The sequence below is a fragment of the Periophthalmus magnuspinnatus genome, chromosome 20, assembly GCF_009829125.3.
Source record: "Periophthalmus magnuspinnatus isolate fPerMag1 chromosome 20, fPerMag1.2.pri, whole genome shotgun sequence".
Taxonomy (NCBI): domain Eukaryota; kingdom Metazoa; phylum Chordata; class Actinopteri; order Gobiiformes; family Gobiidae; genus Periophthalmus; species Periophthalmus magnuspinnatus.
In genome coordinates, this window is record NC_047145.1 from 12,635,210 (window position 1) to 12,707,298 (window position 72,089).

Here is a 72,089-nt window from a genome sequence, read left to right on the forward strand (position 1 = left end):
ACAGAAGCATGACAGAACAAATGTCTGGGATAGTCATGTTGTTTTGTACATGCTTCTCAAAAAACTCCACCCATTTAAGCTTTTCGCTCACATTGACATTGCGTCATGATAGAATGGAATACTTATAGGATGTCCGTTGTTATGACAGGGTGCTTATTACTCTTATAATAGCTTCCAACATTTCACTGGTCATTTTTTTCCTTTTACCCAAACTAGAAGAAAAAAAATTCAGGTACCTGATCTTTAATATTGATGGCTCATATATGTCCTTATTATCAAAATAATTCAAAATATTGGATATTGTGATCTTGATCAGTTGAGTGTTTTTGGCACAGTAGCAAAGTGGTTATGACTCTCAACAAGATGGTTACTGGTTCAGTTTGCTGATGGTGGCACCTTTCCATATGGAATTTGGCAAGGCAAGTTTATTTGTATATCACAATTTATACACAATTAAAATTTAAAGTGCTTTACAGAATAAGAAATACATTAAATTCACAATACAAACAAATCAAAACATAAATAATCATTGTAAAATGAACATTAAAACCGAAAAGCACAGTATAAAAAACATTCAGTCATTTGCACAGCAGAAACAGAACTGTTTTGAGCCAGGATTTAGACAATGTCAAAGTAGAGGCCTGTCTCACATCTTCAGGAAGACTGTTCCAGGTTTTAGCTGCATAAAACTGAAACGCTAATTCCCTGTGTTTAATCCTGACTCTGGGCCCCAACAGGATGCTGGTCCCTGAGGTCCTCAGTGTCCAGAGACTGGAGGTGACTGCTGACACTTTCTCTTTGTTTCTCTGGACCAAAGGCTATGACTTTAGTTTTGTCTGACTTTAGTTGGATAAAGTTGTTTTGCATCCACACACTGGTCTGTTGGATGCAGTGGCAGAGTGAATCCACTGGCCCATATTCACCTGCTGCCAGTGAGACATAGATCTGAGTGTCATCTGTATAGTTGTGGTAAGACACATTATTGCTGAGTATTAACTGGCCTAATGACAGCATGTAAAGATTGAACAACAGGGGTCCGAAGACTGACCTCTGGGTCACCCCACAGGTCAGAGCCATGTGCTCTGGGACACATTTTCCAATTTCAATAAAGTACATCCTGTCTTCTAGATAGTACTTGAATCAGTTTAGTGCTGTATCAGAGATGCTCATCCAGTCCTCCAGTCTCTGTAAGAGGATCCTATGATCTACAGTGTCAAAAGCAGCATTCAGATCTAACAGGATCAAGACTGAGATTTTGCCTGCATCAGTGTTCAGGGGGATGTCATTTGTCACCTTGATAAGAGCAGTCTCAGTGGGGTGTAAAACCTGACATCAATGGAGTTGTTAATTTTGCATGTTCTCCCCATGTCTAGTTTTTCCCATTATGCAAAGTTACGAGCTTCTCCTGATTTTCACATTGATCTAACGCTACTACAACTATAACTCAAACTCCATTTCTTCATAACAGCTTTCAAGACTTGGATGGTCATTTTTCCTGCTTCCATTTTGCTGGGGTTTATTGACGGCTCCTATTTGTGGAGGTGGCCGTGGAGACAGGCAGCAGCTGGGCACCGCTCCATCCCTGACCTCACTGTCAAAAGCGGCTCTGCGCGGGCACGGCAGCAGCATACTGATAAGAGCGACTCCAGTCTGCACACGAGCTTGAAAATCTATACTCCATCTCAGCTCTGTCACTCATATGTGCAAGTGACAGACAAGAGCCAGGACCAGACAGAGGTTTTACTGAGGGTTATTGAATATTTTTTGTATTATTTTGTAGTTATGAAGTAAAAACTACGCAATTGTTACTATATTTGATGACTTCAGTTTGGGATGATAGTTTAATGTTTATTATGCATTAGCATTGACACAAAAAAGATGTGGTATCTTTATAAACTTAGAGGTGTCCTCTGGTATATTAATTTTAACGTGACTCAGCAAAAACTCCACAGAGATACAATTGGCTCTGTGCACAGCAGCAGTCGGCTCGTTCCAGAGGTCAGCCTGACAGAGGCAGTGCACTGGGAGCTGCGGGTGGATGTCACTGACAACATGTTAAACACTTTGCAAATGCAAAGAAAACTTCACTGGAGGATGCATTTGCTTTTAGAAAGATACGTTAAAATAAAATTCAAACTATCTTAAATATCTGTTATTCGTGTTGTATTGTTTTACAGTCCAAACCTGACTTATATGTTACTGCATAACTGGTCACTATTATGAAGGATATTGGTGAATTCTGAAGTAAAAGTAAAATTCCAAAAAATTCTGAAGTAAAAGTATTAAAGTACCTGTTTAAAAGTGTATTTAAAGAGTAAAAAGTAAAAGTGTTCAGCTGTTTTAAGATTTTGAGATCTTATAAAGCAGGGGTGCCCTAACTCTTCACCGAGGGCCATATCTTGAAAAATATTCAACAAAGAGGGCCACAGACCAGTGGTGAATACAGTCAATAATTCAGAGTTCATTCAACATAGTTTTGACTTCATAGTTTAAATAAGGCTTGAAATATAATATTAGGTCTGTATGACAATGCAATGTGATGTTATTTAGGTTATATTGGTAGGATTACTCAAATTTGCCATAAAAACTCAATTGGGCCAGTTCAACTGGCCTGAGGGCCAATAAAAATTGGTCTGAGGGACACATTTGGCCCCCAGGCCATAGTTTAGACACCCCTGCATTGAATGTAACATAACAACAAAATTTTATTTGTTGTAGGGATGACCCAATTATTTTTAAGTGTAGATTATTTCAGTCAGTGGTGTTGTCTTGTCAGTGACATCCACCCACAGCTCCCTGTCCACTGCCTGATCTGTCAGGATTTAGTGATTTCAGTGTGACTCTGTAAAAACCTCATGGACATTACATTAAGTAGGAAATGGTGGCGCTGACTGTCCTTCTGACTGGATCCGGCAGGTTACGGTTGTGCACAGAGCCATCGCACAGGAAGTTGTGACGCTAACCACTCACTGTTGTGCACAGAGCCAATTGAGAATTACTACAGTATTATTGTAAAATATATTTGTATTTAACACAGACAGTGTATATTAATCAACATTTCTGTAAATGGACCAGAATTTGCCCAAGAGGCTATTTATCCATTACACACATTTGAAGAAAACTCACCACTGGAAAAACGTATTGAAATATTATTTTTAAAAAGAGTTAAAACATTTTGATAATGATTTTGCAAACAAGATACTATCATCTGGGAAAAATATTTTATTTTTAAGGTACTCTTAAGGGCTGAACTAAAATAGAACAAAATATGCTATTTACAATTTTAACTAAACCATCATTTAAATTAAGACACGAGTAATCAAAATAAAATAAAAAAATTTGCTTTCACAAATGTTTTGAAGACATTACCTGGGTTCTCAAGTTGTGGATGATCTTAAAGGTGCATGATGATCCCAAAATATATGCAGTTTTTTGCCTCGATTGGTTACAGTGTAAGCGGCTGTGCAAATGTTAATGTAACTATCCCCACATGGCTGCAGGGTTCTCCTTATCAGATTGCAAAAGCACAGTCCTTACCTCCTGCTGTTTATGAGAGACATCAAAGGCAGCACAGTAGAAAATAAATAAATAAAAATAACCTGGTAAACATGAATATTCCTCTCCTGCCTCTGTTCTGAAACTTCATGATGGTGCTTTTATAATATGCTAATAGTGGAAAATGGGGTGTTTTTGGGTACATTTGGGTTATATGTCTGGCACCCTCTGCTGGCAACAGTGGGCATTTAAGCAATTTGGAATAAAAAGAAACAATAAAGGTTCATGTCAATCTGATGCTGACAAATAGACGATAAAAATAACTACTACTACTATGTGTATGCAGGTTTTAATTACTTACTGAATTACTTTTTAAAGCCATTACCATTTGTACTTAGAATCGTTAACTTGATCCTGTTGTATTTTCACATAACACCACTAGATTCTACGTTAGACCTACGTTACTGCTGTCTGATAGTGTGCCAGCTCTGGTCTGACAGAAGAAGACTAGAGAGCACAGGTGAGTCTGAACAAAAGCCAGGTGAGGAGAGAGTGGACTGGTTTCACTTCTGCCATCTACTGGTAAAAACAAAAATCAAATAAACTTAGAGATGGTAACTTTATGTCTGCTATATAGCTATAATCTGTGGATCATTATGTTATAATTTGCACATTTTAAATCAATATTAATCTAAAACAACTTAATAAAAGAAACAAGTCCTTTGACTTCCACTGACTGCGGTGTCCAGTTGGAGCTGATATTGCCATAAACAACATCACAACAAAGAGTCAGCACCTCTGATGATAGCTGCAAATCAGCCACTAGCGAGCAGCAGATTTTTTTTCATTTGTACTTAAAAATGACTGCGCAATGCTGGCAAATCCTGCATGTATCACCGATTAAAATTGGAGAAGTAAGTTGAGAGCAGTGGGCGTATGCCAGTGGCGGTGGAAATGGGGATTAATCTGCAATATGGTGTGAAAATAAGCAATTAAAGATGGCTCAAACCTGCATGAATTACTTTAAATACAACTTTGGGTAAGTAAATGCTGAGGGAAAACAACAATAACATGGTTAAAAGCTCTAAAAAGTTGATTTTGTGTCATACATATGTTTTAAGGGCAAAAGAAAAATTTCAATCTATGAAGACCAGTGGATGAAATGTTAGGAGACCCTTCTCCAGATTTTGCCTTCTACTGGTAAACATTTTATTTGAGAAGATACAAGTAACAAGCTTGCATCCTGTCATACTAGTGCTGATTTTTCTGTTTACAAAACTTCATTTGATTGCAAGAAAATGTTAGATGAGTCTCCATCTAACCAACATCATGGACAAAATTGCTCCCATAAAACTGAAAATAGTTTGTGGTAAACAGAAGACATCCTGGATAAACTGGTCAGGTGAGGACAGGTCCTGTTGAAAGTCAAAGCACAAATGGTGCAAATCAAAGTTGAAATCTGACCATTCTGTTTATAAAGAAGAGCTTGTTAATTACAACAATACAGTAACACATTTTTACTAGTTGTAAAGGAAAATATTAACAATTCAAGATTCTTGTTTAATACAGTGGATAAATTGATCAATGCTCTAAAATCCCTACCACTGGAATTGTGTTCCTCCAAAAATTGCAATGAGCTTGCTCACTATTTTACAACCAAAATCACTGATATTAGAAACAAAATGATTATGGGCAATACATAGTGAACTCAGAATGTTCAGCAACATGTGCTCTAAATGTCTTGCCAACTAAGTTCTTTAAAACCTTGTTCAATTATTTTGGCACTGATCTTTTAAAAAATTGTTAAACGATCCCTGTCATCTGGCACATTTCCCAAGTCTCTTAAAACATCTCAGCTGAAAAACAGTCATCTTGATCCATTAGCCCCTGAAAACTATGGACCAATATCCAACATACAAAACTGGCAAAAATAACTGTATATCAGCAACTGCTATCATATATCACTACAACAGCTTGACAAATACAATCTAGCTTTAGAAAACTTTAGAAAAAAAATGTTAACGACCTAAAAATCAATACCTATATATATATATATATATATATATATATATATATATATATATATATATATATATATATATATATATATATATATATATATATATATATATATATATATTAGAGCTACTTAACCTCTTTTCTCAGAAGAAACATATTTTAAAATATTAATAAAGGCTCCCAAAAATGTGTTGGTGAAATTAACTTTGTGTTTTTATTTAATTTTTAGATGTTCTAAAAACTTATTAGGCTGTGTTTCTTAATGACTTGTGAGATGTCACTTAAAAGAATTAATTTTGCATGTTTAAAATTCACAGGGGAAAGTTAGCACATTGAGGAACACCCACCCGACATTGTAAGAACATGCGAAATCCACTCAGTCTGACAATAAACCTAGCAACTTTCCCTCTGTGAGGCAAGAGTTACCCAAACATCCACACAGAACACTACTTTGTTCTTTTCTTTACTACTTGTTTTACCGATAAAACGTTTCTATTTTATAAACCCCTGATTTATTTGGCCTTTGCATGCTCTACTGCCCCCAATTGATCTTAAACTGATTATGCAGCACACTATCCTCACCACAACGCTGCACTTTTGTAAAAACTACATCCCCTCTTCTTGTGTTGGGACAGTAAATATATTCAAAGAAAAAACAAAAGTCATTGTGGATTCCACCCCTGAACGAGGCCAAACAAAGCGGTTGAGGGCGACGTTTTATAAAGTCACCCTTTTCACAGTTTGGTGCACACGGCTCGGCACTTTCACCACGAGCTGCTCCGTAAACAAAACCCTCTTAGTGTCGATCTCACGGGTGATAAACAAAAGTTCTTCAAGGGCGCAAAGATAGAATACCAAATATAAAAACATGAACTTTTAGCAGACCTGACATCGACACAAACAGCTACCTTGGCTGACAACAAAGTGCAGAGGAAAGAGTTTGGGGAATGGGAAATTGCTGGTTTGTGTGCAAGGTATTTTATATAGCGAGTCCTATCTCATGTTTCAGTAGCTTCTCCAGAATGTTTTTATTTGTCCTCATATGGGACTGGAGGAGCAGGTTTACTTAAAAAAAACAAAAAAACAAAAACAGGCATACTTCAAAATTTAAATATAGCCTGTTTTCATCATAAGAAGTTTATTGTTTATTGGGTGTAGGTTTTTGGTCAAGATGTAGTTGATGTAAGGTAATCTTATATGTAAGATTAATCTGTATTGTCAAACTTCTGTCATTTACTTCTATTAACTAGTGGTTCCCCGAGTGGGGCCTGGGTCAGAGGTCAAGGATTCAACGAGAACAAAATAAATAGTTTGACAGCAGCCGCACACTTTACATGACAGGGGGCTAAATACTGCAAGGTGTAAAGGAGCAACATGGGCTTTCCTAATACAGTAAGGGTATTAGCAACAAGGCTGTTATATACTAACCTAGGCTGCTTATATTAATTTGTATAATGTCTACAGTCTATAATCAAACAAATGAAAGAGCAGGACAATAAACATATAGCCTATATTAGACAGATAAAATAATGGTGTGCTGCTTAAACATGAGCATTTCGTTTCTATTCATTTTATCTCTCTTCTGGTTAGGCTAATCTGGTGCAGAGGTTATCTAGATGTACATAGGGCCCTACAAGCAGAGCCGCAGCTTCCTATACACAGACTAGGTACGTTAAACAGGGCCCCGCAGTTCTGAAGGGCCACTCTTGTCTGTTGTATTTATCTCATGTCATGAATTTAGTAACTTTAGGCTGCAGTGGGTTCCTTTGCCTTCGCTGGTCAAGTGAATGACCTGTGCAGGAGCCGCAAATCATATCTTTGTGCATATTAATGAGCTGCGCTAGGTTATTCATACATGTGCACACATATTATACATATATCCGTCACACGGTAATTATTTGCACATTTATTTCAAGTTTTCCATGTCGTCACACTTGAGCCAGCTGAATACATTTAAATGCACAAGAAAACAGGAAAAGATTCTATAATATTCCACATTTTCTGCCCCCTCTGGTTGATAATCAGAAAAGTATTCTTGCCCATTTGTTGTGTCTGTTTGTGTTCACAGCCTCTAGAAATGTCTTTGTATTTGACTGTCCGATGTGGTTAATACATTTACATTTAGTGCAGATGATGACAGTTGTGTACATTATGTTTTGGATTGTAAATAATCAGTAGCCTGAGTTGCACTGAAATGGCAAGGGCCTCCAAAGCATACTTTGCTTAGAGCACCCTGAAGGTTAGATCCGGCTCTGCCTACAAGTCATAAAAATTTTGCAAATTTGTCACCAAACATAGCCTACCAAGGGCAGCCTAGCTGACCCTAATTAGAAACGTTTCCGTAACAATAAATTTGAATTTTGAATTTTGTAATAAGACTTTTAATGCCTTTCTCAGTTGCCGCTGGATGATGCTGTAGTACTGCACATGTCCACCAGAGTGCGCCCAGGCACCAGCTTTGTTCATTGATTCAGCCATCTCTTCTCATATGGCATCTAATGATGGTGTAGGCTTAATATAGGCTATATTAGCTCTCCCAAAAAAGGATCATGTCGGATGTTTAAAGTAGCCAAAATATTTCAACTTAAAAAGTCATAAATCGTCTTTGACTAAGAGGGTCTCTTTGGTCTTCCATAAATTTAAGTTTCTTCAATCCAAATAAAATCTGTTCTGCTAAAGAAATAACCTTCAGCTTCTTTCTGCTTGTGAAAATAAATAATACTGGAATGTGTGTGGCTCTGAGCAGTGTACTATCGGTCAGTGTCTGCTAGTGCTGTGCATGTGTCTGGCCTCTTGGTGGCGCTGTTGTACCACTGCTTGTGGAGTAACCTCTTGAGTCGATTTAACTATACCAGTTCATTTGGCTGCATTCATTAGTCTACATCAGCTTAAAAAGACTATTATACATAATTGAGGCAGTAGACTTTAACAACTTTGTGTGCTAGAAAGAAAACATTAAGTTCGAGCGGGCCTGTTTTTGATGAGGAAACAGACAAAAACAACTCAAGTTAGAAAAGTATGAAGCCAATACCAAAAAACAAAACTCTAAATCATGTATGACACTTTGAAGCAGTAATAATGTAATGACAAAGAACAGACAGGCGGCGCTGTAGTGAAAGCTTGCTTCTTTATTCACACGTCTACACAGCTATGTTAGAGTTAACATACGTGTCAATCCTCTACTTCCTATGCTCTTCCATCTGTACACTATAGAAAAGATGCGAATATGCTTAGAAAGAGTGGAGCGGGGAGGCGAGGGGCAGAGCTTGTCCAGGGGGGGCGTGTCCAGTCCGTGCCCCCAGGGAGCCGCCTCAGCCTCCCGCTCTTCTTCTGCACTTGAAAACAAAGACATACTGAACAAGGCATTGGTACCGAAGCTGGAGAGAGGGCTGTACAGCTGAGCACACAGGACAACACAAGGCCAGCGACGACAAAGTAGTACCCCGAAAATCATCAGAGAGAAGTAAACAAACCCAGTTATATACAGTGAGGTAAAACACATTGGTCTTCGAAGGAGGTATTCTCTTTTGATTAAGTGACCTTTTTAATTAATTTTTTTGTTTTGTTTCACTGCCGTCCGCACTTGGGGATGACATCGATAAAGTAGAAACGCGGATGCAGACACAATCGCATGCGAACTTGTCATTCAGTAGGGTCCAACCGAGGCACCAACTAATGATAAAGCTTTCTGCTACCTCTGAGCCCCAGCAGCCGCAGCAGCCTTCAGGTAGGAGGGAAATCACCATGGGGTCACGGAGGGGGTCACAGCCCTTTGGCACTGGCTCAGAATCACAGTGAGCGGGTGCGAGCATAGATAGGTCCGTAGACTTGCGGTGGCCCAGAGCTTGCATAAGGAGGGTAGGCTTTTTGGGCTCCGGCTCGGCCCGACTGGGGGGCTTGTACATTCACTTGAGTGGGCTGAGAGCTGGCATAGTCTGAGGTGGCTCGGTGTGCTGCTCCGGGGTGAGTGCCAAAGGGCTGCGGCAACCGAAAATGGATTTTGTTGGAAATTGCCAGTGGTTCTCAAAATGTTGGGTAAGTAATGTTAAAGAAAGGGCTAAGCAATCAACCGAATTTTAAACGAGATTCAGCTATCTCTAATAATCACTGATCAGCTTCTGTCTTTTTCATTAAGAGTTTTACAGCCATCAACCATCAGTAAAACCATGTCTTTGAAGCAGAATTTAGACTTTGGAGAAAGATTTTTGACTATTTTGGGGGTCTTTATTTAGCACTAAATAAAATAAAATAAAAAAATTGTGATGGGTCAAGAGATCATACTATCAAGCTCCAACTAGGCGTAAGTAAAGGTTAAGTGCTGGTTTTGTCAACCCTGTTTTAGACTTAGTACCACTTCCTTAGGTACAATTACATGTCTAGTTCATGTCCTAATCTTGGGTCTTGATTTTCTCTGTATTTAGTTTACACATTTTAGTCTGTCAATGCAAGTTAAAACACAGTAAAATGTGTCTACTTCTGGGTTGAAAACGTTTGAGAAACACTGGCAAACACAATTTCCATTAAAAGAAATGCGGTTTGAAATAATTGGCAAAGGCATGTCCAAACTTTTATAATGAAGGATCACAAAAATTAAGTCCTTTATGGCCCCAGCTCTTCCGTACAGGGGTATCAAAAATAAGAGTTTGCCCCAACGGTATGGAGCCAATGCTTAGACTAGGGCTGCACAATGTATCGCAATCAAATTGAAATTGCTATTTGAGTTGGCAGAATTATCGTAATTCTTGAGATAATAGAATGACCTCTGCAAAAAACAAAAAACAAAACACTCTTTTACCCTATAGTTTAGACTTCTAAAAACAGGGTCTGTAATGCATGGGATTCTTGTATTAGTGTAGTTCAGATTTTAGTGTTCTCTCAAATGTTAATGCTCCTGGAGTTGTTTGAATGTAATTGCAAATTAATTTAATTGCAAATCTAATCTCAATTGCAATTTGTTTTTCCAAAATTATGCAGCCCTAGTTTGGACAGCCCAGATTTACAATTATGGAGTTTTGACAGTATTTTGAATTTGTCCCGCGGTACAGTTGGCGTATAGGCTGCTGCGCTATGTGGAGCCAGTTGATAGTCTTCAAAAGGAGAAGAGGGAATGACAAGAGAAGGCAGGGACTCAGAGATCATGGGGGTCTCTGGGTTCAGTAAAGAAAAGGCTGCTGGTGCTTTTAAGACAGAATGAAGCTTTGTCCTGGTGTCGTGTTTGTTTTGTTATGTCCCAGAGAATGAGGCCGCAATGAGAGCACCGTTGGGCTGTGTTCGCGCTGAGCAGACAGGGGGAACAGGAGACCAACCAGGAGACGTGAAAGAAGCAGAGGGAGGGACTAGGGGGCGGGGGAGCCGAGCAGGAGAGCAAGAAGCCGTATAAACAGGACTACAAACGGGGGCCAGGAATGAGGGTACAAGGAAAAAAAATGGAGACTGAGTGAACGCAGGGGTTCTCAAACTTCTTAAGGCCACATACAAATATCAGTCAGAAAATATCCCAAGGACTCCCCATCTTTCTCCACCTTGACATAACAATGCAATTTAGTAAAGCCAGCTGAAACTAGAGATCAACCAACAACAGTTTTGTTTTTTTTTGTATAGCTGATGACGATTGTTTAGAAGAATCAAGAGAAACTGATGGCCGATATGCATTTCCGATATTTTAGGGGCCGATAAGTAGGGCAGATTGATTGCATCCCCCAATTTAGTAATTTAAATGTTCAAAATAAAGTTTTATGCACATTCTTTAGGTAGCTGGACAGCCATAACCAAAATATCGGTCTAGACAGAAATTTAAGGCCGATACCCTAAAAAGTGCAAATATCGGCCCGCTATAATGGCAAACTGATCTATCTCTAGTTCAAACCATGTATAAAACCTACAACAACTTCTAATAGTTTGTTTAGTATTGTATATATCATAAGAATTATTGTTTCAATACTACAATTTCTTACTTTTAAATATTTTAGGGACCCAAGTTTGAGAACGCTAGGAAAACAGGAACAAGGGCGGAGTAGGGAGCAGAGTAAAGAGACAAAGGAGTAGAAAACAGGGAGTACAAACTAGAGAGGGTACCTGGAGCAAAAGCAACAGGGAGACCAGAATAAAAATTAAACAGGAGACTATGGACCAGAGAAACAAGACAGAGGGGTTAGTGGTCAAAGGAGCAAGTTAAGAAGGGGAAAAGTACCGCTCCGCACAGTGCAAACACAACTTCACCAGGGGGCGCCAGGGCTCACTTCCACCATATTGCCCGGCCAGATATCCTTGGCCCCGATTTGCCTCACTGGGCCAACATCCAATCAGCACAGTCCATCGAACATTTAGTTTTTACATAGCAGCAAAAAAAAACTTCTTTCTTCAAATATCACAATTCTTTTTGTTTACTTCAAGAAAAATCTATTTACAAAGTTTACAAAGTCAGACTTGATTAAGACTGCTTCAACTCCGCTCCAACGGGCCAAGAAGGAGCCCATCTTCAGTCAGATATTTTGGAGGAAAAGGGCGCAGATGGAGATGAGGTTTAGGGGCAGTTCTGAGGTCCTCCTCAGAACTTAAGGAGGACGTTTTACTCCTAACCATAAAAGGTCATTTATTTTAAAGTCAGAGGACAATTCCGAGAGAGAATCCTCCTTAAATAAGCTTCAACGGGAGGGGATCCGACCTCACTTGGAACAATGAGGTTGGATGATTGCGGAATGTGACATTTGAGCAGACCTGAACGTTTGGCTTTCAATCTGACTTTTTTTTTTTTTTTTTTAAATCAATAGAATACACAATCTGTTGCTACACAAGATTATTTTTTTGTACAAAACTAGCACTTTGAATTGAAATATCCACTCGGGTGAAAAATAACTGCTTGTCTTGCGTTCCCTGCGGACAGCCTGGTGAGTTGTCCGGTGATGGATTGGCACAGAGTTTGGGCACTGCCTGGGTCTGTGGCAGTGGCGCGAGGAGGAGGAGCTAACGGCGACATGGCACAGGTGGGCAGCAGCACATACACACTAATGCGTCCATATGAGAGAGAGGGAGGTAAAAAGAGAGAGAAAGAGAGGCAGAAGCAGAGAGAGATGGAGAGAGGCAGAGAGAGAGAGAGAGGGAGAGAGAGACAATGCCACACAGCTCGCCCGCCCGCCAGCCAAGGGAGAAGGGCACTTATTGCTGAGCAGAAAGATATTCTCCAGATATCAGGCCATGTATGAACAATGGCTGACACGGCTAGCTATGAGCTCGGACTAGATGTGTGGCAATATTGGCAATGCAACAACTAAGACAAGACTGAACAGATGCTACATACATCTTTTACATGATCATAAAAATCAACAATATATAATACTCATTTTTTCATATAAAAGAAAATCAAGACTCTTATGTGTTGGTCCCTTAAGGCTTGCTAAGCTGAAATGAAGTCCACTTTCATTTTTTGTGTTCATAAATGTACATTCTAGTAGAAAAAGCGGTAAAAAGAAAAAGATACACACCTGGAAAACCTATGGCTTAGTAAATCTCCGTTTGCTATATTTAATGAATGTCACTGTCGAGCGATTATCCTACACCAACACTGAACTGAACCCAAAACATTTAGGGGCAACATCACATAGTATGCTTTACAAGTTTTGAGTTTGCCCCGCCACAGCACCTTCAGGGGGAGCTGTCCGGTGAGACTGAGGTGGTCCGGTGTGGAGTGGGTCCAGATGGCACCAGGCGCCGCGGGCTGCTGCTGATCGGTGCATAGAATGAGCCCGGGCCAGAGGGGGGCGGTAAAGCACTGGCACTTTCCGGTATAGCTGAGCATGGTATGGTTACGCAGGATATACAAAAGAACACTTTGTCTAGTGCTATTGCATATGTGGCAGCATGAATGAGGTCATCGTGTCCAGGTTGGTTTGCAAAGTGATCCCCTGCCTCCATAAAGACGATAGAAGAGAATAAATACAAGTGAGCAGTCGCCATGGGAGATCGCTCACAGATGAAGAAGAGGAGGCAAAGAGGGTCCAGCGGTGGACTGATACCTGAGGGCCGGTCCACGGAGGACTCTCTCCAAGAGGGCACAAAGCAGGGGCACTACCTTTTGAGGGGCGCACTACCTACACAAACTTTACATCTATATACATTTAGGAGAATAAAATAATTATAATTCTATAATAAACATTTGACATTCATAACTTATTTTAGATTATGATATACTGTGTAGAATACCATTCTATTCCATGTCATTTTATCTCAAAACTGGATCATTTAATCATTAACCAGACATGTGGGAGTTTGGACCCTTATTGATTTTTGTTGGGTTTGTTTTTGTGACCTGTGGGAAGGCCAATCACTGATAATACCAAGTGTTTTCAGACCCATGTTTTACTCACGGGCTGCCAGCAAACAGTCAGTTAACTTTATAATTTTTGGAAGACAATTAAAAAAAGTTTTCAATAATTGTTTTCATTTTGTCTTTTTTGTACATCTACTGTCTTTGCGGTCATGTCCATAAGATTTCTCACATCAAACCTGCTGTTATCTAACATTTAGTGTGCATGTCTCAGACGCTGACACACTGGGAGCCCTCCTGGAGAGTGTCCTGCTTATGAACATGGTGGCAGCTCCAGGCCTGCAGGGGGCTCTGTCCCGACCGAGGCCCCTTGGAGCTGATATGACAGATGGATATGAGGGTAGATATGAATGCCCTGTGTTCCCTTCTTGTTGTCACACTTCTTAAGACTGGCTCCATGACACAATAATGCTGATGAGTGGGCAGTGGAGGAGCCTGTACTCTACATCTTGATGCCCTCCTGTTGGCTGAGCTGAGACAGAGTCTTCTTGATGCGCAGAGCCGTGAGGCGGGCTGCACCGTTAGCATACCAGCACTCCCTCATGATCTTGGCCATTACCCGCAGGGCCTGGAACCAAAGCACAAAACACAGGTTACAGTATACTGCTCCCACTGGAGGAGTTCAGAGCCAGTATAACACTAACAGCATTATAAACAGCTGGCAGAACAGTTGGATAGATAGCATAATTAAATGATCATTTGGATGCTGTTTGTAATGGATGCCTCCTCTGAAGCCTTCGGATTATGGAACATATCTGCCTTGATCAAATATTAAGTGCCTGTTGGGCTGTGCCGTGTGCTCACTCAAACTTTAATGAGGATGTAATGGTTGAGCCGTGTGTGTAATCACTCGGACAAAGAGCTGCACATCAGATCGACCGCACTTCAAACTCCCTCTAGCACAAGCTCACCATATGCCCCTGAACACAGCCTGTACCCATCCTACACTGTGGATAGCCCCGATAAAGCCAGTTATACGAGACACATTCTGTGGCAACCCGAATACCATTCATACAAAATAATATTACTGGGGCTGCAAGATTAATCACTATGTGATCAAAATCCCAATTTGAATGGACGCAATTAGCACATCGTAAAGACTGCAGTTTAACTACCACAATTTCATCCACAAACAACAAAATATTGATTTCTTATTCTGCACAAAAAGTTCTAATCCTATTGTTTAGATCAGCACAAGCATGTTCTGAAAGATATGTGATTCTTGTATTAATTTGTCATTTCAAGGACCTAGTTCAGTCTTTTTCTTCTGTACATGATAAAATGTGAACTTTGAACAGAATCCTATCACTAAAAGAAAATTGCAAATCTAACGGCAATGCTTGTCAGAAAAATCTGTTAGGGCTGAACGATTTGTGAAAAATATCTAATTGTCAATATTGTTCTCTTGTATAAAGAGTAACAGTTGCAGTGTGGGTTGAGAGATTTTTACACTAGATCCCTTTCAGAACTTTTGCTGAGGTAAATTATAGGGCTAGCAGTTTTTATACACAATAAAACAATAAAACTGAATATTTTGTTCTTTGAGGAGGACATTATATTACCGAAGTAACTGCAACCTCTTTGATTTGATACTTTCAATTCAATTCCTGCAGCCTTGGTAACTTGCAACCACCCAAATACTGTTAGTGAAATCTTTCTCAGTGACACAATGTACTGGCAAGCTTCAAACCACTAACCCACACATCCATGTAAAAATCCATAATAACTGTCAAATATTCTGAAAGTTCTTGTTGAAATACTGTTTTAATTCACGTTTTTTAGTGGTTTTCAGATTCTAGATGATGGCATTCTGTCAGGTGAGTGCAAGAGTCAGTTTTTCCCAACAGATCCCACTAGGGCTGCAAGATTAATCGTAATCCAACTAAAATCGCAATTTGAATGGGCGTACCATAGCAAGTGCCATCAATTCCTTCACAAAGCTTAAATTTGTACAAATGTGTTATGAAATGTGATTCTGGTATTACTAATGTGTCCTACCGCAACTATGCAGATGACACACAGATCTATGTCTCACTGGCAGCAGGTGAATATGAACCAGTGGATTCACTCTGCCACTGTATCCAACAGATCAAAACAACGTTCTCCAGCTAAACTCAGAAGACAGAAGTCATAGTCTTTGGCCCACGGAAGCAGAGAAAATGTCAGCAGTCACCTCCAGTCTCTCTAAAACCTTCAAATCAGGCTAGAAATCTAGGGGTAATAATGGACTCAGACTTGAACTTTAACAGCCACATCAAATCAGTAACACCTGCAGCTTTTTACCACCTAAAAAACATTGCAAAAATCAAAGGTGTACTGTCAAAGCCAGACTTAGAGAGACTTGCATCCATGCATTTGTCTCCAGTAGGTTAGACTACTGTAACAGCCTGCTCACTGGCCTCTCCAAACGAGCCTTAAGACAGCTGCAGTACATCCAGAACACTGCTGCATATAAACCATCTCACACTCTGAGGACCTCAGGGACCGGCCTCCTCCTGGTGCCCAGAGTCAGGAGTAAACATGGGGAATCAGCGTTTCAGTTTTATGCAGCCAAAACTTGGAACGTTCTTCCTGAAAATGTGAGACAGGCATCTGCTTTGACAATGTTTGAATCCAGGCTCAAAACAGTTCTGTTTAGCTGTGCATATGACTGAAAGGTTTTTATTCTGCACTCTTCTGTTTTAATGTTATTTGTGATGTTTTGATTTGTGTGATTTTAATGTCCTTCTTATTCTGTAAAGCACTTTGAATTACTTTGTGTATGAATTGTGCTATACAAATAAACTTGCCTTGCCCAGTTCATATTTCAGTCTGTTAGTCAATTTGTTTGAACAGTTTTCAAATGTGAACTCTGAACAGAATCGCAAATTGAAAAGAAAAAAAAAAGTGATATTTTTCTCAAATTGTTCAGCCCTAGACTACACTGTACTTTGACAGAAATATCAAAAAATTCTGAACCTGAACAATTGTTGGCTTGACATTTTAACTCTCTATATTGCAAATAAAATCTGCATTTAAAGTGCATATAAAAGGTTAGAGCACACATTTCATTAAAACATAGTTAGCATAATAATATTTAAAATTTTGCTAAATAATCTTGTCTAGTTTTCCCTAATTTGACAATTTTGGTGAGGTTTATAGTTTTACTTTCTGGTTGGATATGGGTAGTAGATATGGCATTACCTCTAAGTATATCTACTACTGCTACCTCTGCCATAAGTGTTACCTAGCAATCATACTGCAAACAAGGGCCAAAGCCTTTCTAATTTACACAAGAGTTATGATTTGATGACTAAAAATGCACCACAACACCTTTATGTGGATAAATGAATGGTCGTAAATAAGTGTTCCTTTCACATATACTGTCCGTAAATTTTAATAGAATTTTGTGTATTGACATTAGGAAGAGAAACTCATTTTAGAACCCCACGTTACTTCTTCTACACTACATTATTGAACAAATACTTCAAATTCCATCAATTAAGTTGCAATTATAAAAAAAACGAAAAACGTTTCATTTCAGCTGCCCCCACCTGTGCTAAATATTATTGGCCAATAGAATGATATTATCTGAAACCAAGCAATATGAGTCACACAGTAAAAACGGTATCGCTTTGTCTTTCCATATTGTAACTAGCTTCCCAGACAGAAGTGGTGACTAGACATGTTGTTCCACTGCTCCGGTTGGCACGTCTTTGGTGTGGTTGTAAGCAGTTGGGATGACTCAACGTTTATACTGCGCTCCGACGCTCCCAGCCACGCATTCCTCTGCTCATTCATCGACTGGAGACTGGCCAATTTGCTCTCCGCATTTGGCAACAAAGAAATCTCATACGGGTAGTGTTTATGGGAAATTACTCAAGATCATCAAGATTTAGAATTTATTAAGAAAAGAGAATGGCATTGATCAGAAAAAGATCTAGAGTAAGCGTGGGTGTAGTACTGAGTATATGAGTATATGAATTCATGTCTGGTTTGGAGCCTAGGGTTAGAGTACGTGTGTAAGACTGAGTGGAGTGTGTGGGAAGTGCTGGCTGATGCTCAGACAGTCTGCAGTTATAGCCAGAGGAGGCAGCTACACACTAGGGATGTCAAAAATATTCAGGTCACAATGTAATCATAAAAACAAAAAAATATATATAACTGAAAAGCTTAGAGGCTAAATTAAAGCTGTAAACACTACCTGATTTTACCTAAAAATAACAAAAATATTTAAGCCACAATTTAAAGGTGCATTATGTAACTTTTGCATTATGTAACTTTTGCCTGTCACGATTATTATATCGACCAATCAAAGCGATTACATTTCCATGGTGGCTAACCCCTCCACCTGAAAAGTTACATAATACTCTTCTAATTGGCAAGAATTAATAATAATTGAGAGAATTTTAGAAGCTTCAATTCAATTAAAATTATAATCCAAAAATGCAGATTTATTAATCTGGCTGTTTATGTCACTTTAACCTGATATTATCAAGCAGATAGTGAATAATTCATAAATCATGATCGTTCTTCTCACAAAAATCATAACACTAAATTTGTACATTTGAAATTATATATTTTACTTCCCTATTATGAGCAAAGAAGGAAAAGTAATACATTTAATTTGAATGGGCTGAACTGAAGGTCATTTAGTTTTTCATAGGATATCAAAACTTGAAATGCAGACTCAAGTAGTACATAAACTGAAAATTGCTTTAACATTAAGTAAAAAATTAGTGTCATTTTGCATCAGCATATTTTTTTTAAATCATACTTTAAATATAATAATAATAAAAATTACTAGTTGTAGGACCTTACGCAACTGTATGGGAAAAAGGCATGACTACTGTTCTCCATTCACATATTATTTAAAATTTTGCACGTGATACATTCTCATTAAATATAAATATTCTTCATTTGTGAATAGGAGGAGCCTTTGTACCTCACAGCTTTGCCAGCGGTTTGGAATGTTGGGCCGCAGCTTCTGTTCACACACCACCTTCCTCATCTCTTCCACAGAGGGGTCAGACTGCACCAGGTCGTAGTAGGGCAGCTGGTAATCCTCATGGATACCTGGAGAGATAAAGAGGTTGCACTGGGTCAGCGACAGCCACCATATTTACATGCACAGTAGGGGTGGGATGAGACAATCTCCACAGGGTAAGACGAGAACAAGACAAGATGCGATTTTGACATAACTTGTAATAAATAAACCGTGCAAACCAGTTCACCATTTTGGGCAACAATGATTTTTTTATTTTATTTAATACTGTTGTTTTGTCACTGCATTTTAGAACTATAGCTTCACATAAACAAGCTAGTATACACCCATGGACCTCTACAGAACCTGCCTAGTATCAAAAGCAAGTTTATTTTTTAGTATCGTAGCAAAATTAGTTCCATCCCTATTGCACGGTACTCTGATTAGGGCAGCAATAATGAACTGGAATAATCTTGACTAGTCGACTATTCAAAATAATAATGATTGATCAATGTGACCGTTATCTGGACTATAGACTCTAAAATTGCCAAAAGACATTTTGTCACCAAGATGCTGGAAATAACAAAATAGCTAAATATCAAAACAGTAATAAACTATTTTGGATTTACATCAATATCATCATCAATGTAAATATCCTCTAACTTGAAGTGTTCAGTCATCATATGTCAACATTTATTTTTGATAAAAAATATTTGTAAAAAGTCACATTGTACAATAAAAATAATGCACTAGCCAAAAAAGTAAATTGCTGATTAGCCCTAACTTAAGACTACACTTCAGATGTGCGTGTAGACTGGAAGTGAAGTACTGGGACCACTATGCAGCAAGATGTTCAAGGTATCTGAGAAATGTAGCCACAGCCCTTTAACTATGTAGCTCAAAATACTACGCCATTAACTATTTTAATCAAAGTAGGGCAGTAAGCTGTGTTCATGTGACATTCTAAAATCCCAATAGTTTAAAATTGAGCTGAAGGATAGGTCAGGATTCTATGGTGAAATTTGCTGTTCAACTATCAAAATGCAGATTTGACCTGGTTTATTATTAATTTCTCTGTGCCAGATGTTTGTTTTATTCAGTTAAGTGCAGTAATTACAAGGCTTGACATTTTCTTTAAAGTAATTAAACTGAAATATATATTTCAGGAAGCAGTACCAGTTGCCAGTTGAAAGAACTTAAAATCATAAGATTAAAAAGGCAAGTTTGATGAGCCAATCCTGATAATAAAATTCGTGGGTCATAGATTTGAATATTCCTTTCAACAGTAAATCTCCCATAGAGTTATACAGGCCCCTCCAGCGAGAATTATGATATCAAATGTCTTCTGTGTCACCTGCCTAAAGACAACAGATGGAAATGAAAATCTCATCTGCTAATGATAATCTATCATATTTACACCAATTACAGATTCATCAATATGCACTGTTTCTATAAAAATAAATAAATTGCTCTGGAACGTGAACTTTTGCTGTACTCAGTCTTACCTCCCATGGAGCAGCGGCTGGCGATCTCCCAGAACACCAGTCCCATGGCGTAGATGTCTGCTCGTTTGAACGACTCAAAGTGTTTCATGTTTATGGAGTCGTCCAGCACCTCTGGAGCCATGTACCTGGCGCACACACAGACAGACAGGCGGGTCACATGTGGGCAAACTACAGATACATTGGCCTTTGAGAACTGAAAAGTGCATTAAAGAACAAACCAAATATTAGTTCAAAAGGTCTTCCTTTTTAAAATACATTTAGCTTGAGGTAGCATAGAAACTCAAGCCAATGCAGCCGCTTTTAAAATGTGCTATACCTGATTTTTACGGTCTTAAAAAGTGACACCATAAAAAGTTTGCAGCAGTCCAAATTTATTCCTCACTTTCCAAACTTATTCCCAATCGTAGCATAAGAATTGTTCACCTTAATTTTTATATAAGTGCATTTCACAACTTTCAGAGGCTAGAGTAAAGTTTCACCATCATGGGAATGCTAACAAAAACTAGCATGCTAGCAAACAATGTAGTGTGATTTTGACTCAAGAGCTGCTTTAGCAATATATTTATGCTGGGGCAAAACACATTTATTACATGAAATAAATGGGGTACATCTCCTTTCATTGGGACAACAACCACACTAGGTATTAATTTATACAAGCATTCCTCATGAACTGCCCTTAATCCTGAGAACTGTGGTTATCATGATAGTTGTCACATTGTTAAAAGTCCCAGTTCTTGTTTGCAGATTCTTATTTATGGCTGTGACGCTGTGTGGGTCATTTGTTAATTGATGTCAGCACTCTCTGTTCCTCAGCTCCATCTGTCCAAATCTAATGCACTTTTGACTCGGGTGATTCAGCTGGAGTCTGGAGCACACAAATGGAAGAATTATAATGAAATATTTAATGGGAACATGCTGTAATGATTTTAGAGTTGCGTTGTTGTTTGCATGTTAACATTTAGTCTCTCCATGGTTACATCCAGTAAGAGGAGATATAATGAATATGGTCTAATTCTGAAAACATTTTGCTGCTGCTAACATAAAAGGATCATTTTCACAATGATTTTGGTCCAGTTAAAAGGAGCTGATATTTGGACTTGTTAGTGTATCGGCTATTGGACTTAAATCCTCAGCACAGGCCCATATTGTTTTGGTCAACCTGCTGCCCAAAAAATGCATACAAAGCTTTATTTTACCACTTTAATAGAAAGAGATAACTGCTCAAAACCTAACTACTCTGTTCTCTTAGGCGTTTGTGGCATAAAAGGGCTTGGGAGGAGTTTGTAGTGAATTTAAATTACATAATTTGGAGAAAATAATCAAAATTGGTCGTACATGTCAGCCCAAAAATATCGGCAGAGCTCATCGGCTACTGCTTGCTTTGTATTCTAAACAAACGGCATTGACCATGAAAAAAAATGTATCAGTCGATCTCCTACCTAAACCCCAGAAACTGCTCATTAATCAGTGCCTCTGCTGCTGTAGTATGTGGTATCCGTATACTAAGAATTGGAAAAACTTGTATGCATTCTCAATATGCAGGCTAAGGCACTGGCAGCCCAGGTTCAGTTGTGATTGTGATAGTTAGTTTTTTTGTTTTGTTTAAAAGGTAAGAACACAGGCTACACACAGTTCCTTTCATCACCTGTGACAGTTTTCATAGAGCTTATAGGGAAAAAAGTAATAGGTAATATTATCTCCCCATGATGAGTTTATGCACACTTTTTACAACTTTCAGAGGCCAGAGTGGAGTTTTGCCATCCTTCTACTGCTAACACCAACTAGAATGCCAATAGTGCACCAGCATTAGGTCCTGGTTAGTGGACAATACAAAACGTTTTATAATTAGATGCAGACAACACATACTGGGCTTATTTTGAGCTGCTTAACTGGGGAATGACAGTTAAGCAGCTCGTATGTATCATTCAGCCACTTTAAATGATTTTATTAATGTAATTTTTTTTGTATTATATATATATATTTTTTTTATGAAACAAGAAATTCTAACTTAATCATGATGAGTTTAAAACAGCAGTCAGGTGGCCCATGAACACACACACACATTACAAGCATCAGCCACCATCAGTCTCTATGGGCCCTGATGAAACTGAGAGGTTATGTTTCTTCCCCTGCTGCGCTCAGTGGTAAACCACAAAACTCACTGAGAAATCCTATTGAACTGGATTGGAGCACACAGGCCAGAGACTCTACTCCCACTCAACATGAACATATAACCTAATCAGACAACCGCACTACTAGTCTGACACACTGCATAACAAAAGCAGAGATGTGCAAAAGCGGAGATATCAGTTGTGCTTCTGCAGAGAAATAAGGATGCATTTGCAAACAGCTATATTCCTAATTTCATGCACAAAATTTTATATATTATATGACTGTCTATGAAGACTTCAAAATGTATTCAGTATTTTAGTACCTGTTAAAACTCTGAAATGTGGGCTCAGACACTTTTTTCAAGGGATGAAAAATATTTTTGTGATTTTTCTGACAAGCATTGCAATAGTGATTAGATTTGCAATTTAGATACTAAAACTAGTACCAAAACTAGATACTTATTGGCACATGCATCGATACTAAAAAAGTGACATTCACAGGACAGAAATGAACTTTTTCTAAATAGTTTTAGAATAATCTAGAGTTGTATCAGAACAAGCATAAGACCACATAGACCACTGTGGAACTACCTGTACCACTAAGGTATTACAGACATGGTAATGTAAAAGAAAGTACTAAGATATCATGTTGAAAATTACATTATATTATCAAAAGATTTTTTTTTAATCATAATTGGAATCAATATTGATTATCAAGTCAATTAGTATAAAAGAAAAGTTTGAAATGTCAGTCGTGACAGCACTAGTGGATTGAGCAGTGAATAGAGCCCATAGCCACACTTCATTTGCTTTATTGGCCGTGCACTTCGTGAATGTTTCATGCTCAGCACAAGAAGGCAGGAGACAGGAGCTTCCCCAGCCCGAGGCGCACATGTCTGCTCCGCTCACCACACAAAGGGGAAGTGAAAGGGAGAAGAGGATCTAACTATGTACAGACAATCATCTGCAGACAGGGCACTTAAACCAGAAGAAAGCCACTGTCTCGCATTACACCCTTGACTATGCAACATAAATGTGCACAAGGACACCAGCTTTCAGTTATCTGGTATATCACTTCTCAGGGTCACTATGGGTAAATAAGGCAGTGAAAGTGTTAGGAAAAATGAGTCAGATGTGATGTGACCTCCAGTATTCTAGACTTTGTTGAGGTTAAAGTTGAAGTTGACTTGAAGAACACATATTATGCTAAATTGATGAGGGGGCAACAGTATACAGTTTTAAAAGCTCAAAAGTCAAACGCATAGCTGGAGTTGTATTTTTGCTTTATTGACGCATGCTTCATTAATCCATTAATCCAGTCGTCTTCTCTGTGCACTCAAAATGTTGCCCATTTAGTTGCATCACAGGTTAAAAAAAAATTGGACTTCTCCTGGCCAGGTTTTAAGCTCATAAACAATCACCAGGCTCGTTCTATGGTCAAATTAAAATGTGTGGCTGAGTAGCTAGCACTCACGCTTCACAGCAAGAAGCTTCTGGGTTTTATTTTAAGTTAGAAAATGTAAAATACCTAAACCAAACAAGGTGACCAAAAGCACGTTTAAAAGGGAATTATAACCACAAATTTATAATATGTGCTCTTTAAGAAGGTTCTGGACTCTTACAAATACAAGTAAATGCTACTGGTTAAAATGAAACCATGGCCAGACAACTTAACATTAGTTTCAATATGACCAGTGCTTATTCTATGTTATTATGCAAAATTAAATTTATGAAAATATGTGGTTAGGCTGCATGTGTTTTTGTTTCTTTCTCCTCATACTGATTAATCAAAATTTTGTCTCATTTTTATTTGACTTTCTCTTTATAAAATCAATCAAAATCCCATTACAAAATCAAATTTCTGAAAATAAACAATGCGCACTGTTAATCATAATCATTTAACAGAAAAAAATATTCCTCTATAGTCTGAACTCTGACATAGGATTGGCTATAGAAGACAACATTTTCAACACCTGTCCATACAAGTGTGTTACAATAACAAGTGAAGTCAGTGAACCCTTAAATCTACTCGTGGTCTTGAGTTTGGAGTCTCTGGCCTCTAGGATTGGAGAGACAGCTCAGAGAGGGGCTGTCACAGTAATGACACTACCCTTCTTATTTACAACAGCACTAGGCTGGTTCAGAGTGGAGTCGTGCTGAGAGGAACAAGAAGAAGAGTTCAATCTGCTGCTAGCTTTACCTCGACCACCGCACCACCACAGAGCAACGAGTGGGAGATACAGGGGCTGAACAAATGCAAGTATAGAAGACACAGGATACCACATCAGAGTGACTGGGTTTAGAATAGAGTCATTTGTTTGAGTCAAAGGTTTGTACAGATCCAAACTACAGGGTTAGCAGTTTTTAAAGCAGAATAAAACTAGGAATGATCAATACCACAGCCCATATATATAAAAAAAACAGGATATTTGTTGTTTGTGGAGGTACTTCAAAAATTGCAGGCTTTATGATTTGCCAATTGCATAAATTTAAATTGGGATTTCGATTTGATTTAATAATTTGAGTGAAATGCAGGATGATGAAATCAGAGATATAAATAGAATGAGAGCTCAGCATGAATTATGTTGAAATTAGAGACTGACTGAAAGTTTTTTATTTTTTTATGTCTGAAATCTTATCTGCTGCTCTGGATTTTAAAAAAGTGGCATCAAATTAATTTAAGTAGGGTTTTAAGGCTGCAAGATTTATCGCAAAGTTGAATTTGAATGTACGAAATTAGCAAATCACAAAGGCTGCAATTTTTATTCTGCATAAAACTGCAAACTTTGTAGCTTTGAGCTGTGCAAACATAAATAAAAATGTGATTCTTGTATTAGTCAGTTCATATTTCAGTCTTTTTGTCAGTACTTCTGGACGTGTTAAATGTGAACTTGACAGATTCCTATTAAAACATGAATCACAAATCTAAGTGCAATCACAGTGCTTCTCAGAAAACATCCCTAGTGTACATCATAAAAGTAATATAAAAAGATCTATTATGAAGCAATAATTTTCAGACAGCCACAGTCCTATCTGACAACAGACCTCTAAATGAGCAGTGTGGTCACATTTTGTGCAGACCCACTTCAAACTCAAGTGTTTAAACAAAGCTTCATGCATTTCCTTTAGTCTGGGAGTCAGCCCAAACTAAATATTGACCTATGTTGGAGCTTATGAACCAATGGCCAATCTTTCTGAATGGTAGCTCTATTGACATAGAGGATGTGCCTATTAAATAGACAAACATCTAAACTGGAGTCACGACAAAAGTTTTTTTAGTTGTCTGTACTGTTCAAAGTCCAAGATTATTGCCCAGTCTTTGGTTTGCACTATCATGCTCTGTTGACTATAGAGCTCAGGATCGAACGTCTAAAAGTGACAGTTGTTGAAAAAATCCAGTACAAAACATCCATAGAGATGGATTACCCAAAACTACTTTAAAAACTGAACAAGAGAGTCATGGGGCTCACTACTGGTAAATACATTTATCATGCTATAGTGTGAGATTACCTTTGACTGAATGCTAAATTTTGTATTCAATAGGGTTGAATGATTTAGGGAAAATATCGAATTGAAATTTTTCTAACCAACATTGGGAGTGTGATAAGATTTGAGATTTATGTGTTAATAGGATTCACATTTTAAACATGTCCAGAAGAAGTAACAAAAAGGCTGAAATATGAAAAACTAATACAAGAATCAGTTTGTGTATTATTTATGGTACTTAAACAGCCTAGTCTTGCTTGGTTTAACATAAGACTAACTGAAAGTCAAAAGGTGTGACGGCACAATCCCGAGCTCCATCAACTCCAAGGTTATCATCAAAATGTTCCACTCAAAACAGGAAACAATCAGTTCAAAAGCTCTATACAGGATGCTTCTAATCAACCAACTCTAACCCTGTCCACAAACCTAAATGCTAGCACTGCTCCTAAGTAGTTCACAGCCCATCACCTCAAACTGTAGTAGTAGAGCTGGCCCTTTATTGAAGATGTTACTGTTTGATAATGTGGGCTCAGGCTGTATCACAGGAGGAACATTAGCCAAGGTCAGCCCTGATCAGACAAAGAGCAGCTTTATCATCAGCGCTCTATCAGATCTGAGAGCAGAGCGCAGCCGGACATGACCACACACAACTCAGGATACAAGAGAGTGGGAAGTGGTTCCATTTCATCCATCCTGACAGTCAGAGGGCAGCGCTGAAAGAACTGAATGGTTCCTGCACACGTGCACAAGGTACACTCGGTGCTTTCACTGGTGGTCATCCGAAATTCATAGCACCATAGTTACATATGCAACTTTTGTTTTAGAGATATTGTTAATAAGGTGTGCATTAACAACTGTGATATTGCAATAATAAAAGTCTCACAATGCAATCGACAGTTACACTACCAATCTCTAGGGATGGTCCAATATACATTTGTTGAGTGATGTGGTCTGCTGCTGTGGCTGATATTTCTCAGTACCAATAGTTTGCTTAAAAAAAAAAAGCACTGCAAAGACAAGAAATGTATCTCATGTAATGTTGTCTAATGTATTGTCGAAGTAAAGAACTCAAATTAAACTTTTCACTTAAGTTTTCACATAAATTTAATTTCTCTGGGATATAAAATAAGTTGCTGCATGAATGTGTAAACAGTCATTACTCTCCCCTCCTCCTCATTTATCTGTTCAAAAAGACAAAAAATATATCAGTCCAAAATGTGTGCAGATTTATTCGATAACAGTCCAGCAATATCTGCGAAAACCCAGTAGAGATGTTGGGACCAATATATTGTCCCATCCCATTGAATGCCATCTAACTCTTTCTCCTTTGGAACCAAACAGCAATATCTACACTTAAAAGAAGACATCTTATGCTTGTAGTAGCATTTAATAATAGATTATAAATACATAAATCACCATTTTACATTTCGTTAACTGTAAACCACAATACTTCACTACACAATACTAGTTAATAGAAACGGATGCATCAACTTCCTATTCAAAACTGCATAACTGATTCTGATGGTCCTGCCTCTTTGCTACTTTTCTGTTTAAAATACACTTGCATATGCTTTAAAGCTTCTGAGGGCATTCTGACATGAGTGTTAGCCTCCACCAATTATGGATACTAATGCGAATACTAATATTAATACTAATAATTACATCCCTAAATAATCACAATAAATGACAATGTAAAACTGCAGCCTCTTAGCAACAAACTATTCACAATTCACTTCAAACAGGTTGCAAACAGTTCAAGAATCAAATGGTCCCCTAATGTGTTATTGTTAAAAGTCTATCTGAAAAGATGTGTGTGGTGCGAAAGTTGGGCAGCACAATTAATTGAATTTTAATCAAAACGAGATCCAATAATTTCACATTGTCAGTGGCATGCTTGGGGCTTTTTAATCAAGAGTTCTGCAACCAATTCTGCTGGTAAAAACATGTGGTTTGGAGCTGTGTTCAGACTTTGGAGGAAAAAAAAAATAAATACTTTTTTCATGTGAAATAGCACTGATTAAAAGTTTGTCTTATTTAAGGTCATGAAATGTTGAAAGTCATACTTGTGTTAAAAGATACCTCATACATTGAGTTAACTCGTGATTAATCACTTTTCATTTGACTACTTTTGATGTAAATTTTTATAAAACATTTAGCTTTTTAATAACATATTTAGCAAATGTATCTTTTTCTTATTGTTTACTTTACTAATGCCTTTATTTGTAAATATAAATGCCATCTATAAATATATAATCTTAGGCGGGAGCACTTAATAGCACTTTTACAAGGACCCACTGCTTGGATCCTCCTCCTGCTCTGAGTGCACAAGGTAAACATACACATGCCGAGAGGCATGTGTATGCAGAATGCAGAATGAGAGCCAGCAGAACCCAGTCTGACCCGGAGCCTCGCTCTACACGTGCACACCATGGATCTATAATAAGAACCTATATCTACATACCTAGATCATATACCTCCATGGAACACACTGTTTTTTTTTGTATGAACTGCTCACCAGTCTCCTCAAATTCAGCTGAAGTTGGAACAACCCAATGACCGAAATTAACTTGTGATTTATTTGCAACTTTGCCATAATTTGATAATAGCATGCTAAAATTGACAGCCCTAGTATTAACATGTTTGATAAGTTTCAGTTAAATTTTTGATGCTCTGAGTTCTGATGAATAAAACATTTTAATTGATCAAAACAAAAAACAGCCCCATGTGAAATAGACTAGACTTGTGTAAGAGAGAAAAGAGTGCATAGCATGGAGCAGTAAACATACCTCTTGGTTCCGACTCGGTGGTTGGGGGCGATGTCAATGGTGTCTGTAGCAGAGTCGTGACGCACTGCCAGCCCCAGATCAGCGATACAACACGTGCCATTCTTCTTCACCAGGATGTTCTTGGACTTCAGGTCTCTGTGAGCTATAGCTGGTTTACCTACATCAGCACACAATAAGTCAGTTCTGGGGTTTCTATACAGTCTATGGGGCTTTGATTGTGAAGAAATGTGAACTTACTCATGGCCAATATACTGAAATATTAATAGTACAGAATTTGTCATTTTGAAGTAGGGCTGGGTAAAATGGCAAGATAAATGGAATCATGATCTCAGCCCTGTTGACAATATTCTATTTTGGTCAATTCTCCATATTGTGAAAAGATAAACAGCCAAAATAAAAAAATAAAAAAATAGTACAAGTGGAGACAAGGTGAAATTTCTGCACTTGTGTAGTTCATTCTGCAGTTTGTTCATGTTTTGTACAATGCTTGACCCTCAACCAAGGGTACATTTTAGCACATTTCTGATGATTTACCAAAAGAATCCAATAATTGTTAATCAGAAAAAAAAGTATCAAGTTGCTAGTATTACTAGGCCCTAACCACAACATTCCCAGTTGTGCTTCATGTCTAACCTTGCGTGCCCACAATCTCCATGTGCAGGTGGGCCAGCCCGCTGGCTGTGGACAAGGACAGTTTGATCATGCCCTCCACTGTCACGGTGTAGCGGTTCAGGTAGTCGAACAGAGAGCCGTGTTCATGGTAGTCCGACACAAGCCACAGCTGAGTCCATGTGCCGTTATCTGCACACAGTTACAGATAAATTAAGTATTAAATTAACTTTAATTAACTTTCTTGATATATCTAATTTGCATTCAACATTTTCAAACTGAACAAACATAAGTGAAAAAAAGATGGACTTAAAAAGGTGGACTAGGTAACCTTTTTGGTAGAGAGCTTGTCTCCATGGAGATTGTATTGCTTTGCTTTTAATCTTCTACAATATACCACTAAATGTATACTGTATAATGTATGTATATAACTACATAGAGACAAGCATGTGATATATTACATGTGAGATCTATACACAGGCGACCTGCTCTCACAAAACGCATATTTTTCAAGGTATTCTTGAGAAATAAAAACATCTGCAGTTGAATAACTGATTTTAATGCTTTGTAAAGCACTTTGTGTTACTTTTTTTTTGTATGAAAAAGTGCTATATAAATAAAGTTTGATTTGATTTGATTTGATAAATACATGCAAGCCAAGTTCAATATTTTACTATAAAAAGCAGAATGGAAAGAAGAATAATTACATTTTTTTTAATTTAAGCTACCATAGGGAATGTTCACTCCATTCAAAAAGTCCTTTGAAACATGACAGAGAAACACAGCTCAGTTAGAACTAGTCAAGTCTCAGCCACTCTCCCTTTTTGCAGTCTGATTTGGAACCATAATAAATGAACAAGTCTCTGAAACATCCTGTTGATTCCTTATGGTTCTCATCCTATAAATGTGTCTAATTAATACATAGGTAATATTGTTCTGTCTATTTTCGCACCTTGCATGAGTTAAAAGGCAATTTCCTGAATTACAAGAAAAAAATAAAAATCCGTGCACCATAATCTGAATAAAATGGCTTATTGGTGTCCATGGTTTACTGCATTGACAGTGTGCATAGTATAGGTGTAGAGGAGCGAGTGTTGTCATGGAGACGGGTGGAGCACGCACAGACTGACATGTTTGCTGCTGCCCACACAGTCTGTCTGCAGCACTCTCAGCTCAAACTCCATGGCCATGTTACTTGTCCAACAATGGTAAATTAAACTCTCATTAATTTCCAAGGTGCAATTTTCAGGCTACTCATTCACTACACTTAGTTGCACAGTTGTATAATCAATATATCAAAAGTCAGAGACTATATAATACTAAAAAAATGTGTGATTGTGGCCTACTTTAAATTGATTTAATGACTCAAATTGTTCATAATTAGTACCACCTCAGAAAATAATTTTGTTCATTTCTGGTTTAGCCTTGATTTAGTCCTTATGAACCAGATTTAAAAAGGGGCTATACTCCCTTTTCAGGTAATAAAGAAAAATATTGTCTTGTCCAGGAAAGATGTATTGTAAAAGCTCTGTGCACTGACTGCATCTTATCATTTTTTTATGATCCTCGAACCAGGAAGTAATGCTGGTGCGCTGTTACCATGCTTGTTGTTGTTATGCATTAGCCTGATTGCAAAACTCCACTCTGGCCTCTGAAAGTTGTGAAAAGCACTTGATATGAAAATTTGAGATTAACTTGTTCAATTTTTCAGGTTTCTGAGACAGTAAATATCAAGAACAGAACCGGAGTACCCAAAGTACTGCCAAAAAAAACACATTTTGAGATATAAAATGGTACTGAAGGCTTTAGCTCCCAAAGTGAGACAGTGACATCACACATTTTAAAATCTGAATACAACTGAAAATCACCATTAAAAGAAATCATTTTAATTCTATCAGCCCATTACCTCTGCAAAAATGATCTGATACAAACAAACAGTTTACCACATAACAGACTGAATTAAATAAATGAAACTGAAATATTGCAGTCACCTTTGTTGTCTGCAGCGATGAAGCCCAGGATGTTCTCATGGCGCAGCATGACGGTTTGGTATATCTCGGCCTCTCTGAACCACGAGCGCTCCTCACGGGATGAGAAGATCTTGACAGCCACCTCCTCCCCCCGCCACTTCCCTCTCCACACCTCTCCAAAGCGGCCCTTACCGATGCTTTCCTGCAGGATGATGGTCCGGGCGATGGTCCTCTGCACCAGCAGCGGCAGGCCTGAGACAAGCACACAGCGAGCAAGCTCTAACAATTTTCCTTCAATCAAGTTCAACAATTTGATGAAACAAAAAATTAAATGCTTGACAAAGACAGTAAGATTTAAAGATATCAAATGGATTTATTAAATGTGTACAATTCCAACTCGCTGCATGTCAAAGGCTTATAGATTTGAAAATACAGGTTTGGTAGTCACACCCTTCTTGAAGAATAGCATCCTCCTGACAACTATTGGGGACATTTTAAACAAATGTGCGGCTGTAAATGAGCCCTTTCCTCACACTCTCAATATGCTGGCTGCAGCAGGAGAGTGACTAAACGGCGTGTGCTGGCAGTGTGCGGAAGGCGCCAGCCTCCACAGAGAGGTGCTAATTTATGGTAGGGCCAGAACAGCCTGTGCCAACCCTGAGAGGAATACTCACACACCCACAGATCTGGACTCAAGATGCACCAGGGTGAGTAGAATGTGGCTGTGCACATCCTTAAATATCACTTTCACACAACATGTATGACACATCCCACATGTAGAAGTGGTTCCTTTTCACACAACACTTGGTAAAACAACATTCCGGTTCTCAGTTCGATAACATCCAGACTTCTACATTCATGTGCAATCTGTTGTGTCCGTAAACAGGAGGCTACACTTTTGATGTATTTTTATATCATAATGACAATACTATACTGACCTGATCCTGAGCCAGAGGTGGTCATGTCGTAGATCAGGTCTTTCAGGGTGGTTCCCACTGTGATGAAGGGGTGATCCATGTGGGGGTCCTCCTCATTGGGGACCCTGTGGTGGTGGGCCCCTGCTCCTCCGGCCCCCAGGCCCCTGTGACTGTGGCACACGTAGAAGGCCACCACCAACAGCAGGCACAGCACACACACCGGCCCCGCAATGACTGCTGCCAGGGCAACGGGGCCCAGAGGAGGGGGCTTCACCGTGGGTACTGGACGACACAAGAAACACACATATAGATTATAGTTGTTGTAAAAAAAATAAAAAAAATCTAAGAATTTTAGAATCATTTTAATTGCGCGTTCATATTTGCACAACTAGCACATCAAAATAGGGACTTAACTGGGATTAAAGCCAGAAATCAACTTGGACTAGACCAGGACTATACCAGGAATGGAACACAATCAAATTTTCATTAAGACTCATCCTAGTTTGGTCCTCATTTGGGACCAGTTTAAGTGTAAACACACCCTTGAGTAACTTCCTCTTTGGTTCACTTCTGTTGTCAGAGAAGACACTGACATAGAAAAAAGATCTTAACAAAATAACTTTATTCAAGTCTAGGCTAAATTGTGGGTCAAGGCTCACCACATTACTATTTAAATGCACTTGTAAGCCTGCAATGACTGGATGATTGACTGAACATGCATTTGTGGACTTTTACTGATATAATTAAAAATTAAATTTAGCTAGTCAAAAAAGATTCTGTAGGTTGGAGCAAAGGTGGGTCAAGGGCGATGTAGACAAAAAGTTATGATATTCAGGAAAGAAAATTATTTTGCAGTCTATGACAAGGATAATAAAACATGCTCGTACAGGTCTTGGTTGAGGGACAATTATTACCTATAAATACTTTTAAAATATTCGCTTTCCATCGATGCATGCACAGTTTAGCTAAAGGTACGAAGTGGGTTTCCTGTACAAAACGGGCAATGACAATCTTTAAACCAAAGTGTTACAGTTTCCTTCTTTTCCTACACTAAAATCTACCACAGCGCCGCCCTAATGCTCACGTGTAAGTACTGACCGGGGAAGCTGGTGGGGTCAGGATTCTTGTTGCAGTAGTCGGTGAGGCAGCAGATGGGGAAGATGCCCGTCTCCTGCTTGTTGGACTGGGCGCAGATGAAGGGCCGGTCACGGGGAAACAGTTCGTTGTCGTGGACGCACATGCTCTGCTCTGTGATCAGACGGTTGCCCGAGCGACGGATGGCTACGTAGCAGAGCCCATCGGTGGTGCAGCTGGAGTTCGCACTGCATCGCTCACAGTAACACTGCAGGGCTGAAACAAAAGAAGGCCCGGCATGTTATTGGTACATAAACTTACGCATGGGAGCTTTAAAGTACATCAGACAGAAGTAATGTAGATAGCATCTAGTGGTGATATGTCAAAATACAACAAGGGTGGGTCAGCCAATCTAATTACACATTGTTTTAACATGAAGATTAATATCTGGATTGTTTGAGTATCTCAATGTATTGGCAATTTAACAGAAATGTGCCAAAATGTGCGCTAAAATTAACGTGAGAGGATTAAAACAAATGCCACTCAACTTTATACCTTTGTTAGAAAGCTTGCATACAGATGTTTGGTATATTTGCTTTTTTTAATACTTTGAAAAAATAATTTCTTAGTCTTAAAAAGGTGAATAACAAATACTTTAAACACTTTAACTTTAAACCCAATATACATAAATAAAATAAACCACAATTTTCAATGACAAACTCAGAATGCTCAGATATTGTTCACAGGTAGAGCTGGGCACTTTCATTGTACCTCTGCTTCAATCAATCATTGTCTAGCATCATAAAACGCTTTTAATATAGGACCAGTAAGCTCATTTCTTCACCAGAATTTGTAATATTTGGGAATGTGACTAGGACTGAATCAATTTTCAATAGTACTTCAACCTTTTTTTCCCATGCCAAAAAACCTTTAAACCATACCCACCAACTAGGGCTGAGCCAATCGAAAGATCAATAGATCAGATTGCAAACTAAAGTTTGGTCAATCTCAGTGATAAGGCAAGCACATTTTAATCGACAGCCCAATGTTGGCAGTTAAGAGTGCATCATACAAAAGGAGTCACTAAACTCTGGTTCAGGAAACTCGCTTTTCACAAGTTTTACTTAACTCTTAAGAATTTGACTACAAGTTCAGGGTCTGCCTCCCTCTGCCTGTGAGTGTGGTGCTGTCTGCCCCAGCTCCCCCTCTCCATCTCTGATCCAGCTCCTCACCTTTCCATCCTTTTTTTTTCACCCTCTGGTGCTTCTAATCATTATAAGCCAAGTTACAGAAAGTAAACGACTATTTTCTCACCATTTATGAGTGAAAATTAAGACCTAATTTAGTGCACGGACATCGCACATGTTTCTTCCGATAGCGATATCACCCGCCTCCATGTCTTTCTGTGCACAGCGGTAATGAGTGCATGCTTTCTGGCTTAATGTATTGTACAAATGCATTCCAAACTTTAAATTTATGAAATAAAAACTGTAGCGATCCTGTTACCCTGCTCTCTATATACGTCTATGTTTTCAATAAGGTGGGAAAAGTTTAAATCCAAAATCAAAAATGATCAATACAGGGGGGAAAAAATCATTTCAACACAGTTTCATAAACCCCTTGTGGAATACATTCTTTTCTCAACATTTAACGTGTGACAGCCTAATCAGCGCTGGCCCGTACAGCTCGCAGTGGGAGCAGATGAGGCCATACTCTCCATTCCAGACCTCACAGGGGGTCTATAAATATGCACAGGATGGAACTTCAGACAGAATTTACTTTGAGTGGCAACACACGTAGCAACACCTATTTAATACCACTTTTAATCACACAAACTCAGTATTGCCTTTTTCTTAGTCGGATTTATTTCAATTTGCAGAAGTTTGTGAATGCGCCTTGGAGTACACACTGAGTGAATATTAATATGCCCAACTCTGGAAGACTTTACTGCCTCAAGCAATCAAACTCACTTAATTGTAGATGGGACTTTGCTTTGAAAGTGTTATTTTCTCTTTGGGATGTTTTCTATGATGGCGGGAGGTTTATTACTGCAGGATTAATCGCAATTGACTGAAAGTAACCATTTAAACACTCAATTCATGTGATACTACTTTTTTTCCTCAAGTGTTTACAATTATGTTGATGAATGCACAATTTTGATCTTCACAATCAATGTTTAGACTTGTGCCTTAAAGCCATACTGCGAAACATTCCCTGTATCATGTGCATTAAAGAAGCTACTGGATGTTTGCAGTGGATTATCAAAAGACAAAAGCAAAAGTGTAAGTTCATTAAGTAGAACATAGAGGGAGTGGCTTAAAGCTAAGCAGTAACATCTCCTTGGAAACAAGCAGGTGCTGGGCCATTCTGAATAAGGACATGAGTTTCTCAAGGTTTTTGTCAGCAATAAAACATGGAAAATGCTTGTAAGCTATGTATTTAGCCTTTAAATATAATTTCCAACCACTCAGCCCTACCACACACCTATCTAAATGTGGATTGTGCTCAACTTCACATCTATTTCTTAATATTTACTTAATGTTCTTGCATCCTTAATATTATATATTAAATTAAGTACAATCCTCAAAATACAATGCACAAGGGTGGCGCAACACACACATCACCATTACAGTGCATGCAGGATGCCACCATTACATAGAAACAGGACGAAAACAGCCCCATAAAAAAGGCATTACTCATTGCTTTATTTGAACAGAAAAGACATAATGTAATTAGTAAATTAGAACAGCAGAACTTTGGGATTTGTGTGCAGAGGGCACATTGTAAGCAGGATTCTCTTCAGAGTGCACATTGTAAATGACCACGGGCATTAACATTTGAGAGACTGAAATATGAACTGATAAGTAATAAAGTATTACAGGAGTCCCATGTATTTCAGAACATGTTCACAGAGATCTAAACTACAAGATATATACAAAAATACAGGAAGATTCTGTTCTTTGCAGGGGACATTCTACTATCCAAATAACTGCTGCCTTTTAGATTTGGTAATTGTGCCAACTCAAATTAGTGTGCAGCTTTAATCCAAATCATACGAGATGTGCATCAAACCAGAAAACTGTACTGTTGCAGCACTAATATTTACCTGTCTGAAGTGAAATACAGAGGACGTGACAAACTCACTGCACTGACAGAGCTAGCGCGCACAGCCTTGGTTCAGTGTCACATCATGCACGGCCGGGTGAGCTGAAGCAACAGACACGACCAACACTAACGCGCTCAATAATTCACTGGCAGCAGAGTGCACTGAGGGCAGTCTCTGCGCACAACCCCATGTGGAATTAGCAGTCTACTTTCAAATCTCACAATGCTCAAAAGCTATTCCTATCTGCAGTTTATGGATGTAAAAATAGTTGTATTACGTACATTAAATTACATTGCCAGATTCAATCTTTTTGGAAAAGTGTGCAGCTTATGTAGGCTTTTAATTGGGCTGTAACTCACCTTTTACATCTTAAATAATGTAGAGAAAATATGCACTGCAGGGCTGGACAATAAGGTGATAAAAAATCCAATCACAGTCTGATCCCTGTGACGATGTAACCTCACACCATATAGATGTGTGTAGCACTCTGCACTGAGTTCTTCACATTATCAATCAGGGATGACTCACCGAAAGCGATCAGGACTTATCGGGGCAAAAAGAAACAAAATTTTGTACTCTGGATGTTTTTCAAAAACAAAATAGTCTACATTTTTGCTAAAATAGGCAGAAGTGTCTGTTGGTACTGCCATGTTTGTGTTTGTTCGCTTTGGCGCTTGCAAACCACAATGCTTAATTGTGATTGGTCCAGTCTCGGGCCCACAGGTGACCAGGCTCTATTGCACAAGCAGGAGCTTGCAAAAAAGGGTTCTCTTAAGTTTGTGAACTCACAAATAAGAGAATTCTTTCTGCCCAAGGTTAGTGACAATCTGCTAATTTGGTCATATTGTCACATCATGATTTACATTAGTCCTGTGGTCACAGACAAAAGTTTAGCTAATAAGAGGTCTGTGTTGCTTCTTTTGAAAGTTAACACAAACTAACACAACTGACAAAAGGCAATGGCAAAATATAAAGTGAACATGAATCATGATCTGGCTTTTTTTTTTTATGTAAATTGTGTTGTACATTTTTGCCAACTGACCAACAAATGAGTCTGATGAAAAGAGTATGTCCTTTAAAAACACAAAGGAGCACCTGAATACAGTATAAGACTATTGGTAAAACCATTTGAAAAACTGTAGTAAAGTGAGCATTTTCACCTATACAGAAGAGGGCTAGGCTGTTGAGTGGAGAGACAAATGCAGATGGATTACTCAAACTTGCATGAAAGAAGTATTTTAGTTAGTACTAGGGGTAAAACACTATTCAGTTCATTTTATAAAAAAAAAGCAAAGTACATGTTCCACACCTCACAGTCCTATTTGGGTCTGATGTACACTTAAAGCACACAGCCATAACTTGTCTGAGGGTTCTGAGGAAGACAGGCCTGTTTATGGTATGTGTGGAATTGTCTGAAGTGAGCGGCAGTCACTACACTAGTCTGTGTATCTGAGACAGAGAGCAGACAGCTACAGTGACTCAGAGCGTCTGATTCACTAGCTACAGACTAACATCAGATGATGAGTGGAAGCAGACTGAGTTTACATGCTATTCAGAAATACAAACTCTTGTTTCCTCAGAAACATTTGTGCTTTGTTTTATTTAGTCTGCATTTTTGTAATCTAAAGAAGAGCATTAAGATTAATTACAATTGAATCAAAATCATGATTTAAATAGGTGCAATTAGCAAATCGCAAAAGCTAAAATTTTTTATAAGTACCATAATTTCCTTCAAAACAACAGAATACCTTGCATTCATTCTCCCTAAAATTGCTAACCCTTTAGTTTAGGTCTGTAAAAGTAGGGTTTTCAAGCCATCTAAAACTACTATTGAAAGTAGATAATCATATGAATAAGTATTGATACTAAAAGTCACATTCACAGGACAGAAATCAACCTTTCCTGACAGACCACTGTGGAAGATACTTGGATGACTGAGATGGAGAGACAGATATTAATACTTAATAAGATAATGTAAAAGAAGGTACTATGGTTTAATGTTGAAAATTACATTCTATTGTCTAAAAGAAAGTGTTTTACCATCATCGTGGTATCAGAATTAGTATTCAGTCTATTCCTTAGTATCAAAATAAAGTTTTTTAAATTTTCGTATCATGACAATACTGCAAGTTCTGAAATACATGTGATTCTTGTATTAGTTCGTCATTTCATAGGCCTAATTCTCCCGGACTTATTTAAAATGTGACCTTCGAACAGGATCCTGTTATTAAAACATAAATTGGAAATCTAATTGGAATTGTGATCTTTAGAGTTGGGTTGAATTTATTATTTTTTTTAATCATTACAACATTTGCCACTGCATGACGGCCAGGTGAGCCAGCCCCTTTTTTTTCTGGTGCCCAAACTCACAGCAGATAACATTCTGACACAAGTTTGGTCTTGATCCATCTTTATATCTGTAGTGTTATTCACGTGTAGAGAAAAATCACTCAAAAATCCCTGTGTCATTCTGAAATTTTGACCTTCTCTCACCCCGATTAACAGCATGTCCTTTCCCCGTTGATTGGATAGATGTGTGAACTGTTTCACAGTCATTTTGTATAATATGCATCTGCGTTACCATATGAGTGCTCTGTATAAATTTGTAAAATCTACATCTAACTCTAAAGCAGTGGTTCTTAACCTTGTTGGAGGTACTGAACCCCACCGGTTCCATATGCACATTCACCGAACCCTTCTTTATTGAATAATAAAATATAATTTTTTTCAAATTCAAGACATATGTATGTTTTACTGGTGCACAAAATAAACCGTGTATTAACATCACTGTGTTCAAAGAATAAAACCAATACAATGCATAAACTCACAACAAATTACATACATACCTTTTAACAAAGACATGACCTTTTTTAATACTACCACACTGAAATTATTTTAATTTTGTATTGTATTATGTATTCCAATAATGAACTTACTGTATTTATGCTTTTTATTATTTTTAACATTTTAACACACACCCATCATCTAATTTCCATTAGGCTACAATAATGAATATTTACTGCAAATCAGTGTGACTTCTGTTGTTGCCTTTGAGAGACCAGGTCAGAAATGCATGGCTTCACCTTGGCCACTCTCATGTCATTTTCACAGCAAAGTCTGTTCCTTTTCTTCGTTTTTATGTCGTATGTTTTTATGCCGTTCGAAGTCACAGTATTCAATGACCAATACACACTGAGAGGAATCTGTATCTGCACACCCAGCTGCTTTATTACTGCAGATTGGCATTAGCTAATGCTAATGATTACACATAATACACATTTGACCCACAATTAAGTCAATAGCAGAATAAACCATGCTTACCGATCAGGAACAGCATCCAGTCCATCAAATCATAAAGTCCTCTGCTCCTCAGTCCATCATGAGATCTTCACTCGGTTCCACAAACCGCTCCAGGTCCGAGATGCCTCTAGTTTAACTTGTACAAACATCCAGTGTCCTCGTCACGTATTTCCTTTGTTTTGTCCGTTTCGTCATGTTTAAAACGCAAAACTGCTGCAAAACAGTGCGTAAAATGCAATTACGCACGCATAATTTTACGCGCGGATCTTTGCCCGAGGGCGGGCCGTCGGAACTGTTAAGGGGTTAAACAGCACTTAGAATCTTCAGCGAGTTTTCACTCCACGTCGGCCACGTAGGCTAAAACTCTAGTAGCGGCTCATGAGGACGCCTGTCAATGACGTTGATGAGCTGCGCAAATACGTCTGTGAATCGCATAACTGGCTGGAGCAGCTCGTCCCCGGTCACACTCACTGACTCACACTGAAAAATAGCGCAGAATGAATTGTTGTCTGTTTATTTTATTTTCAACTCCGGTTTGATTTTTTTGTGCGCAGCTTAGAGGGAACAGCAAAGGGTGCATTTGTCGAATTAGGACACGGCTAGCGTCTGGAGATGCTCGCAGTCCGCGAATCATACGAGTCGGGTGCGTGTCTTGACCTCCGCCGAACCCCTGTGGAACTAGACATACGTACATGCAGACTTTTTTTTAAAGCAAGCCTGTGCAGATACTAACGCAAAATACTTAATTCATAAGTCCACTAGTTCAGAGGGAGATTTTTAGAGTTTGTGTTATGACAATTTAATACTGTGCAACACATGTTTTCAATGTCCTGGACAAGTCCTTAAAATCATAGCAACTGGCAGCTCTAAACCTTTCCTTAAAAAAACATGTCTAATCAAGCAGCTCTCTCTGCCAGTAGTGAAGAAAATGACCAGGTACATTTTGTGTTTTTCATAACAAAATGACAGCGAGTGTGGCTATGGCAACGTGTAAGCCAGAAATAATTGACAAAAATATTTAAAGAGATAATAGTTTGGAAGATGCATTGCAGCTTTTGAGTTGTTTCCAAAATTGGCGACATTTAGTATTATCTTTTTGCAAATTTTCAAAACAATTACCCCATTTTCTGAATGCGACATATCAATCATCTCTACAGCACAGATGTGGATTCAAAATTGCACAAAAGAAGAAAACAGTTTGCTGTAAAATGTTACTTCCCAATCATTTCCTCTCACATTTATTACACAATATTAGAAAAAAAATAATACTGAAAAAAAAAACAGGCTCAAGAGAAAACGGAGAATTAAAAAGCCTTCCATTGAAATCAGAAATCTGCTAACCACTCAATTAGGGATGGGGCAATATGTATATTTTTGAATACTGATATCCGATATTTGGCCGGCTGCTGTGACCGATAACCAATAGTTGACAATATTGATATTTAGCCTTTACAATCCATAGCAAGGCCCACAAATCTATATTAAGATGATGTAAAGATCACAAATAAACTGATAAAATGCTCTTTCCTTTTTGACTCATTAGACTATTCAAAAAGAGCACACAGAATGGAGCAGAGCAAAAAATATCGGTATCATAGTGAATATATTGGCCTCTACAAAGGTTACCATATCAACCGATCCTGAAACCGATATTGTCCATCCTTAGAATCAATGCTCTGATTAAAACTAGAAATGGGCACTATATCTGTTCCAATATCTGTATTCACAGATATCAGTCGAAAGCTGAAAATTGTTACATTTTTCCAAAGTCTTTTAAAATGTGCAATTTTTTTTTCCAAATTTGCACATTTTAAAATCTCAATATTCATCTAAAATGAGTTAATAAAAGAAACGAGTCAGATGGCTTCTGCATTAGAAAATGATGGTTTCCAATGGGAGCTGTCGGCACCTCCAATGGATAGCTCCATATCATACGTAGGATTCTGCTTGCCAACATATCATAGATCAAGAAAATTAAATTGGAGAAAAAAGTAAGTACAGAGCTGGGGCATATACCAGTGCTGTTTAAAATGAGAATATGGCATCTTGGAAATAAGTTATAAAGATTGCAAATGAGAAGGGAAACAATTATAACATGGTTAAAAGCTCTGAAAAGTCGATTTCTGTACAACAACAAAAAGTAATTCGGACCATCCCTACATAAAGCATAACACTGAGGTAATATGATTTCATTTAACATTTCCAGTCATATTAGAGACTGCAGCTATTCTTGTACATAGAGAAGCCAAGTGGAGTTCATAAAGTGTATGATAAACTAGTGATGTACAAGAATATAGCTCAGCAATAATTATTGGCTGATAATGGCAATTATGATGCCACACTGATCATTCTGATAAGAGATTTTCACTGATCCGATCAATCCGATAATTAGAATACCAAAATACAGATTCAACTGCTTTTCCTCTGAAATTTTCTCCCTCTGAGCACTCACTCAGAGCTCCAGCCCCTGCTCCAGCCCCATTCACAGAGCAGCCACGGACAGAGACAGAGAATGGAGTGGACAAGAATTTACGTATGAGATTCTTTTATGTTTTGAGGAGAGATATTTCAGCGAAACCACCTTTTACCGGCCCCACGACACGTTTTATTCTGTTTGAGATGCTGCTGTGACCATGTGCTCCGTGTGAAGATGAGAAAACACGTGTGTCACATAGACACCTTCCACTAAGCAGCCCAACACAGACTGTACAGGACTGTATATGTCTGCATCTCTCCGCCAATTTTTAATTCACCATCTATAGTGGTTTCTTTAAGCTTATCTCAGAATCCATCTCGTGTTAAAGAAACAGTCACGGTGCTGCAGGCCTGCAGCGAGAGAATACGGCTTGCCTGAAGCATATTATTTATAAGGAAAGTAACATAAAACAATAAATAAATTGAATAAAACAGCATTTACAATATGGCAAGAATAATTAATGTAGACTCTATATGAAACAATATCAGAACATAGGATGTTTACAATTCATTTATAAGGCTACAACCCGATACTATTACTTAAAAATATGACATTTACAATTTTGAAGACTTTATATGCATTATATGGTCAACTTTAGTCACATTTAGGCCCATAAACAAAAAACAAATGCAAAAGAGTTTAGATTTAAAATGTATTTTCGGTTTTACAATACCAGTTGTTGATGACACACATCTTCAAATTATCAGTTATCGTATCGGTAGAAAATTCTATTATCATGTATCGCTATAATTGACTGTTGCTTTAGTGATGGCTGACCAGTGGGGCCTCTGTAATGTGCTGATGTGAGAATGGGCCCGTGCGGTCAGTGAACGCACCACCCCTCAGTGCTGTGTGAGAGAGGGAGAGAAAAGGGGAGCTCCAACCTGGCACCACAGCCCCGGGAGACCTCCAAATGAAAAGACTGGATCAAGTTTAATCTAATACAGAGCGAGGGCCGGACAACAAAGGCCCCGCAGAGCAGCAATCCATACAAACTGGATTGTCCGAGCCTCGCACACAGGCCACAAGCAGAGAAGGGGAGGAGGAAGTGGGGAGCACTGAAACACAGTAGCACAGCGCAATCTTACTTTCTACAACGCCAGCAGTGAAGTCATCAGCCAAACAAAACCACCGTCAAGGAACCATTAGGTTTCAATTACGGATGTACGGTAATATTGGTCACCGATAATTATCAGCCGAGGCAGAGAGCAGAGGACAAGTGTTTACGTATATGGGTTTTTTGAACATTTGGAGGAAAGATATTTCAATGAAACCACTTTGCACCATCCCCAAGACATAGGAGAGGGGATACAGCTTCTTACAACAGATCTAACAAGTCATCTGAAAGTTTTCACTGCAACGACAAGTGAAAATAGGAGGCAGTCCCAATGGGCAGCCAAGACTGTGACAGTCCATGCATTAGAGCTGTGGCTTGACATAGATGCTATCGGGATGAAGGGCTTGGACTATCAAGTTGGATTTTATTTTATTTATCTAACAAGAGGATGTGTGGTGCAGATTTAGGGAAAATGTGTATGTCATGCAGACATGTTCTGCTAAGCAGACTGTGTACAAGACTGTCTGTGCCTCTACACTAACTTTATATTCACCCTCTATATTCACAATACACAGCGGCTGCTTTGAGCTTTTGTCATTCAGAATCCATCTCAAATCTCAATGTTAAAAGAGTAGCCACAGTGCAACGGGTCCACTCCTTTTCCTCTGTATTGCACAAAGCATGAAACCCACAGACAGAATATGGCTTATCTGAAGCACAGTCTTAATAAGGAATGTAACAAAATAAAAGGGCACAATTACAATGTGGCAAGAAGAATTAACGTAGGCCTTATATGAAACATTATCAGGACATAGGAAGTAATAATTAATTATATTATTAGATTATAATTAATTTATATTGATTTTATGAGCAGGCTACAACCCAATACTGTTACTTCATATGTGTAAATGTCATGTTTTAAGGCTTTATGTGCATCATATGGTCTGGTTTAGTCACAAGTTTTACATTTTTATAAATAATTTAAAACATATTAAATGTATTACTGTTATTTACTTTAAACAGTTATCGATGACACACATGTTCAAATGATCGGTATCAAATGAAAATTCCATTAACGTACATCACTAGTTTCAATCTGTTACCCCAAGGTCAGACTGGTGCAGCTCCGGTCCGATCGCTGCAAGTATTCTGTATAGTACAAAATTCGAGAGAAGTTCAGACGACACGCCAGTGTGTATCACACCGCAACTAAACCGGTCTGCCACTGGAGTCGCAGATGGACTGGGTCCAGTCTGAGTGAGGTGTTAGGACTACATTGAAAGTATTTTTTTTCATTTTCTAGATGTAACTTATCCATACAAAATGGAACAGACATTTTAGCTAGGTTTAAACAATTACTGATTTAAAGAGAACAATCAAAAAACAACTGTCTGAAGACTGTCACAGTCATCTGCCTCTGGCTTCCTCAAATCAGACCATGGACTATGTGACAATATACACGAACATGTGACATGCATAACACATGAAGGAGCCAGTGAGCCAGTCTTTGGCGAAGTATTGAAAAGCAAATACGAATTGAAGTTAAAACTAGTATCTAAACTAGATACGCATTTAAGCCAGTATTGATATTGATTTGATTAACTTTTCTTAAATAGCTTTAGAATGATCTTGATAACACCATCACTGTGGTATCAGAATTTGTATCGAGTATCGAGTCTATTTCTTAGTATTGAAATCAAATTTGAATTTTTAGTATGGTGACAACACTGCGGAAGCTGCAGTCTCCAGTACTATTCTAGTACGGACAGAGGCGTTGTGTCCCACTGCTCCTGAGTATATGCCTACTTATAATTCTATTAACTTTTTGTATTGATTGTACAGCATACATATGATGCATATATATACAACAACTGTTGGACCACGCAAAAACAAATGACCTTATGAGCTAGATGTGCGCAGTGCCGACAGCACTGACCCAGTGACGCACTTGGGCTTGCTGTCAGGCTGTGCTTGACTGACACAAAACACACAAGGCCACTGGAGCCAGCCTCTGTTCTGTGGACTCCAAACTATGATACAACTTCTCCAGACATTTTCCATTTTTAGTGTTTTGGGGCAAGGACATACTAGTGATATGATGAAGGACAGTAGCCTCCTCCAGCTGATTTGATGCTAATAGACTATGGCGCATCCTTGCAGAGGTCCACACAACTGCCAGCTTGTGTCAGGCCTGCACCACTCAAGCGCTGCATGGACGACACAGGGCCATGCTAACCCCAAGTGTATCCAGCATGAATTTATCTTATGAGCATGCAGCAATGATGTAAATCAGTCAGTGAACTGTTGAGCATATGAAAATCTTCATGACAAATTAAGTTTTTGTAAGCAGAGCAGAATTCATCACACAGATGGTAATTCAAGAGAGCATTTGGCCCTGAGCAGTCCTTTCACCTAAAGAGGGCAGTTAATTACTCTTCAACAGACCCTGAACGCATCGCCTCACTTCCACAGATCCTGAGCACATCACACTCACACAAGTGACACTTTAGATCCAGTGTGATCTTTCAGTGTGTTTAAATGTGTATTTTTCTTATTATAGATTTTGGTTACCATCAAGATCATTATAGATTGTGGTTACCATCAAGATGCCAAGATACTCCAAGGCTGACCCTGAACAATTTTAGAAAAACAACAGCAATTGTTTTCTGACTGATATCATGCAAGATTTGTGTTTTTTTTTAAATGCAGGATTCTATTCAAAGTTCACATTTTAAACATGTCCAGGGCCATTGCCATTGCCATTTAACTGAAATATGATCTGCTAAACAATACAATAATCCCATGAATTTTGATTGTGAAATCTTACAATCCTATATTGTTCACCTATACTATAAATGATCACTCTTTCTTTCTTACAATCAGATAATACTAACATACATTAACACCCTTCAGACCAACTAAAACTATACTAAAGATTTTGTATCACTATTTTATTAGCAGCCTGTCCAAAAATGAGACAGAAACAGCCGCACCCCTCCCCCCGCCCCGCTCAGGACTGGCCTCTGAGCTCATTTCCTGTTATTCTCTCATCTCCAGAGAGCATGACCTGGGGTGCCCCTTGTGCCCCCTCCTCCAGAACGTCTTTGTCCGGAGCAGATGTGCTGTGTGTCCCGGGACAGGCCTTGCAGACAGTCCCACCCCCCCCAGCTCCAGCACTCGGAGCAGGAGGCAGGCAGGCCATGGCTGGGGTAAGGGGCGACCACATGTGCTGGTCTCCATGCACTTCCACCTTTACGACTGGGACCCATGTCAATACATTTAACCCCTTCATCAGTCGCTTCAAGTAATATGGTTGAAAACGACTGTTGTTCTAATGCCACGTCATCTGAGCCATATACCATGTGCTGGATAAAACATCAATGTGCCAATGGAACATGCACACAGCATACCAGTCATACTCTGAAACAGCAATCCCCAAGTTTCTCAGAAAAATCACAAAATCCCAATTAGATTTGGAATTTATGTTGTTTTTTTTTTTTAATATGAATCTGTTCAATGTTCATATTTTAAATGTGTCCAGAAGCATAGACAAAAAAGAAAAATGAACAGACAAACTAATACAAGAACTACATGTCAGAACATATACAGATCTAAACTACAGGGTTTGTATGCAGGATACCACAGGATACCACAGGATATTTTGTGGTTGCAGCCTTTGTGATTTTCCAATTGTGTACCTCACCCACCCTACTTTTTACTTTCACTGAATTTGCAGACATCTAAATCAGTAGGAAACATGAGGTGTTGTAAGCTCTGTTTTTCCCCATAGTAGGTGACTGCCAGACAGCCAGCTCAATTCTTGTCACCGAGTCCATTAGACTGGGAGTATTGTACCCCTGATGACATGGCCCAACACTGTCGCAATACCTTGAGGGTTCATGTCTCCCGGTCCTGTACTGTTGATAAATAACCTGCGTTAGAACTCCAGGCTCAGACCTCTTCTTCCAACTCTCAAGCTACTTTAATTTATCCTACAACAGTAGACTTTATAGAAATGGGTTAGAGAGTGGGAAGACATTCAGCACACTATTACTACTTAGACTATAATAGGAATAACAGATTTGAATAACAGGATTGAAGTAATCAACTGTTCAAATAATTTGCCAATTAATTGGCAAATCAAATTTAAAATCAATCGTAACTTGGCAGACTAGACAACAACTCCCCAATCGTAACTTGGCAGACTAGACAACAACTCCCCATTCATCCTCAGTCCAGCATAATTAAACAAAATACATTTATAAAAAAATGACTAAAGGCACAAAATACAAAACTTTGTTGACTGGATTAGTCAGGGATTAATTCAATTAAAAACGTTAATTGTTGTAGCCCTAAAAACAACAAATCCTTAGCTGATAAACTGTTTTCCCTCAAACCAAGAGGAAATTGCTGCACTCCTTTCCTTAGCCGTCAGCTGAGCTTCCATGACTCATGGCTCACTGGCCTTCATGTTAGGCCGTCCACTGAAAAATAAACATACGCCTGGTCTGCGCAACATATCACAGCTGATCACGGATTTAGAAATGTGGACGTGGGTGTACGCTACACTCCGTCCCACGCCAGGTCAAGATGTGCTTTCCTATTTAAATATATTTTGCCAACATTTTCATTTTAAGATTTACTGTTAAATGATTGGCAATTTCCTGAACATAACAAAAGACAAAATGTAAGTGAAGTGAAAATTGTAATCTATGAATTACGGCTTCAAATAATTTCACTCAAAATTAAATTTGAACGGACACAATTAGCAAATCGCAAAAGCTGAAATTTTTGAAGTACCATATTTTCCTCCACAAAACAAATTTTTTTGTCTTATTCCATTTTTAAAAATTGCCAACCTGTAGTTTTTTAGCTATATAAATATTCTGAAGTACATGTGACATCTGTAGTAGTTTGTTAGTTCATAAATCTATTTTTTTATTTTTTTGGGTCAATTCTTCCATGCATTTAAAGTGTGAATTTGTGAATGTGAACAGAATCCCATTTTGAAATAGTAAATCATAGATCTAAATTATAATTGCAATACTCGTAAGAAAAAAAAAAGTTTCTTACCATATTTTCAACCCTTACCCTGGAAACTTGTAAATTTTACATTTGTGATGAAAAAAAAAAAAAATTAATTTTAGCTCCATAAATTTGTTGAATGTGTTTGAATGTTGAGTGCATCTTATGCACTCACCTGAAGGATTATTAGGAACACCATACTAATACGGTGTTTGACCCCCTTTCGCCTTCAGAACTGCCTTAATTCTACGTGGCATTGGTTCCACCACATCCCAAAGATGCTCTATCGGGTTGAGATCTGGTGACTGTGGGGGCCTTGTAGCCTCTTTTTCCTATTTGTAGTGGAGATGAGTGGTACCCGGTGGGGTCTTCTGCTGTTGTAGCCCATCCGCCTCAAGGTTGTGCGTGTCGTGGCTTCACAAATGCTTTGCTGCATTCCTCGGTTGTAACGAGTGGTTATTTCAGTCAACATCGCTCTTCTATCAGCTTGAATCACTCGGCCCATTCTCCTCTGACCTTAGCATCAACAAGGCATTTTCGCCCACAGGACTGCCACATACTGGATGTTTTTCCCTTTTCACACCATTCTTTGTAAAACCCTAGAAATGGTTGTGAGTGAAAATTCCAGTAACTGAGCAGATTGTGAAATACTCAGAACGGCCCGTCTGGCACCAACAACCATGCCACGCTCAAAATTGCTTAAATCACCTTTCTTTCCCATTCTGACATTCAGTTTGGAGTTCAGGAGATTGTCTTGACCAGGACCACACCCCTAAATGCATTGAAGCAACTGCCATGTGATTGGTTGATTAGATAATTGCATTAAGGAGAAATTAATAATCCTTTAGGTGAGTGTATTTCCTTAGAAGTTCAATGACCTCATCAGATAAAAGCTTCTTGTCTAGTTTAGACCTTCAATCCCTTCAAAGTCCTAACCTGGGAACTTTGGGGAACATTTAATATTACAGAATCACATTTGTTTACAGCTGACAGATTCATCCCCAGCTGGTTGTGGAATTTGTTAGCTAGTTGGTTTAGTTATGAGCATGTTGCAGAGCTAGATGTGCTGCCTGGGACAAAGCCTTGAATGGATGAGTGAGCTGTGCACAATGGGCCTGCATCTGTTCCTCTGCTCCCACTCGCTATACTGAAGGTTAGACGGCCGACCTCAGCAGCTGCACCCACATCACTACAACCACACAACCTGCTCTAGGGCTGTGCCAAAAATTGAAAGATTAATAGATCGCAAAATCTAAACTTTGGTCGATCTCAATAATATGGCAGGAGCATTTTAATCAACAGGTCTATAGCCAATGCTGTGGCAGTAAGAGTGCGTGATGAAGAGGAGTCACTGCTTTCTTGTTTAGGTGAAAGCTCTGTGTCAGGGCCACAGCGTGTCTCTGTATCCTCCTCACGTGTCCTCGCATTTCATAAGTTTTGACTGAATCTGTAGTTTTTGCTTTTAAGATGATTGTCATATGAAAGAAAAGAGAATACACCGAGACTGCAGATTATAGTGAATAGCAGTACAGATCTTAACCACTGACCGAAAGCAGTCAGTGCCTCATGCTAACACACTTAGCTCCTTAGTTTCACTTTTATCACTGAAACTACAGTCCCTGGACCTGTCCGCTGTACACCACTGTATGCGTTCATTTTACTAAAACTATTGTTTGAGAACACTGAAAATATTCAGAGATCAAAAGTCACAGAGGAAGCTAGAGGAGCGGTGCAATGTTGCGTGTGAATGATTTTATTAGATAATTTATAGATTTTATTTATTACTTTTATTAGAACAAAAATATGGTTGAATTGAAGCCTCAGGCAAGTCCTGGACAGATACTAAATATGTTCGTGGGTCACAGCCAGCACTGACACTGCTGTAAGAACACAGACCCCACACAGACCTGACCTGAGCTCAGCCTCTACTCAGCTGTGCTGTGGGAGCAGAGGAGAGAGAGCCCTGCGAATGGGTATGACTCGTCTTATTACTCAAATTGATCAACTTAATGCAAATATTAAGCAGTTCTGACTGAGAAAATTATTTAACTTCTGTAAATTTGTATGCACCTCACATAAATATCTAAAAAAATGTGGTTGCAACATTATGGCAAAAAACACTGTATTTTTCTTTTTGTCTTTAATGTGTAAATAAAGTCACCAGCTTCTGAAAGGTCACACTTCACTCACTTCAAAGGTTACCTTCACTCACACTGAGTCTCACACCTAACCAAATGAAAAAAAAAGTGTGTGCATTTATTAAATACAGAAATAATGAATCACAATATGACCAAAACAGCAGATTGTCACTGGAATCAGAGCACGATAAATTTTTTATCACCATAATCACCCAGCCCTAAAATCAAGCATCAACATAGGGATGCCCTGAGTGTCATCACATGGGGCAGGAAAAGTTCAAGCATGGAAAAGGGCTGCGCAATGTATCAATCGAGTTGAAATTGCAATATGAGTTAGCAGGTAGGCTTAGGGTTCTTGTATTATCAAATCACAAAGGCTGCCATAGATTAGTGCAGTGAGACAGGGGATTGTCCTCTTGTCACATGCCCGGCCGTATCAGCTCCTGACGGTGAGAAACAATCACATAGTAGCACTTTAGGAAACCTCCACACTCAGTCACTCAGTCAGCCTCTTTACAAACCTCAATCTGCACCATCACAATATGTTTCATCTCATAAGGCTCCTGTTAAGTTAGGGTTTTACTTGTAGAATCTCATGCAATTGTTTTAAAGGATAGTTTCTTCAAAAAAAAGTAATAAACCAATGAGCACTGTCACTGCACTGAACCTGCACAGTTCTCACGCATTGCCTCTCTTGGGCTGTGTTTACATTTAGCTGAAGAGATAGGTTTAATCACCACCAAGTGAGCAGCTGTAGCCAAAAGAGCCTGAATGAGACAAAGATCAAGTTAGGTAGATGTGGCGTCATTTACGCAGCTGTGGTTAGTGGTAGGGATGTAAGAATAACCAAAATATCATGATATCAGACGATTATGTAAGTACGTCGAATCACAAGCTGCCTTGCTTAAATGAATTGTTTTGGTGCAGCAACAGCAAAAAAAAAAAAAAAAAAAAAAGAGGAAACCACAAATCTCATGATGTTTTGTTCCATTTTACTGTAGACAGTATGAAGACATAATTGCTATAAAGAAACTTCCCGTCTTAATTCTTTGGAATATGACAGTCAGTAGTATTGCACCAAAGGTTTGTCGAGGCTTGTCATGGTAGAATTTCTTTAATTTTGTTGAATTGGCATCGACAACATCGCAATAAATATCGTATCTAGAAATTAATATCGTGACCCTGAGAGTTCCATATTGTTACATCACTAGTTAGTACCAATGTGTGGGCAAGTCTGCACTGTATACTAAAGTACTGTTTCCTGAAAAGGTGTGAAGCTCCACGCAGTTGTTGCACATAGATCACATGAGGCTTGGCCCCTGGTACAGAGCATGTCTGCAGGGTGCTCTGAGCTTCAACAGTCCTAAAGGAGACAGTGGAAACTCTCTAGTTGACACTCATTCAATGACTAAATTCAGTATTAAGAAAAATGTTTCAGTGACCTTAAATGTTGTCTGTCGTTTTGTTTGCTAGCCCTTTTGGCAAGATTTATTGGAGAGTTGCATTAAAAGAATGGCCTTTCATTTTTATGAGGATTAAACAAGCTACCTTGACTAGCCCAGAGGCATCGGAATAGCAGTGCTGTCGTTTGCCTGTAAATGCCTGTAAACAGCATGGCCAACAGTCCAGTGTAGTTCAGAGGGGAGCGCCTGTTCACACATCACTGCCCCTCTGTGCTGTGGTCAATGGCACCAGCACATCCTCTCACATTAGTCATGGCTACACAGGTCTGAACAACAGGCAGAGCAGTCACCTGCATGCGTGGCATTCCTCCACACACAGCATAGAGCCACAAACAAGCACTGCACAGAAACAATGGGCCCCCAAGCGCCCCTCACACGGCCCCACATAGGAGAGCTGAGAGGGCAGGCTCCCAGGGGCCGCTATCAGTGTGCAACTAAACAACACAGAGCACAAAAGGAAGCAGCCAGTGGCCTTGAGAAGATCAGCCCAGGCTCGGCTTCCGGTTTCTAAAAAATAAAAACAAAAAAACCTGAATGGGAGCAGAAATTACACTGCCACACATTTGTTGATGAATAATACAGTCTTCAGTTATGGCAGTTTTATTCTGATGATTAAAGACTGCTTGTAGTTGTTGGCAAATTTCAATCTGCATTTGATTATTTGAGTATCCTTCAACAAAAATACATTTTTATCTACAGCCTGGTCTTTGCAAACCAAAAGCGTGATATACTTCACATCACATTAACCTATAAACATATTCAACAACACCTACATTTTTTTTTTTAGATTTGACCTATTTGACAAGTTATTACCGCATCAATTTTACATAAATGTACAAGTAATATGATTGGTCAGGCAATAGGTTGATGGTGTCTTAATTGAATTTTTATGAGCGACTGTAGGGCTGTAACTAACAGTTATTTAAATTTAAATTATTCCTTTAATTAGATTAATCAATTAGTTGTTTAGATCAGTGAAAAGCCCATTAATATGATTTTTTTACAATATTTCACCCAGATAAAGCTTTGATTTTGTTGCCACTTGGAGCCATCCTGATGGAGTAGAGTCACAGATAAAAAAAAAAGTTTTTCATCATAACTATAGATTGACCAATACGTTTGTTTTTTTCCCCCCAAGGCCAAGGCCGATATCAATTACCTCGGCCTTTAATACAGAGCAACCAGTGGCCTATAAGATGTGCCAATATGGATTATTTTCCCCAAATTATTTAATTTTTATTTACTACCAACTCCCCCAATTCTTTTTTTAATAACAAACCTATAATAGAGCTTTGTTTGTTTTTCTGCCTAAAAAATACAAAGTATTCGCTGGAGATATAAGGACAATAGCTGATATGCTAAAAAGGCCGAATATTAGCCCACCGATATATCTCCAAGTAAAACACTAAAAGTACATTATAGAGATGGATCACTAAATCGAGGAGATATTCACGCTTTTTACTTTTATGTTGTTTCAGTTAACCACCTGACTTAAGGAGAGACCTTTAGCTTAATTTGAACACTTTAATAAGACGGCACTGCTCAAAATGTGACTACACTGCTCTCTGACAGCTTTACACAGAAATAAGGTCAAGGATTAGTTTGTTGCACTTTTAAATCATATAACTGGGGTAGATATAATAAAAACCGGCCCTATGTATAAGCTCAAATATATTGAATGAATCAGCCATTGGTGCTCCAGTTTCTAAACAATCGGTACTGGCATTAGCCATGAAAAAACTCATATCAGTCAAGCTCTAACATACTTCCTGTGTCATTTTGATGCATACAGCTTTGTTTAACTAAAAACAAAATTGCTTCTTTCATAGCAGGTTTTGGAGTCCAGAAAAGCAATTATTCAATGACTAAATTAGTTTACATTAGTTATGATTATTCTAATAACTTGCGTCACACCTCGTCACCTAATTATTTTTTGTGACTGTTTTATCTAGTATTGACAATCCATTTGAGTCCAACTACTGGTTTGTGGGAACAGGGTCGTTCTCCTTCTTGTAAAGCACTATAGACTTGTATGGCTTGTTTCAGGCAGCAAAGAGCCTCGCCTCCTTACACCCTCTGACCATGAGCTGTCCAGGTACATTCTCCCACAGAAGTCCCAGCCACTCTAACGCATCTCTGCAGATCCGTCTCCTCCGATCTACACACTGATGGACTCTCTGTGACAGAGTGGCTCCAGCTGCTGACACTACACTTGTCCTTTATGGCTCTGCTCTCCAGCTAAGTGCGATGTGTTTACTTACAACACCGTCCGGAGCTGGGGAGGGGGCGCGGGCCTGGGAAGAATAGTGCACGGACAAATCAAAGTGAAGGGTGGGGGGAGTGGCAGCCTATCAGGGTCTGGGGGCTGCAGTGAACACAGCAGTAGTGACAGGACCCAATTTAGACCCACAGCTCTTGCACTAGTAAAAGTGATTCTAAATGGTGCTGCAGGGTGTGACCAGTACCACAACCCACTCCTCTGCCATGGATACTGCATTTTACACCAACAACATACAGTGCATGTTCGGATCAAAAATTCAGCCTTTCCTTCTCCGTGCGCAGAGCCACGCCATGACAATCCCATTCTCACACAAAGAAAACGGAATTCCCTTCCTCTCAGTGTGTGTCCAAGAGCCGACATATCAATTTTTAGCAGCTCGAGTGTGCAGGCAGGGGGTATCCGAGGACACCACGCTGCTTTTGGCATGAGGTGGCCCCGTTTAGCCCGCTTATGAATGCCGTTTGATGAAGAAGCATGCTCAGCTCCTCACGATACACTCCCTCTGCCTGCGTTTCCAACACAAAGGAATGTGACACAAAGAAATGTGATGGTCCACAATAAAACATACAAATATATAAAAGGTCTAGATATTTCTAGATTGGTTATATATTGTGCTTGTTGGGTCTAGCTGCTAAAACCAAACCACGGACTCCACTCTCAGCATAAAGAGACTGGGCGGTGCGGAGGAAATGGAAGCCTATTGGTATCCACTAATGAATAGCAATCAACATGGAACCAATCTAGCATTCTTCCGAGGTGATGAGGTTTTATCAGTGACTGTAAAAAGCCACAACACATGCATTTCCCTAACTCTGCTCCAGAGTCTATAGCGCAGTGGGCATGAATGAAAGCAGTTCCACACTAATCCCTTTAGCTGTTGCCCATTCGTGCAACAATTCTTACTACAAGGAGCAATCGTAGCCAAGAGTAGAGGCGTCCCCAGTGCGGACTCATGGGCTGAGGGGTTGTTCACGAAGCACCACGTTGGAAGACCAAATTCAATACCTTCCAAAACGAGAGAAACGTGGACATGTAGATAGTTTGTTGTACGCGCAGCCTGGTTATTTCACAACGCCTTTAGACAGACTTTGTCCCCCTAAATTTTGGTGATCACAAGTAGTGGGCCTATCAGCTCCTTCATGTTAGTGTTTTCTTCTGGGTTTAACTCAATACAACGAAATGCCAGTATGTAAAGAGGAAAAGAATACACTTAAGCTATAGTGCAATCACATCAATTTCATAAGAATGGATTTTACGCACGGTGGTCTGCGAATAACGGAATTTGGATGGAGCGTTTGGAAAGTATAATCAGAAGCAATCGACTGATAAACACATTTCAACGACACATATTTTGTCCAGACAAAGTTACAATAATAAAGAGTTGCACAGAAAAGCAAAGTATATTACAACAGCTAAACTTTATAATCTGACGGCGAGAAAGTAGTCCGATGTGCACAATCTTTCCAGGCGACAAAACAAGCAGACTGGGGGGTTTGACAAGAAGATTTGGGATCGTAAAGTAAAGTGAGCCCCGGGCTATGGTCCACTTGGGGCCAGTGTGACTTTAGCCGCTCGCCTTTTAGCAGACAATAAACATTCCTCAGACAGGCAGCGGCAGGCAGCCCGCGGACCTGCGCCATCTTAGTTCCACTCGGGCTGCCTCTCCAACAAAGAGATTTTCTCCATCAACAGGACAAATACAAGGGTCAAACTTTGGCGGAAGCGACAAAAGCGTTAACAGATTTGCTCAGTTAAATCAAATCACTTACCGGAATTTTCGTGTATGCTCGCCCCGAAGAGAAGGACGAGCAAAATGCATGGTATAGCATCCATCGTGGCTTCGGAGCAGACTGGCAGAGCACGGCTAACTTCTCCCTGCAGTGAGCAAGGGCGCAGCGGATTGGCTGAAACCGCGCGAAGTCCCGCCCCTCTGGCCTTGTTCGGGCGGAAGGGCGGTACCGATTGGTTCAGCGCCACCTTAAACCCCGCCCCCACCAGAGCGACTTACTGCTGTAAACAAACACTGTTGCTGCTCATTATAGAGGAAAAAGTGCATATTTTAGTAATTTATTGTGAAAATATTTAAAAGATATACATTACCAAAGAAGTTTATAAGTCCTGTATTATGCAAAATTGAGTCTTGTGAGCTTTTGTGTTTTGTTTTATTCGCATGTGTGTCTACATCTCCAAAACTCAAAATGCTCTGTTCCACCATGTGATGTCTTGAAGTGGTAGTTTTCAGGTTAGCAGCTGCCTTTTACCTTTTGATTAATAGAGATTGGAAATTCAAATTATCCAAATGATTCTAGTGAAGGTGTATGGGGTTTTAAAACACAGTGAAGCACTATATTACTATCTGATGACATTGCAAAGTGGATAGTTTCAGTTTGAGAGAAGAACTCCTAAATATGCAGGGTTTGTGTGTTAAACATGTGTGAATGAAACAAAACAAACAGGTATATTTATATTTATATTTAGTATAACATAGATTTAAAAATAGCGTGATATGGGCCCTTTAACATTACACAGATGTACATTGACTGATATTGCATAATTTAAGTCAAAACTGGATAAAAATGTGAACTAATATGAAACTAAATTCTCTGATAGACCAATCTTAAACACTTAAGTTTACCCTGCTGATTTTATTAGGCCCCACTGTATCAGTCAAAACTATGGTGACATGTCATTCTTATATGTTCCTGTAAACAACAGAAGGACTTCAGTGAGATAAGAAAGTGAAAAAATAACGCAGTTGTGGTTCAGCATTTTGCAATTTATCATGACTGTTAGTCTTATCTTATTAGAAGAAAAGAAATGCAAATAAAAGTAGTACAGTTTTGTAAAGCTATACTTTTGCTATACATTTTTATTAAACAATATTTTATTTTCTCATTTATTTATAATTTATTTCCAGTGCAAATGTGTCAGTCCACAGTAGGATTGTCAAAAGTATCAGAAATCCGATACTAATTGTTTCTAAAACAAATTTTGAAACTAGATATTCATTTGAGCAAGTATCAATACTGCAAAAAATCACATTAACAGGACAAAATTTTAGCCTTCCTGAACAGTTTTAGTATGCATTTGGACTTTATCAGACCGGATATAAGACCTTATGGTAACATTAAAAAAAGTATTATTGTTTTGTGCTGAAAATTGCATTCTGTTACTAGTCAATTATTCAACAGATAATTTAGTTTGGGAGAAAAAAAGAAAATAATCCAGTATTCTAGGTCTAGTTAATTCAATCTAGATAGAATTTAAGTTTAATCAAAAATTCCTGTTTTTATTTTAACTTGCATGCACATTTTCTTGTCACTTGCAGTTCATTGTGAATCAAGAGTTGTCTTAACAACAAGTTTAATTTTGAATGTTCTGAATTCTTCTGATTTCAACTCTAACTAATTTATGTTTTATACCATGCTTTCATGCAGACACATCATCCATCTGTCTCTTTTAGCTCACACACACAGATGCTCAGGCCCTGTTAAGAACCAATGGCTTTGTCTCCTCTCCTCTGGTTCTTAGGCTCCCTGTGGACACTCACACACTTGACCTCGCCCATGTCCCTCCCCCATACGCTTGGACAGCCCACCCCCTCGCTACCACCCCCCAGTCTCCAGAGAGGGTGACAGTGATTGATGGTGGTCTATTATTCTATGTCCAACTGCGGCCTAGCTGTTTCTGCATGTGCACTGCTCTCCGTAGCTTATAGGGTTTATACAGAGAAGCATGTATGGGGTCAGACAATAGAACATTACATTAAATAAGAAGGACACGTTACCTCAGGATTGTTATATAGACTCTGCTCTACTTACCTGTTGCATGCTTCTTTTTGTTGAATAATATTATATTTATAAAACCAAGGTCTGTCGCACAATCTCTAATTTGCATTTAATGATTTGTTAATCAAACAAAAACACAGAGGATTTAAAAGTGTGTAAATATGAAACAGATTTTCCTAACGTGAAATACATAACAAGTAGACGACATTGAAAATTCATGTTCCAACTGTGGTACAGCTTGCAATGTGTGACCAGGGACCAGGCAAATTTGTACAATAATATTTGGCAAGTCCAAGTTTTTATACGAATAGTACTGAAGAAGTGTATATTCTGGATTCCAGGCAAATAATTTCAGGGGTTCAATTTATTTTTGTCAAAACTTTATAAACTTTACAAAACTGTTCTTTAAAAATTGTTGCTTCACATTTTTATGGTTGGTCATTGGTTAGTCCCTGACTGGTCCCTGGTTGGTCCCTGACTGGTACCTGACTGGCCCGTGGCAGGTCCCTGCTTGGTCCCTGTTTAGTCTTTGTCCCTGGCTGGTCACTCCACTGTTCTCTGGTTGGTGACTAGTTGGCCCCTGACTAGTCGCTGGCTGGCCCCTGACTAGTCCCTAAAGCCTCTTTTCCATTAACCCAGTTTGCTTGGGGCCACCTTGGAGCTGGTCTGTTTGGTGTAGTTCCCTTTAGTCGAGTTGTGTTTCCATGGTCCGGGCAGGGCTCCAGGTCCAAGGGCAGGGCTGAAAACATAAGTCGTGTTCCATCCATCCATCCATCCATTTTCTTCCGCTTATCCGGGGCCGGGTCGCGGGGGCAGCAGTCTAAGCAGGGACTCCCAGACTTCCCTCACCCCGGACACGTCCTCCAGCTCCTCCGGTGGGACCCCAAGGCGTTCCCAGGCCAGCCGAGAGACATAGTCCCTCCAGCGTGTCCTGGGTCTTCCCCGGGGCCTCCTCCCGGTGGGACATGCCCAGAACACCTCCCTAGGGAGGCGTCCAGGAGGCATCCTGAGCAGATGCCCGAGCCACCTCAGCTGGTTCCTCTCAACGTGTAGGAGCAGCGGCTCTACACTGAGCTCCTCCTGTGTGACCGAGCTCCTCACCCTATCCCTAAGGGTGCGCCCGGCCACTCTGCGGAGGAAGCCCATTTCAGCCGCTTGTATCCGCGATCTTGTCCTTTCGGTCATTACCCAAAGCTCATGACCATAGGTGAGGGTAGGAACGTAGATTGACCGGTAAATCGAGAGCTTCGCCTTCCGGCTCAGCTCCTTCTTTACCACAACGGACCGATACAGCGACCGCATCACTGCAGACGCTGCACCGATCCGCCTGTCAATCTCACGCTCCATCCTTCCCTCACTCGTGAACAAGACCCCGAGATACTTGAACTCCTCCACTTGGGGCAGAGACTCACCACCCACCCGGAGAGAGCAAACCAAGCAAACCATAAGTCGTGTTTTCTAAATAAAATCTAAATCTAAAGTTTAGTCATTTTAGATTTGTGGTGCTGTGAGATGTGGCTAAATCTAGCGCAAACGCAAAACTTCTTCTGGTTTCTTGTCAGCTTTGTCTGCATTTATTTCATTGATCTGCACCTCTGTGACATATTTTAATGTCTCTTTATGTAATTCATTGGGTTTAGCTCATGTTTGTTCTTTATATGGGATTGTTGTGCATCGATAAACAGGAAACACCCACTTGCTACACTCATGTTTTGTGGAGCAGCTCAGTACTTAAGTTGCTATAACTGGAAAGACAGAAGTTTATCACAAGATCAAGTAAGTGTTTGGTGAGAAACTATTACATCTACTTTTTGCCATTTTGTTTTGGCCTGGCTCTGCGTTTTCTCTTGTCTCATCTGTTTGGTCATCATAACTGCATCGTACCAGCCCCGAACCCCTCTGGGAGCTTGTACCCTAAAGTGCCCACTGCGGACCCCTCAAACAGAGCTGTACGGTTCAGTTTAGCTCCATAGTGAACCAGTGGAAACAAGGCTGACTGGTCTTTGACTGTCTCCAGCTTGATCCCTGACTGGTCCTGGTTGGTCCCTGGTCTCTTCTCCTTTAAGTCCTTTTCAGTCAGTACAGTCTGCTTCCTTCAGTCCTCACATCTCGAGAGAACCAGCTCAGCCTTGTAACATAGACATACATTAAACATTCATATCTACAGTGATGCGATGGCGGGAGCTGGAGACTGTCCAAAGCAAATGCATAAAAGATCAGAACATCTCCTGTGACGCAGACTATGCACCATCCTCGCATACATATTATAGGCTAATATACATATGGGATTGAAGCTATGGGGGGCTGTGAATTTATCAAAGAGTTCAAAGGGGACATGTTATGGAATATTGACATTTATTAGCTTTGTACCATGACAACGGTATTCCCTCACAATATGCATACATGTATTTTGATTGATTCATGCATCTTTGAGTAGTCCTGTATTCTGCATGTGAGACTTGAGTCATCTAAATATTGCAGTTTCATTTACCTTCTATCCCCGCCCACTCGTTTAAAGAAAAAAAAAATCCCAGCCGTACACGTTGGACTCAGAAATGTCACGTTGCCATCATGTTGCCAAATCTGCTGCTTGCTTTCGGGAAATTTCACTATGAATCAGTTCTGGGGTTTTGAACAGGAAGTCAATGAACCATTTTATAGATCAATATTGTGAATTACAATGAAGTAAATTAAAATAACAATCTATGAATATTAACGTTCACTAAATAGGCTATCCCAAAAAGCATGTCTTTTTTGTAGAATGCATAAAGTAACTAAGTAGGCTAGGATAACCAATTTATGTTGTTACTCTGTAGTATCAAATCTAAATGTATGTACATAATCGTCTGCTGGCTTCCCCATTGGTCCACAAACTTGGCTACAGTATCTGCAGCTTAATTGCAGTTGGCAGTGAATACTTTGAATAATTGGCTTTCACTACTGCATTGGTTACAAGTTAATGAGGCATTTAATTAGCCTTTATAATATTATTAAACCAAATAATAAGTTGCCTTTTTGGTGGGACTGTAGCCTTCATTTTTCATGTAGCCTAAATAAAATAAAAAATAGTTTTTCTATTCAAAATGAGTCTGCGCTGTGCTGTCTGCATCCAATTATAAAGCATTTTTATCCTTCGCAAACCAGGAAGTAAGGCTGCTGCACTGTTAAGTATTTCCGTAATTACAAAACTCAGCTCTGGCACTGAATGTTGTGAAGAGCACTTACAAACTCATTGTGGTGAATAATTAGGATGCTAGGAATGCATTAGGAATACATTTGGACCACTGCAAAGTTAAACAGTTCTTTTAAGACTGGAAAAATCACCCTACTGTGACCTCTTCAATACTACAACTGTGTTTATCACGGAGGAAAGAGCTCATACTTACATTCAAATTGTGACAGTGAACACCTCGCACTGGTCATACTGCCCCCTACAGGACGCCACATCGAATTAGTGCTGTTACTCATAGTGACAAAGACCACTGATTGGCTACAACAGAATACCAACACAACTAGCTGAATACTACAACTGCTATTGCTATTAGACTATTATTCACATTCATATCACCAAAACTGGCCTAGACTATAAACAGGAAATATCCAGCGCTTTTCTTTCAAAGATCATTTTTTTAAATGGTATTTTTGGTATTTTATTATTAAGTTTTAAAAAAGGTATCCACTCGAGAGAAGGACAGAAATCTTCAGGTGACGCAAAACGCTCTTAAACACTTAACCCGGATTCTGATTTGAAAAAGGACGGTGTAATGTCACAGTATCAGTGACTCATCAGCGTGCATGTGACAAACCGCTCTGGATATAAACTTATCAATATTAAATGATGTGGGCCAGATTCTGTTCAGTCACTGTCAGATCTGGTTCATGTTGTGTGTGTGTGATCAGAAAGGCAGATGAAGAGTAAAAGAAAACAAGATTTGATCGGCAAAATGGCATTTTGAACATGACCTGGAAGAATCACTCCAAATACAACTTCGGGTGGGTAAATGATGAGGGGAAACAACTAGAACATGGTTAAAAGTTCTGAAAAGTGAATTTTGCATAGTAGGTCTGCTTTAAAATTGAGAACCACCACTTTTTAGACAATTAAGTTAGTTAAATGTAACGTGTAGATAAATGTAAATAACAATAAAGAACATTTTATAGGGACTCTCCTTATATTTTTACATTTATTCCATCCCCACAACAAAAGTGGTCACTCCACCTTGACTTTTATTTATTTATTTATTGGCCTTTTTTTTTGGCAAAACACAACAATAACATTCTTGTTTTTATTGAAAGAAATATGCACCTTTTATATTGATTTCTATACATTTAAGGCACTTGCATATAATCTGTAACCAATAAGCATGCTAATCCTAGTTTTGTATTTAGATGTAGAAGATGTGAAAATTTTAAACATTTGTGACTAAATGGGACCATGGAAGACAAGACAACGTGGCCATCCAGACTACAATTCAAACACAAAATATCTGTCACACAAATTAAAAACAAATGTAAATACTTCATAAACATTTTAGACATACTTATGTTTGCTATAGCATGCACAATACTTCTCATATTGCAGTATATTAAATTGCTGGCTCCAAAGTGTCGTAAAATTAATAGTGTTTCTTGTTTGTTTGGTTAAAAATGAGGTTATAAATATTTGTTGTAATTTGGTTGCAAATTACTTAATTATTTGTCTGTCTGCTGAAATATGTCTTTTAGGCCTGAGCGAGTTTCCATAGTAACCATTATGGAAGAAATATAACTCAAATTTGAAACCAATTTAATTATCATGTTTGCTACCCAAAACAACCGATGTGAATAATAATGTTTCAGAAATAATCTGTCAAAAACACAAACATTTCTGGACTTAAAGATACACTAGGTAACTTTTCTGGTTAGGGGTTCATCACTTGCTTGTCTCCATGGCATTAAATGTATCTTTCTAACATGTACTGAATTTTTATAACTTGAAAAACTTGCACTCTTGCTGTGAGCGAGGTCTCTTCACCACATAGAATAACAACAATATCTCTATAGAGGCAAGCAGGTGGTAGACCGTCACAGGAAAGTTACATAATGTACCTTTAATCATAGAAAAGTTGTCTACACATGGAACCGTTCATACTCCACTATCCTGACATGCCCTTACTGTACCTCTTAAAACCACTTTGTATCTTCATAATGGAATGTCACCATATATTTCCAATGATTCGTTCAACCAATATATACATGCAAACACACGCTACATAAGACACAATATTATAAATTATTCATAAACATTTAAATGATAAAGTGTGTACATAGTCATATAGTAATATCTAATCTTAAAAATACACAGACGTAAAGCTGGAGTAGGCAATTTGTGGTTGATGCTGTGACTATAAATAATCAGTTTGTACAATTCATTTTCAAACCTTTTACAAAAATGCAATATAAAATCTAAAAAATACTAGAAGATAAACCTCTATTGCCCATTTCAACTTTAAAAACACAATTGTGACCAGAGCTTTTCCACACACTAATACTGGTTCGGTCTCTTCCACATTGGTGCAACTGCTAAAAGGCACAAAGACAAAGTGATGGAAGAGTTGCTGGTTCAAATCCTGATGAGGACGTGTGAAAATACTACAGAGCTTCAATATAGAGTATAAAAACACAATGTAAACAAAAAAAGAAATTGCTGTGAGTTGAAATACTGTTGGAGCTGCAGCTGCCTGTGCAGTAACACTGATACATAAGTACATTCACAACTCTCAAATTGTCATGCATTAAAAGCTATTTCAACCTGGCACAGAGGCATTCAAAGTCATAATTAGGGCTGCATATATCGCACAATTATGGTTATGGCAATGTCAGATAACACAATGTTTATATCGTAGACCAAGACTGAATGCAATTTCACATTTGTCCAGTTTGGTCCTGGTTTGAACTTGGATTAGTCCGAAAGAAGACATGGTTTGGTCCTGTATAGCAGTGTTTCCCAGCCAGGGGTGAAGGGGATAAATTTGGCATACATTTTATTGTACTAGTAAACAGATTTATAATTACTTAAGAAATACCTGTACCGTTAACATGGGGTATTCAGAATGTGAGGTAACACTTAGGGCAGGGGTGTCCAAACTTTTTGCAAAAAGGGCCAGATTTGGTGATGTGAAAATGTTGGGGTGAAGAGTGAAACTGAGATCTGGACTGTAGTAAATAAACCAGGTCTGGCTTAAAAGACTGTTTTTGATGTGCAAAGTGTCATGCAGGTGAGAGTCAGTTAGACTAGTCCTCGCACAGTTTTTGTTAAAGTTCATAACCAAGAATGTCTTCTCACACAAATATGTCGAACCAAACTCAGCATTTTCTTAGCAAAGGTGTGAATTTCTTTAAACCTGTCTTTATCCAGTTGGTGATAAAACTCAGCGAGTTTGAACATATGTATTTTACACTGATCAACAGTGCTGATGGGCCACACATAATTATTTTTATTCCAGAGGCTGTGGGCCAGTGGAAATTTGTACATGGGCCGCAATTGGCCCCCGGGCCGGACTTTGGGTATGCCTGACTTAGGGGGTACTCCAGACAGAAAAGGTTGGGAACCACTGCTGTATAGTGTAGATTTAGTTCTGTCTTAGTCCCATTTTAGTCCCAATTTTGATATGGTGTGTGTACAAGTGTCTAACTTCTAAATACATCAGATATCGGCTTCCAAATCGGTTCAGGCGATATCCTGGTTGAATTATAATTTGATGTAATAAGACTATTTACTGGTCGTAGTTGGCCCAGAAAGTCTTATAAGATTTGAATTTTTATTTATACAAAGTTGTTAAGAAGCTATGTGAGAAATAAATAACAGCTACATAACACATGGATCAGTTCTGTGTTATTTAATTTTTTTGTTAAAAGGAATTAAATGCTGTTTTTTTTTTGCAATAGAATCGGTTGATATCGGATATTGGCAGATGCTAAAAAATGGAATTGGAATCAGCATTGGAACTGAAAAAGTTGGATCGATGCATCCTTGGGAAATTTAAAGATGTACTGTAACTTTTCTGATGTAGGGTCCTCCACCTTCTTGTCCTCATAGAACTTTTATTGCTTTGCTGGAGTTAGATACGTTTAAAGCCATACTGCAGAATATTCCAGGCAGCAATAGCATCCTCATGGAGACAAGGAAGAGGCAGACCCGCCATCCTAAAAGTAGTGGACCTTTGAGCATTTGCTATTTTCTCATAAATTAACTAAGCTTACTGTTAAAAAGTACATGAAAATATTGGAATACTGTTATATACACACTACATAGTTATCAAATATGATATCATGCAGCCCTAAAACAAATATACAGACATTTATCAACAAATATATTGCATTTTGCTTGACTTCATATAAGATGGTCATTTCCAGAGAAAAAAGAGAGAATGACCACCGCTGATTGTCCTTCAAAAGTTCAGATGGCTTTAGTTTTACAAAAGTACACTGGAACTCTCCCTTTAGTGTTCCTCATACTGGCCGCGATCAGGGTCCAACACTGCAGAGGTGGAGGTTCAATGCTAGGGCCAAACACTGCGTATCTGTCACATAACTATGACATAAATGTGCATTCAGGTAAAGTGGACAGGTCCTGCTCTGGCCTCATGGTGGCGCTGTAGCTTCAAATTGTGCGTATTAACTTGCTAGTTTCTGTTAGCTTTACCGTTACAGCAAAACTCTGGGCTCCGAATGTTGTGAAAAGTGCTCATAAAGTCATTGTGGTGAATAATTCCGATGCTTAATACACTATCTGTCCGGTTTTGTTTCATATAAAAAGGATCAGAAATGACTAAAATACTGACCAAAACAGGCTAAAGTTGATTTAGTTTTGTTATATTATTCAGTCCATATGGTATACCTTTTTAAATCTAGTAATAAGACTTGTATTTTATCCTGTACACTGTAGTTTACAATGAATGCCTATTATGTTAGCATTAAACTGCCAACGCACATTCCAGGTTTGTGAAAAGTTGTTCCCTGGCAGTGGCAATACATTTTTGGATTATTGATTGATTATTTTGATCTCTATCTCCTACTGCTGCTGTTGCTTTGTTTGGATGAGAGGGTAACAGCTGGTCCCCTCCCCTCCAGGTGTTTATGTAAAGAATACCCTCTATGTATCCCCGGGCATCTGCTCTACCAAAGTGACCTAAAATTAACCAGATAGTATTTTTGGAGCGCACACCAGAAGCTAGGCACTGTACACTAGCCTTCATTTGAATAGAATACTGATATGGCATTAGCTTCAGATTGCTACAACGCAGAAGGCACCATAGGAATGATTGTCAAGAGCTGAGAGAGAGAGACCAGAAGACATGGCATGCTAGGTCATCCTGTTTCTCTCTACTAACATGGGGCTGGTCAAATGCACTGCAAGGAACAGCTTAATTAAACTGAGTAGTTTTGACTTCAGTGTTTTATAACATAATTTTAAACATTCTGATTTGATGAAAATTTCAGGCTAAATTATGTGCAAGTGAAGTAAAGTTGTTGTATTTTCCAAGTGCAAATTTCCCTCTTTACTAAATATTTTAAAACATTTTAGCATAAGTCAAAAATATAAGACAATTAAAGGTGCACTATGTAACTTTTCTGGTTGGGTAGTCCACCACCTGCTTGGCTCCATAAGATGTCATTGCTTTGCCTGGGATGTTCCACAGCAAGGCATTAAACTTATCTTGGAATTCAGTTACACATGTTATCATAGCTAAAAACATACCCCAAAATATGCATTTTTACTAGATTACTAAATTTAATCCCACACTGTTTGACATTCCAGTGAAAGCAATAATATCTCTGTGGAAACAAGCAAGTGGCAGACCCTCAACCTGAAACGTTCCAAAATGTAACTTTAACTGAATATATTTAAGCAAGTCAAAACTACTCAAATTAAGATGGAATTTCAATGTATGTATAATAATTCCTTTTTTTGCAGTGCATGTATTTGTCTCGCTCTCTTAACCTAAACAGGACAGAGGCTGGATTCATTTCAAAGCTTAATTGAGGAAACAAAATGGCAGATGCTAGAGAATGTGGAGGTTGGGAGCAGCAGCCAGGAGCAGTCCCAGCAGCACACCCAGGCCGGGGTTCAGAGGGTGGCCCGCGGTCCCAGAAGAGGACAGGATCCAGGAGGTCTGAAGTTGTGAGGACAGGAATGCGGACAGGGGGACGTGGGACATCAGGGTGGGGCTGGAGTAGTTTATCAGGGAGTCGATCTTCTCCGCTTCTTTGCTGCATGCCTCCACCTGGACAAAAGACAGCGCAAGCAGAGGTGGGTGAAATAGCCAGAATTGTGTTCAGGTTTGGGTAGGTAAGAATATTCTATTTATTAAAGATAAGTGAAAGTGAAAAGTTATGGAAAAATAGTCAAAAAATTTTATTGAGCCTGTTGAAATTACTATTGAGAGACTATTATTTGCACTTATGACTAAAAACTTTAAATGTATAATATTTAGTTTGGGTTGACCACCAGACTAAAGGAAAAATATAGCACTTTATTTGGACACTTTAATTCAAAGACGGCACTGTGCAAAATGTGAGTACACACAGCTCTCTTTATAGGTTTGTGGTGAAAATTTCAAGCCCTTAAATTCAACAGTCTAAATTCACAGTGTGAAATTCACAGTGAAAAATTTCACAGTAAGGATCCAAGGTGCCAAGACATGAGCAATCGATAATGTCTGACTGAGGAGGACAGACACACTCTGAATTTAGACAGTTGAATTTGAGGGCTTGATAATGTATGTGCTAAATATTTAGAAGGGCCATTTTTTTTACTTATTTGAAAACACATTAAAAATGCATACTTAAAAATTCTGCTACTGAAATTCAGAATAAAAACTATTTATATCAACCCTGTCTTGATATTAGAAGTTTCAATCCCATTTTAACATTGCAGGAGATGCTGAGACATTTTTAAAGATATAAGTTTAATTCACAGATCACTATGTCCCGGGTCATCAAACCCACAAATGCTACACTGGGTCCATCCAGATCCGACCATTTTTGCAAAAGTCACATGGATTTTTATACTTTCAAAGTGTCCACTTTGTTGTTTGTTATGACCACACTCTAAGGCTTCTTTTAACAACTATGATATGTCTTGATGAGTCTGCATCACTTTGGAGTCCGTCGGATAAAAACCCTAGATCAAGTTTATTAAAGTACATTAGCTAGAGCTTAGATTTTAGATTTTAGACACCTTTTAGGCACCTCAGTTTGAAGTCCATCCAATAAAAATCCTAGGACAAGTTTGTTAAAGTACAAGGGCTAGATTTTGGACAATCTTCATATGTTGATTCAAAGTTTTTTTCAGTTAAACAATATATGTACAAAATTTCATTGGATTACAACAAGCAATGTTTTGTCACTTCCATCGATGTTTTTGAGGCATGACTGTGCAAATGTGCATGTAGATAGGATGTGGCCTTCATTGTCTTTTTAGTTCAGAATGATATAAAGAGGCTGTGTACCAAATTTTATTTGTCTACACCAAACTAAATTCTTCAAGCACATTTTAACTTTGCAGGGGGCGCTGGAGAGCCACTTACAAGTCAGATACAGGTTTAATTCACATATCATTATGTCCAGATTATCAAAACACACAAAAAAGCTTATTATGACCACACCCTGAGACTTATGTAAATGTGATGATGTTATGTATGGGGCGTCATAGAGCCATCTTAAAAGATAGAGCCCTCATTTACATGTCATTACGTGCAGCTCAGAAATGTGCACATGCTCTTCATTGGGTCCATTCAAATCCGGCAATGTTTATGAAAGACACAATTTAAAAAAATTTTTTCCCAAACACTGACATTTTGTTGAAAAATCACTATGACCACACCCCACATTTTAATTGAAAGTGAATTAATAAGCTTTTATTGCACATAGGTTTTGTCTCTGAAGTTTGAAGTGTTTTTGATGAAAACTGTTGCAGATGTCCAAAGATTATGATGAGTGATTTTGTCAGTCCCGGGTTTGATCAAATATGGCTGAGGCCTGTAGGGTTTAGGGCGGGGCCATAATTTCATTTTTTACACGTCCTAACATGACCTATTTTTTGATGCTGTTTCATTTGTCTACGGTGACATTTTTCGGGCCGGGCTCCCATTGGGCCAATGTAAATCGATTTTTGAGGTGCCGCTACAGAGCCGTCTTTCATTATTTTTTTCTCTGGGTGTTCACTTAAAATTAGAGTTCACTGAACTCAAAATTTTTATACCATTTAATTGTTTATACATTATTGTTTAGTGCCTGATTTTTGCCATTTTCCTCAAAATTGTACAAATGCAATAGGGCTCTTGCATGAGGCGGGCGAATATTATTATTCAAATAGGAGTATGTAAACTATCCATACAAGCACACATTTTTCAAAAACCTACTGAATGTCATTGAGTGGAATAGTTTCAGTTTAACTTGTGTTACAAAGAAATAAAGCTCCTGTGTATGACAGCTCTGCACTCTGTGGGAACAAAACACATTACTCAGGCTGGCCAGAGTGGAGTTGACCTTCACAATCTGTTCACACTGTATTCTCCTATAGCATATACAGTGTAGTGGAGCTAAATGAGACTCAAAGTTCACTGAGACTAGTACCATCAATACGTATTTAAAAATGTTGGCATGCCAGCTTTGTTGTAGCCCTCTTGCCTCATAGCAATAAGGCCTCAAGTTCGATTCTCAGACGAGATGAGTTGTCTGTGCAGAGTTTGCATGTTCTCACTGTGTCTCCAATTTTCCCATCAGCCTAAACGATGCGCAGACTGATCCTCTAGTTATGTATTACAGAACAAGAATTCAACAAAATGAGGCTGATTAAAGGTGCATTATGGAACTTTTTTCAGCCCCCTATTTGTCTCCATGGAGATTGCTTTGCCTGGAACGTTCAAAGTTAAACTTATCTATCTCCATAGTGACAAGCAGGCGACACCACAAGGGCAAGTTACAGGTCAGATCTGTGGAGAGGTGACCCCACTCACAGTAAGAAGTAAGAATGCATGCTTTTCAATGTACATTTTAACAATAAAAACACATGTAATGAAATGTATGGAAGATTAAATTAATTGAAGAAGATGGAAAACTTTAATGCCATACTGTGCAACAATTCAGGCAAAACAGAAAAGTTACATAGTGCACCTTTAAAGGGCATGTGCCTGCTTTTTTTCCATGTAATTCTGCAAAATCGGTCTTACCCCGGTACAGATATATTGTATAATCAACTTTTGAGGTCAAATTAAGTCTGCTGTGTACTGTCTGCATCTAATAAAGCATTTTTTTGTCTGATAATCAGGAAGTGTACGTTACCATTCTAGTTGTTACTTTACCATGATGGCAAAACTCCAACTAATTTGGATGGTCGGATGCATAAGATAAGTGAGGAATAACTTAGGACTGTTGCAAACCATTTAAAATGAACTAGATGTGTTTTTCACGTTTTTTAAGAAAAGCGTCAGGTACTGTGACTTCAAGTACAGGCCAGAAGAATAGACATTTTTTGCATGGGTACTATAATCTTATTTAATTCCTTCCGCAGTGCTTTATATCTTTGGACACCTCTATCTTTTGCACGATCCAAAAATGTCAAAAAAGTTATTTGTAAACCATAATCCCAACTGTCTATAAATAAAATACACCAAAAAATAAATTCTGTGATTTGACAAAGCCGGTGGAGACTCGTTATGTCCAGAGCTGCAGATGAGAGGAGTTCATTTGGTCCGAACAGAAAGTGAACGGTTGCTTGGAAACAGCTGAAGCCCCTCCCTCCTGCAGGCGAGTGTCTGTAGTAGACTTTATGGGTACTTTCAGAAGCATGTTTGTCAGAGGATGTTTTCATAAACTCTTTGAGCACACCACGTTTTCAGTTTTGTATCTTTGATTTTGCTCCTCGTCTGGTTCTTCAAACGACTTTATGGATTTCTACATCTTTAATGGTGTAAACAATTTCAGAGGGATATGTCAAACATTGGTGCAAAAGACATTTTGATCGGGTTTTATGAAATGTGCATCTATGAATATTGTGCCTACTGCAATCACTATATGAAAACACTGTTAGCAAGAGCTGAAATGTATTATATATATTTTAGGCCTGTCACAATAACACATTTTGAAGTGTAATATTCAAATTGAAGTATGCAATTGACATAACAACCCTAAAGTAACCCCCAACAATAATCAAAATGAGCAAACAAACTGCAATAAATAGCAGAAAACACTGTTGTAGTAGTTTGTATCTATCATGGGTCATAAAAATGATTTATTCAAACCTCTACATCTCAACTCTGCTCACAGAACAAGACAAAAGGTTCCTCACTAGTACAAAGAAAAAGTAAATACTGACCCCCAAAAATGAGTAACATAATCTGAATGATAAGTCGATATAGTAATTATTGTGACAGGCCTAACATATTGTATCACATTGACTTTTTGAGCATGTAAGCTTGGTCTACATTCGTACCCAAAAATATACCTGGATTATATAAGTATAGTTATAGTTATTAGGCGCAGAGCTTAAAGTGCATATGAAACTTTGGAACACACATTTCACTAAAAGTTGCATTGTATTTAAGATTTTACTAAAATGTTACTTTTCCATAGTTTTACCATTTTGGTGAAGTTTTTCATATTATTTTCCTGGACATGGGCAGTACCGTACAGACATTTATAGGCATGAAATTCTCTATTAATTTGGCTACCCAAAGTTATGTCAATTCAAGCATTTTACCACATAGAAATGCGCGGTAAAGCCAATCCCCATATTAAAGTATAGAAAATGTTTATTTGATAATATTGTATTGATAGTATTTTATGTGGTCTCCTCATCAGTAATATGTAAAAGAGTTTGGTGGTCACTAGATGCTTAACAGAAGCAGAAGTTCAGAAATCTTAAGTTATAGTTACGCACTAGTTATACACTATGGCTATGAACACACCTAAATGTTATCGATGGGTACCAGCCAAAACTGTTCCACAGTGTGGCATTAAATTAGTTTATCTTGCATATTTACATGTGTTTTTTTGTGCATGCATTCTTTCTGTGAGTGAGGTCTGTGTCTTTCTGTGAGATCTGACCTGTAACTTGGCCTCCAGCAAGATGAATAAGTTTAATGCCATACTGTGTGGAACATTCTAGGCAAAGAAATGACAACTTCAGATAAGCAAGTGGTGGAGCCTCACC

The 72,089-nt window shown here is 38.7% G+C and overlaps 2 protein-coding genes across 2 annotated transcripts in view; both read right to left on the reverse strand.

Annotated features, from left to right (window-relative positions):
* Nucleotides 1-8,622: 8,622 nt before the first annotated feature.
* Nucleotides 8,623-55,984, reverse strand: tgfbr1b (transforming growth factor, beta receptor 1 b). The gene is made up of 9 exons (XM_033985455.2): nucleotides 55,874-55,984; nucleotides 33,283-33,534; nucleotides 32,206-32,466; nucleotides 31,289-31,519; nucleotides 29,322-29,489; nucleotides 28,689-28,845; nucleotides 20,306-20,430; nucleotides 18,762-18,892; nucleotides 8,623-14,405 (listed from the first exon to the last, which is right to left on the reverse strand). Exons 1-9 carry the CDS (start codon nucleotides 55,935-55,937, stop codon nucleotides 14,280-14,282), a joined length of 1,515 nt encoding a protein of 504 aa, XP_033841346.1. The 5' UTR covers nucleotides 55,938-55,984; the 3' UTR covers nucleotides 8,623-14,279.
* A 6,161-nt stretch (nucleotides 55,985-62,145) lies between these two features.
* The window catches only part of reck (reversion-inducing-cysteine-rich protein with kazal motifs), a 37,520-nt gene continuing 27,576 nt past the window's right edge, over nucleotides 62,146-72,089 (reverse strand). Inside the window, exons 21-22 of the mRNA XM_033985454.2 lie at nucleotides 64,751-67,158; nucleotides 62,146-64,717 (exon numbers count right to left, since the gene is read on the reverse strand). Of these exons, the coding sequence (XP_033841345.1) occupies nucleotides 66,937-67,158 (222 nt within the window). The 3' untranslated portion in view covers nucleotides 62,146-64,717; nucleotides 64,751-66,936. The remainder of the gene's footprint in view (nucleotides 64,718-64,750; nucleotides 67,159-72,089) is intronic.

Excerpts from the sequence above, each read along its gene's own strand:
- tgfbr1b (XM_033985455.2), bottom strand. The coding sequence starts at position 55,937 with ATGGATGCTATACCATGCATTTTGCTCGTCCTTCTCTTCGGGGCGAGC. Across the intron at positions 31,520-32,205 it reads CACCTCTGGCTCAGGATCAG|GCCTGCCGCTGCTGGTGCAG; the intron begins GTCAGTATAGTA and ends TGCTTGTCTCAG. Across the intron at positions 20,431-28,688 it reads CACCGAGTCGGAACCAAGAG|GTACATGGCTCCAGAGGTGC; the intron begins GTATGTTTACTG and ends TGTGTGCGCCAG.